At 31.8% G+C, this 72,089-nt stretch overlaps 3 protein-coding genes and 2 long non-coding RNA genes across 10 annotated transcripts; 1 reads left to right on the top strand and 4 right to left on the bottom strand.

The window, feature by feature from the left end:
- Positions 1–17,645: 17,645 nt before the first annotated feature.
- Positions 17,646–19,423, bottom strand: LOC148936341 (uncharacterized). Its single transcript, XR_016139599.1, has 3 exons — positions 18,780–19,423; positions 18,571–18,702; positions 17,646–17,804 (listed from the first exon to the last, which is right to left on the bottom strand). It is a non-coding gene; the product is annotated as an uncharacterized LOC148936341 (long non-coding RNA).
- Positions 19,424–42,521: 23,098 nt separating this feature from the next.
- nAChRbeta2 (nicotinic acetylcholine receptor beta2) lies at positions 42,522–48,983 on the top strand. 2 transcript variants are annotated; one of them, XM_011638321.3, is made up of 12 exons: positions 42,524–42,851; positions 43,481–43,629; positions 43,765–43,809; positions 43,903–44,012; positions 44,227–44,407; positions 45,049–45,205; positions 45,350–45,477; positions 45,673–45,848; positions 46,299–46,451; positions 46,764–46,876; positions 47,231–47,343; positions 47,558–48,983. In XM_011638321.3, exons 1-12 carry the CDS (start codon positions 42,800–42,802, stop codon positions 47,759–47,761), a joined length of 1,581 nt encoding a protein of 526 aa, XP_011636623.1. In that variant the 5' UTR covers positions 42,524–42,799; the 3' UTR covers positions 47,762–48,983. The 2 variants fall into 2 exon arrangements, with proteins under 2 accessions (XP_088934528.1, XP_011636623.1); XM_089078402.1 differs by having other exon boundaries at positions 42,522–42,851; positions 43,765–44,012.
- A 175-nt stretch (positions 48,984–49,158) lies between these two features.
- Positions 49,159–54,261, bottom strand: Su(var)2-10 (E3 SUMO-protein ligase Su(var)2-10). 5 transcript variants are annotated; one of them, XM_011638317.3, is made up of 9 exons: positions 54,031–54,261; positions 52,878–53,047; positions 52,546–52,647; positions 52,309–52,453; positions 51,356–51,646; positions 50,976–51,077; positions 50,288–50,528; positions 49,764–50,186; positions 49,159–49,393 (listed from the first exon to the last, which is right to left on the bottom strand). In XM_011638317.3, the coding sequence occupies exons 1-9, from the start codon at positions 54,052–54,054 to the stop codon at positions 49,182–49,184; spliced, it is 1,710 nt and encodes a 569-aa protein (XP_011636619.1). In that variant the 5' UTR covers positions 54,055–54,261; the 3' UTR covers positions 49,159–49,181. The 5 variants fall into 5 exon arrangements, with proteins under 5 accessions (XP_011636619.1, XP_011636618.1, XP_011636617.2 ...); XM_011638316.3 differs by lacking the exon at positions 54,031–54,261 and adding an exon at positions 53,517–54,019; XM_011638315.3 differs by lacking the exon at positions 54,031–54,261 and adding an exon at positions 53,217–53,508.
- A 4,161-nt stretch (positions 54,262–58,422) lies between these two features.
- On the bottom strand, positions 58,423–58,803 carry LOC148936340 (uncharacterized). Its single transcript, XR_016139603.1, has 2 exons — positions 58,616–58,803; positions 58,423–58,527 (listed from the first exon to the last, which is right to left on the bottom strand). It is a non-coding gene; the product is annotated as an uncharacterized LOC148936340 (long non-coding RNA).
- A 7,602-nt stretch (positions 58,804–66,405) lies between these two features.
- LOC105426899 (protein obstructor-E-like) lies at positions 66,406–68,683 on the bottom strand. Its single transcript, XM_011638314.3, has 2 exons — positions 68,137–68,683; positions 66,406–67,688 (listed from the first exon to the last, which is right to left on the bottom strand). The coding sequence occupies exons 1-2, from the start codon at positions 68,141–68,143 to the stop codon at positions 66,667–66,669; spliced, it is 1,029 nt and encodes a 342-aa protein (XP_011636616.2). The 5' UTR covers positions 68,144–68,683; the 3' UTR covers positions 66,406–66,666.
- Positions 68,684–72,089: the final 3,406 nt, after the last annotated feature.

Raw genomic sequence — 72,089 nt, 5'->3', positions numbered from 1 at the left:
GCCGGAAGTTGCGAAAGATACAGCATACAGTGTACACCATAGCCGGTTACTCCGAGCTTTACACCGTGTTTACTTGATACCATGTTTTTCCACGATAATTTTTGAACGTTACAGATTTTGCAATTTGTTAGTGCGGTATTTTAATAGATGATGCATATAACGGTCGATAAAATATGTATAAATAATATGTATAAATAAATTTAATTTTATTCACAAATTTTGGAAATTTTGGTTTTTATTAGCTGATCAATAATTTAGTAATTCCGTTACATAATTTTTTGCAAATTATATTGAAAATTTATTTAAGTAATATAACAATATCGATTTTTATTTAGACCACCGGTTCGGCTTGTAACTCTGTGAATAACTTTGATATTTTTAAACTTTTTGTTTCTACAAACATTTAATTTTCCATTTTTTTTTTTTTTTTCATTAATTTATAAACTCATAATCAGCCTCGCAATTACAGATAGAGACATCTCTCAGCTGCTTATCTGCGATTAAAAAAAAATATCTCGTTGTAAATTTATCGCGAAATTTCCGAAGTGAGGAAAAAGGATTATTCGTAAAAGGAAAAATGATAAATCGATAAATTGTTTGCGCAATGCGCAAGAAGATAAAGCGATGAAAGGTGGAACAGGAATAAAAGTTCAAGCGACTTACAAAAGACTATTACTGATCCCACTCGACTTAAAGTCCCGTCATGGTTAAATCTGATTATTCGTGCTTCCTTCCTTTTGAGGTACGACCTTAAAGAGCATGGTCAGAGCCCTACTGATCCATAGGATTTTTGTTACGCTTCGCGGAAAGTCAGCTACTTTAGCGGATAAAATCTGCTTGTCTAGAATATTCTCATCTTATCAAGTGATATTGTCTCCTTTAATCGCTTACTTAGTTACTTTGATAATTACTCATATATTTTCAAAGTGCGAAAGAATATAACGCATTCGCAATTAAATTTTAGATAAAAGATTATTTTAGCTGAAATTCATTACGAAAAGGGGCAAATGAGAGTCAAGCGCGGTAAGCGCAGAGTAAACTATTTAAAAAAAGAAAAAAAAACTTAATTTATTATAACACAAATGGTTCGAATGTTTCGACTATTTTTAAGCTCATCATCAATCGTATAATGATGATGGCTTCCTTCATGCTTCCTAATTAGTTACAAGCGGCTAACTTGCGATCACTATTTTTTTTAATTACTCAACATCGCTGCTGATGATGACTTAAAAAAAAATCGGAACATTATATTCGAACTTACATTACATTATAATAAATTAATAAGTTTTAAATTAAGTTTATAGATAGTCACTGTTTTTTTTTTCTTTTATTATTTTATCTTTTAATATGGATTATTATCTTCTTTATTAAGCATAAATCACCAAATCATCAAATATTCTGCAAAGTGATTGTATTTTTATAAGAGCATTAATAACGTTCATAATAACATAATGACATAAAAAAAATGTCGCATAGAAAGCTTTTACCTGCTTGTATTGCCGATAGATATTTCATCACTTTTTGTCACTCTCATGCTTCTGGTCATTACAAGTCTACTCGTCGTGGCCAAATCCAATTATTTGTCCCAGCTGGTGGAGCCTTTTTTTTAAGGATCACCGATCTAGACACGGACATCGGAGGATCTCTCCGTCTTCGTCTCTTTCTTTCCCCTCATTTCGCCTTCCTTCTTTCTGCGCGACGACAAACGACTTCGTGCCCGAAGCAAACTCGATTACTCCTTGCTAGGTTGGTTCCTCGAGGTATCCGTCCCGAGAGACTCATTACGGGGCGACTTCGAGTTCTGAATAACTCGAGCGAGAAATTTTACTGTCCTCACGCTTTCGTCAACCACGAAATATCAAAGGCGATAATCCATTGAATCTAAGTTGAGTTAATTAGCGGTTCACGGTGCGTGCGAGCGTGTCGTGTGTCGCTTTAAATCGCTCGAGGCGTCTCTCATCTGTAATTCAACCTTGCCGGATTATTTGCGTTGCCCCGGCACAATTTTAATGCGCAATACGAATTTATAATTTCATTCGCATTTTAATTTGTCGGGGGTTATCTGCATTTCTAACGCCGCCAATGACATATAGTTAATCGCGTAATACATTTTTAATGCACGATCGAGCGGTATAAGTACGCTCTGCTTGTAATTTAATTTGTAATCTCATTATCGTAATTTGTTGTTACCTATTGTTGCACGTATTGCATTTCCGCTTTCCTTGCCTTTAAGTTTCTTTTGAACGGCTTCGAATTAACATACTTCAATATACCGTTCGAGATTAGCGCACAATTTAAGCTCATCTTCATCTAGCATTAACGCCTTAAGACTGTAACACGAATGCAGACTGTACTCATTATTATGCAGCAAAATACTTTCCTTTTAACCTTTCCTTCAGGAAGCTCAACTTCTACAGTTTGAAAGCTTACTTATATAAGTGTATCGCCATTTAAAACTTTTCCTCAGTCAGAAAAATTTTCAAACGCGATGAGAAAACTTTATTTCCAATCAGTGCGCCGCAACTTATGCACAATGGATTTTTGAGATTATTTCGTTTATAAATGAGGAATTTTGTACAATCAATCGACGACAGTTCGTTGAAATGCAGTCAACAAAATTACAGCGAATTCAACCGAAAATAAAATCAAAAGCAGCGTACACCGCGGGCGTATTCCGCAGCGTCTCGCCAAAAGGCCATAATTTTGCCTATCGAGCCCTGATAAAAAGCTTCGAACGTGGTGAAGGGCGGTTGAGGACCAAGGGGGAAAAGGGAACAGGGCGCCAGGTATTAGCCAGATGTCATGGAATTGTTGGGGATCACGGACGCGTGCAGGCGCGCGATCGCAGAACGCTCTGTAAAATATCGCTGCAAATTGGAACTGGCACACAATGAGGTACGGTTTAACAATGCGTTTGATTTGAATCGAAACGTCATGAAAATAATCACATCGCCAGCGGGACCACTCGAATTAATGGCCGATATCCCCGGCACGTCCCCGACGCATCTCTCTGCCTCCATGTTATCTCCGTCCTCGTCGCCGACGTTCGCGAAAGAGCGAGACCTTCCCTGACGACGACGACGACGACGACGACAACGACAACGACGACGAGGACGAATTTATCGGAAGTACTCGCGCGGAATACGTAGAGAAGCGTCGTGGTAGCCGCGCATGCCTCGGCTGCTTTGTTCCGCAAAGGCAAACACCGTGAAGATGAAGCGTTCATCACCGGGACGATTTATTTTGCGCGCCGCCGCGGAAAATGACTGGCTCGCGCGCGCGCGCGCATGCGCGCGCGCGCGCGAGCGCACGTTCAGAAATCCTTCTATTCTTTCGGATTTCGCGCGAGTCATCGAAACGGAACATATTCGGGCACTTCCGGCACTGTGTGCGCGCCGTATTCTCTCTATTCATCGCGTATCTACGAGCCGGGCTTTCATAATGTCACGCTCGGAAATTATTGGATCTTTACTCACCTATTCGAAATTGAACATCGAAAAGTTGAATACGTTTGCGAAGTGAGTTTGCATTTCCCGTTGCCTTCCCCGTTGTTAATGATATCGTGAAACTTGACGTGTTTATCCAGATTTAAATTATCAAAAGAAACACAAATAATTTCTTTCATAATTTATTCACTCACTCGTAATGTATTCAATTAAATAAGCAATGATATTTTATAGATCTTTTATAGATCTCCAAAATATTATGAAAATGTTAATATGAAAGTATATAAATACGCCTCTCGTGATAAACATAAAATTGCAATTTTAAAATATAATAATAAAATATGTTATTAGATATATTTTATTATATGTATGTATATTTATTACACACGTCTGCTCACATGAATAATACTCTTAAGTAAAATGTACTAAATATTTATTATTTTAAATAATTATATTTTTGAAGATTGTGAAATATGATGTGCAAATAAAATAGAATTAATTTTTAATTGTTACATTTGGTATATTTCCATCGTTTAATCAAACATATCATAAATATAATAATAATATTGAATTTATACATTAATACAAGTACTCTGCTGGACCGTAACTATTATTTTCGTGATAAATGCGATTGCGTTTTATGTGAATTTGAAATAATGTGACAAATTACTCCTAGAGAAAAGTTAGTTTTAAATTATGTAAGTTCTGAATTATACGAGATCTTTAAGAACACATCCCTCGTATAAAATACGAACGTTCTGTATATCATTATGCAACCACGTACTGGAATGTCTCAATATTTCACCATTTCTTCTTTTAAAATGGTAGATCCTTTGAAAAATTTGCAGTACCTTCTCATAGCGAAAAAGAAGTTGATAGAGGGCCATCATTAATTTTAACTTTTTAATTTTCCATGTTAAATATCTTGGCAATTAAACTTCAAATTAAATTCCTTGGCAATTAACACGTAAACGAGTTTTTTCGTCCATTTACGCTTTTGAAACTTAAGGCGCTAAACCATTTCACTTTCGACTTTGAATGTGTCCTTAATAGTCTATCCATCAAACAAATTGTCGCTAATTCGGTTTTAAACATGCACTTAGAAAAAATTGAAAGATGTCTATACATGTAACGCTTCTAATAATAACAATATTAAAAATAATATAATAATAATCTATTATATTTATATAAAATTAATTGTAATAAATTTATCTTAATAAATTCATCATTACAAAGATATTTGCGCTCATTGTTTCGCACATCAAGTTTTCTCCTCGGGTTTTTAAAAATTTAAGTTTTTAAATAATATCCCTATTGTTTGCCTATAAATATTTTAAAATAGACAATTTTATTTATGTGTCCATTTTAGCTTTAACACAATCCTTCTTATCCGGAAAGTGATCCGGGTTCCTGGCCGAGGTAATATTTTCGCAATAAAAATTTCTCACGAGGATTTATTGATACTGATATATCAGTAGTAGTAGTAGTAGTAGCTTCCTCCCTCCAAAGTAGTGAGCTTTCGACTGTTACGATTTCAATAAATAAACGGCGCATAGTCAATACCATAAGCCAAGAAATGAATTCCTTGAATCTGTTTAATACATTCAAAAATGATGAAAAGTAATTTCGGTGTCTAAACTCCTACCCGGCCGTGTAATGTCATTTATGAACTTATTCGTTGTCTATAATCGTTCTTGTTACGCGCTATATAATTAAAAGAAATGCAACGACAGAGAATTCCGTAATCGAAAGATCTGCATACATTAACACGCTTTGGACTGAAGGTGCTAAGAAGATTAGGAGTTCAAGGATTAAAAGGATTAAGAGCTCGCTGTCGGACGATATTTTGAAACGGCAACACGTTATATCCTCAGTTAAATGCAATTTCAGAACATATTAGATCGCTGAAACATTTTGCTTTCATGAAACGGAATAATATTTCAATGTCTTCGCATAATTTTCATTCTGTCTTTCACAAATATATATATATATATATATATATATATATATATATATATATATATATTATATTCAGGTATTTAATTAACAAGCAAATGTATACTGAAGACAAATATTTTCTAAAATATCAGAGATTATTTTTCTCAATGTATAAGCATATCCCATTTTCAATATTGCTAGGAATACACATAGAATAATTACGTCACGCATGTTTCAAATATTTATCTTTTCATTATGTATAAATGAAAAATAATATGTTTCACGATTTGATAATTAAATAATTGCAAATTGCAATTATTTTGCAATTTGCAGTCAAACAAAACGCATTAGCAAAATCTTGTTCGTTATTTTATAAAATTATTTAATATCTATTTTGCATCATTAAGCATAACCGCGAGTAGTTATATTTACTATTTTTCTATTATTATTATTATAACAATCCGATTCATTGACATTGAAGAAAACTTGAAACTTTTTTATTAAAAAAAAATCATTTTGTAAAAAAAAAACTTGTAATAAAAAATTATTATTTTACAAAGCTTTATTAAAAGCATCTATCCGTTTCAGACAGCGTATGCTTGCTAGACAGCAAGCAAGTTAGAAACAAATTATTTATCCGAATTATATAATTTGCCGAATTACATTATTCACTCTTCTATTTATTTTCGCAGTTCGAGCTTATATCACTTTCAGCGTCTCCCGAATTCCGTTACATTATCTCTCCAAGGTACGCCCGATACTATCAAATTGGTTTTTTACCTCTTGCTAAGACGCACGGCATACCGCTTTCGCTATGGCAGTCTGTATGTTATCTAACAAGAAAATTAATCCTGACACTCCCGCAATCTCCGGCGCGCGTTCGCCGAATTATCCGGGATCCGGGGCGAGGCTCGTGAATTATTTAAAAAGTCGATAACATCGGGAGAGAGGTGACGGACGAGTAGGTTTTTCGCATTCGGGACGAGACTCACGTGTTTTTTCCCGTGGCGTACGCAAACGTTTCGTGGGTGCACTCGGGGCGAGCGCACGCCAGTATGTTGCGAAAAAAAAGGAGAATGATAAGATTTTTTATTTTTCAATAGCTCGCACTATTTCAACAGCCACTAATCCTTTCGGTCTCTCGCTCTTCCCCCCTCCTCTCTCTCTCTCTCTCTCTCTCTCTCTCTCACTTCCGTCTCTTGCAACCGCCCGGTTTTTATTGGCAACGAGCCATGAATATAAAATTACCCCGATGGGGTACATTTAGCTCTTTGCCAGGCTCCGCTAATTTACCTCATGACGAAGTTCCATTCCCGCCAAGCACTCCCGACGCGCGTGTTCGTTCCGATTGTCTCGCCGCACCCTTTGGATGGCCTCTTACTAAATTTTAGACATTCCATCGGGAAATAAATTCCGGAGCTCTCAAAGCGCGAGATGTAAATGCTTTTAGATCAATAATGTTTACATCAAGATTCAAATCACGATTGAAGGGGAGCACAATTTTTGTATAAATATGCACGCTCACAGCAATCTCTTTCTTACAAATAATCATCCCTGAGTTAAAAAAAAAATTTTTTTAATTTTGTGTTATATATGAATATGCTGATATAAGCTAGAATACATTAAAATATAATAAATTTATTTTTTTAGTTATTTTCTTATTATAAATGAAGTGCTATATTGATGTGAAGAAGGATGAACTTAAAACCTGTAAAAAGACCACGAGAAAAATTAAAAGCAGAAACATTTCTAATCTCTACACGCAATATTTCATGCATTATGTGAAAGGATGGATTCCTTTTTTCTGGTATTACGGCGGCTGTATCCATCTGGATTATTATTCCGCTACGGTGTTTATGCAAGTTGCTTTATTTCTCATCGTCGTTTGTTTTTTTTTTTCCCAAGGTTCCGACTTCCCTGTAACAGTTGCATCCAGTCATCAAGACTCACAGCGTGATTATTATCATACCGTTCTCTTTGTGCCGCGAGGACGGCGCCATTCAAATAAATCAAGCTGCTCCTTAATCATATCACCAACTTTAGTTACTTATTTCTTCAGTATCACGCTCTCTCTGATTGCGTACCGACTTGATACAGACCAGCATTAGGTATTCCGTTTGAAAAAGTTGATTATTTCTCCCTAAACTAAATATAACATTTCCTTAAGAGACGTAAAAGATAAGCATTAAAAATTAACATCTGAAATCATTGTAATTACATCCTACCTTGCTAGTCATGTCTTACATTCTGTAATATACTTGGAACAAGACAGATCGATTCAAAAAGAAAAAAAAAAAAAAGATCACGCGATGCGCGCGATTAATTAACTTCGCGCGCGCGAGGGTGATATTAAAAGCGCTTCCATGCCTTAAATATCCTCTCTCTTTTCGCGCGAGCGACGCCAACGAAGAAAAGTTCATTACGCATTCGCGAATACATCTCGCATTGTGCCGAAACAATGGCGGAGACTGGGTAACAAAGAAGGGGCACGGGGGAGAAAAAAATCTCGCGAAAGAAGAAGCCCGAACGCGCTGGAATATAATAATCCCGACGGTATAATACAGCATTGTAACAATTTACCTCTCTCCACGGCACCGGCTACAAAATAGTATCCACGATAGAGAGTTTAAAGATTACGTAGGCAATGGTCGTGTCCGGCTATCGGGCAATCTCGTAAACACCGCCCCCAAGGAGTTACTGTCATAATAGATATAAATGTGGATTACAACGTCGGGAAAATATTTGCACGCCGTTGCCAGAGAAAGAGAGAGAGAGAGAGAGAGAGAGAGAGAGAGAGAGAGAGAGAGAGAGAGAGAGAGAGAGAGAGAGAGAGAGAGAAAGCGCGGTATTACCGTTCTGCGATTTTAACATGAATTTGATTATAAAAAGAATGCATTCTTCTTTCTCACTCTCTATCTCTCTCCTTCTATTGCACGCGTGCCATTCGTAAGTAATCATTTCGCTCTGGTACGCTCATTGCAAGTGATTAAGCCACACTTTCTCCCGCAATGAATTGGACTGTTCTACAGTAATTGATCACTTTAGTTTGACAGGAAAATTAATCACAATTAATTCTTTAATATTGAGTAATTGAAATATCCCACAGTAATTGAAAATTTCTGTATTATATACGAGATGATATAGAATTTAATAAATTTCTGTATTATATACGAGAAATCCAATTAATGACAGTGTAATCTCTTTAATTATGCCAATTATACTAATATATTGATAATAGATATTTGTAAAGAGATATCACATAACGCGTTATTATCGTTCGTAAATATTATATAAGCAAGCGACTTAATTATAATAACTCTGACGAGACATATTTTCTTTACATTTCTAACTGTGACGAGACACGTTTTCTTTACATTTCATACACACTAAATTGTTTTTTTCCGTTTATATTATTAAAAACAATTGGTAACGAGTGTTATGAAAATAAAATTTCGGATGTACTAAACAAACTCACACTCTGTGATAATTTAACGGATTTAACAAAGATGCAACAAAGGTTTTGGCATAGCGGTTCTCTTCTTCGCATTTCACGCATTTCACACAGCAATAGTGTTAGTAAAACGTTTAGCAAATGGCATGCAATTCGATCGATGTCTTCACTCGGAGGAAGAATTTCTAAGAAACGTGCAGTTTTCCTAACTTCCGCGCGCGCGCGCTCGCGCGCGTGCGCAATCTCCATAATCCCGAATCCAGACGGGGCAGTGATTTGCCTCACCTTCGCACACGCACGCGTGCACGCGTGCACGCGTGTACATCCAGCCAGTATACTCGGGTTCCTTACGAAGTGCCGAGCACACATCCGCCCGGCGTATTCTCAGTCACGGTCCTGATTAGCCTAATAGAAAACACAAACACGGCCTTAATGTATACCATCGATATATCATCCGCACATCCACCTCTCTGAAATCTCGGCGCCCGGCTGCGCTGCAGTGCAGAAAAAAAAAAGGGGAGATAAAACTGGGTTAACGCGAAATAATACGGTTCCCCCTACGCGTGTTCTTCCCCGCGCGCGTTGTGGAAAAAAGAGAACTCTTTCCGAAGGGAGAAAATATTGGCACAGGAGATTTTCTTCTTAACCGGTAGATAAAAAAGATATTTTTCCATTTTCGTACAAAAACATAAATAGCCATGAAAAATTGAAAATTACAATGAAAAGCTGAATAATAATTAAGTTACTTTCGAAACAACGGGCTATTTTTTATTCACTAACTTTTTTAATTTTGAATAAAAATTACATCGTTCCATGATTTTTTTCAGAGCGAAAGAGGAGAGTAAGCGAGATTATTTAAGAGGGTAGAAACTAGAAAATGGCACATATAGAGGATGCTGATTCACTTTGCGCGCGTACGAACTATTGAGTGGCGTTCTCCCTCGAAAATTGGAGCAAGTTTTCCTCCAAAATTTAATTGCACGCCATTTTTACGATAGGTTTTTACAGATTTTTTTTCACTCTTATAATCTACAACGATAAAAAATCTTAAATATGTAGAAAATTAATAATAATATCAGTAAGTGCACTTTATATAATAATTATAAAAAAAATTAAAATTTATGTATGCATAACTTCTGATGAGTTTACAATTTTTAGAAATTACTTTTAGAAGAATTTTTCATTAAAATATTATATATTAGATAGAATTTTAAAAATGTTTTTACTAAAATATGAGTGATGTTATGAATTTTTTTCAATATGTGCATGTGTTTTTAGTTACATATAAATTGTTAAGAGAAAAGAATTATAGTTTGATAAATCATATAATCATTTATATATCATAAACCAAACGTTTGTAATATATCATAATTAATAGTTGTATATAAAGTGGATATATATATATATATATATATATATATATATATATATATATATAGAGGGTCATTACTGCTTTGCGATATGGATTTGATAAAGTCGTAATATACAAAGGAGATTATTGCGACGCATCGGAATTGGATAGCTCCCGGCTATCTGCATTTCCTGCAATCTCATAATCAACCAGTGGATCAGCGAAATTTAGAGCTTTCGATAAAATTTATTAGCAGATCTCATTATTTTTATTAACATTAAATTCAATTCCATATTTTACACCCCTAAGCATATATTGTAGAAAGAGTAAAAAATTAGTATAAAAACATATTAATTTCTAAATTCTTTAAGATATATATATATATATATATATATTTTTTCCTGATTAAAATGATAATTTGAGATTTAATATTTAGGTGAAGATTAATTTTAAAATATTCTAGTACTTTTTAAATATTGATTCATAGCTATTGATTCGCCATTACTTACGCGATATTTTTATAGTTGAAAGAATAGAAAAAAATGGATAGAGATTTCGTGGCGTTTGAAACTAATAAAATTAATAAAATTAATTTATTCAGAATTAATTAAAAGATTTGAAGATGAGTATTTTATTCCTTGTTCTTTGTTATTAATCTTTAATGTATTTAATATATTATTATTAATGTATTTTATAATATTCATATTGATGCAGAATGTACTCAATATTTGAATTATTGTACTGAAAGATTAAAATATATATAGGCGGATAAAAATGTTGTATACATCTTATTTTATTTTAACATTTATTTTATGTTTTTCAAAATATTGTATCAGCTATTCCACATAAATATTAGTGTTACGCGCCAAAGCTTCAAAATTAATATCATTTAAATATAATTTTATTTTTATATATTTATAATTATAAAATAAAATATTTAAAGGAGAAAATTTAACGATTAGCTATTACACATCAGTTTGGAAGTTATATATAGCCATCATCACGTTAAGCTTTAAATTATCTCTTAATAGCCACGCGGGCGCTTTCTTAACTTGACATTGTCTGTCTGTAGGGTAGTTACACCCTCGCAATCAGGACGTATATACTTACGAGGCAATCGCATGCGGACTTAAATCCGCGACAATGCCGCGCGAGGAGAGGAGCTGCGTATCCTTCTTTCTCCGTGTAACTCGGAAAACCGTAACCGCGAAAATTTACAGCGGCTCGCCCGGGGAATCCCCGACGATTGCGGCGCGCCTTAAATTCCGCGAACACGATAGCCCGGGATATTCTAACCCGAAGGGGGAAGTATTCGACGACGTGTTTTCCAGCACTCTTCGGAAATTGCACGAAGGCAAAGCCAGCGTATTTTACATCGGGCATCGTTCAGCCCGATGTAACCGGAGCCAATTCGCTGCGGCGCCAACTTTCGCAATTTACGCCGATATTATTCGTTCACATTCGTGAGAAGAGATCCCCCCGGTGTGACCGATTCTATGGACCCTCCATCCCGTATCACCTCGATATTTTCATGATAACACCGCCGAGCGAATATGTATCCCCGTGATTGTTGCGCGAAAAGAGGTCCACACTCAATGCAGCACGGGAAACTCCAGCCGGAAAACCGCGCGTGTCTTGCCGCGCCGGCGGAAATTCGTAAATTTCATCAGAAGTTTTATGAGGGTCAAAATTTCGCGTGCAAAAGTACGACTGCGCGGTAAAACGTGTTTCTAGCTAAGCTCTATCTGGGCGGCCACGTCGCGAAAACCGGGCGAGGCTCCTGGGTTGACTTTAATGAGTACAAAGGACTAGGGTGTCACTAGCCGAACAAAACGCGACATTTATATGTAACCTGTAATTTTACGTAAAGCTATACTGAGATAAGAATTTAACGATGTCACGAGCTAATCGTATCCCTCTCTCTGCTTTATTTTTTATTTCGACTTAAATAAATGGCGATAAATTTCTACGAACATTTTACTCGAATTATCGCGAGATTTGCAAAGCAAAATGGAATGTCAAATCGATTATTGTCTATATTTGGAAATGAAAAAAGAAGACTTGTAAGAAAAATGATTCCTTTTTATCTTTTTTGCAAAGAAGAAATGAGAATTAATTATTTTTGAAGAATTAATGTTGCGATAATGTTACGACACTGATGAAATTAAAAATGTAATGAATAAATATATCATGTCATCAGGGTACATTTTATCATATTTATTTTATCATTTTTAAAAGCCTTCGACTCTTAACTTATATTAAATATTTAATTTAAATCTTTCAAATATCATATATGTTATTTTTTTGTCATTTTGTATATTTTACATTTAAAATTATGTACTGGATTATTTTCAGAAGTCACGTTTTAAAGATATTCAAAAAGTCGGAAAATGTCTTCATTTTGCTAGAACATTTTTTCTCATTTAAATAAATAACCTTCTTAAGGAAAATATTTCACTTCTTTTGAGAGAATATTTTTAAGTTGCCTCATAAAATAAATAAAATCTACAAATCCTTTATTGCGAATGCCAATATTCTCTCTCCTTCTCTCATATAAAAATATTTTAATTTTTTACAAAAGAATTATTTATTTTTTTACTTTATATCAATAAAACAAAAATTAATATAAAAATTTAATGTCTAATGTCTGAAAACAGTAGTAATTAATCAGCAGATTTTGTAATTATTTTTAAATATGTCATTAATAATTATACACATATATTTCTTATAACATGTACATCTTGTCATTTTCATAATAATCGTAAAAACACAAGAATATTTCTTGAATACTTTTTTAAATGTTTCAAGCTAGTTGTTTACGAACGGTAAAGTAAGGAAAAATATATTAAGCCTGACATGAAATGAAGAAGGAGCCGCTTCAGCTCCAAAAACAGCGGATCTTTCGTCACTGGTGTCTCCGGCACCAATGTTCTCGCGACCTTTGAGAGCTTATGTCAGACAGGAAGAACTCGACGCGCGGCTCTTCGCTCGTCTCTTTGCGCTCTTGGACTAATAAAGGCGCGTACACAAGTCGCGCAGGAAATGAAACTACCGGCAAGAGTGGCGGAGATAGCTCGCTACAAGATTCCTTATTGTTTTTAGGAGACCCACCAGACGCTGAGGGCGACGTTATTATGACGCGTGCGGGAGAGCAGCAGTTTCTTTATTAAAATTTAATAAATAATGCCGCGAGAGACGGGGGACTATTAGGATAAGTTTTTTAAACCGCTTGTCCGCGGCCAATAAATCATCTCCTTCTGCTCTCTTTATGCTAAGAAGCCGGTGCGCCGGCGGAATGGTAAATGATGAAGATGGATCAAGATTGCTATTGCGCGTGTCACGCGCCCCGTTTTCTTTGTCGCGCCGCGCTGTAAACAGGATTTTATTGGAAAGTCGCGCCAGGTTTATTCTTACTTCTTGCTTTAATGCCCCGTGGAACTGCGTGGGAGACAAATGGTCGCAGGCATAGACGTGTCGTAAAGTATATCGTGACATGAGATAAGTTAGGAGACGCATAGTATCATCCCTCAACCCGATTCTTATTATTCTATTCTTGTATCTAATAAAATATACATGAGCCGAGATTAATGGCGGCAATAGATGATAATATTTTCCAAAGTTAGAAATTCATTTTCAAAATATCTAATATAAACTGTAAGCTCCCGTGCTCCCGTGCCTTTCGTTACTTTACAGATTATCATTCTTTCCCTCTCTCCGAAAAGAGCGTGTTATTTGTTTTTATATAGAAGAATCAACAAACACGTTGTTTGTCAATATGATACTCTTTTCTTTTTACCCTCAAAGCCAAAATTAATTACGTGCTTTTTCTTTTCTTTTTTTGGTATACATTATTCAAAGTGTATATATAAATATTCTGCATATTTAAAATAATAATTTATATTTATCGACGACATCTGCATATTGAAAAAAGAATATAAATTATAAGAACGCGAAGTTAGCCAATAATATTAAGCAAAGATTATTTTATTTATTTCAGAGTATCGGCACGAAAACTTTCCTTTAAATGTTTAACGCGCGATCATAAATTTTAATTGTACTTTTACCATTACCTCTGCCTAATTTAATCGTCTGCCGACGGCGACGTGTCGACGTCACTTTGCGGAGGAATTAATTCGGATCGGCCCGAACTCTCTCTCTCTCTCTCTCTCTCTGGCCTTTTTCTCGGGCGCGCCCCAAATGGAAAATACGGCTAAGATCATGCCGCATTATAATTCAATCCCCATCGTTTTCCGCCTCGTGGCAATAAATATTCCACAGTACAACGAAAACGCGTGTTAACGTTTATAAGTAAATCAGCGTCGCGGCGCGGCGAAGCGTGCACATGTGACTGGTCCCGTCACCGCTTCGGATTGTTCGCGAACATTGCAATTGTTTCTCGATTTTCGCGCGGCCGTCACCCCCCCCCACACACACACACACACACACACACACGCGCGCGCGCGCGCGCGCGCGCGCGTAAACGGAGAAAATACGTCTGCCGTTATCAGTTAATTCATATTGAACGATATTGACGGCCGCTAATACGGCCATATCTATCTCGCGATCCTTATTGTTTAGCGTCATTGTTCGTTTAATTCGTCAAATACGATTCGCTCTATAATAATAAATGTCAATTTGTTTTATCACGCGCGTGTGCCGCCGCAGATAATTTTTTGTTATACCATATTTCGCTGATTGCTAAAACGATTTATTTATTACACTCGACTAATCTTTATTGATTGTTCCTATCCGCCGGAAGCGTTCGCAGCGGTACACGTAAAACGTGCGTACACATATTTAAAATTGACAGATCATATGCAACGAGTTACGCGAACGTCCGCGGAACGATGATAGCGAGAGATATCGACATTTATTCATAATACTGACATTTAAGTACACACAACGATCGTGTAACCAAAAATATTTTCATACGGGATATAATGCAATTTAATATTGAAAGTTAAAATGCTATAACATACGGAAAAATTGTCGATTCGATCGAGTCGATTCGTGCTTCTTCGAAAATATCGCGCACATTAAACGGTATACAGATAAAGAGAAAGAAATTCTTTAAAAGTATGTACACGCATCAGATATTCCAATAAATATAAGTAGAATGCAGCATAAGAAAAATATATTTTTCAAAAATAATTTAAAAAATTCTCTCTCTCTCTCTCTCTCTCTCTCTCTCTCTCTCTCTCTCTTCTTTTTTTGTAAGAAAATCTTTCATACAATTGATAAAAGAGTCTTCCATAGGAAAATCTTCGATTCAACCAAGCGTAAAATTTTCTCCATTAACGTGAAAGCCCGAATTATACAACTGCAATAGTTTTATTACTCACATCGAATCTAGATACATTAATTACCGTTTGCTTTCAGCTTGGATTACTTTTTGTTCACGGTTTGCCTTTCGCGGATGTAACACTGGCTGCTAGTAAAGTCATTCATGCCAAGTGGAATGTAAACGACATGCGAAGAGGGAAAAAGGCGCATTCTTCAAGTGCAAACTTGCTACATTCAACCGGCTGAATGAAATTAATGCGTTTCTATAGCCGTTCGGCAACGTTTCTGACCCCCCATCTTTGAGGAGAAATACTATTCTGCACGACTTTACAAAAGTGTTATATAAAGATGTTATATAAATCAGTGCCACTATACAACACGATATGAGAAGGTACATCGATAATATATCCAAGTTTTTCAAGAAGAGAAAAACACAAACAGTGTTGTACGTGAAAGGATCTTTTATTAATAGAATCTTAATAGCGATATAAATTAACTGTGTCCGAACGTTATTGTTTATAATGCTTGTCGTTAAAACATGAATTAATTTTGCTGAAACAACGCTTTTTTTTTTTACATGATTTAACGGCGCCATAATTCTTTTCTTTCAATAACGAAATTAATTTCCACCTGACACGAGGGAAATGCGTTTTCCGCTGGAAATGGAAATTATAATAAAAGATTTAATTTTCCGGAAGAACACAAAAGAGTACACTCCCTCCATTATTATTTCGTTCAAATATCACCTGCACGTTTTGTTGCTTGCGTCGCGCCAAACTCCGGAAATTTCTGCGCGACTTCCTTGAAAATTTCGACTGCGGAATTTATTTTTCCTAGAAAAGTTGTACAGGTTATATGCACAACATCGATAGATTATGCCCGTATGCAAGAAACATACAATAGAGTATCTGCGCCAAATCTTTTCGATCGTTCACATGGAATTTCTACTCGACAATCACGACGATCCTGGATTATGGAGCGAATACGGACAATCGCGAATGAAAACTTCGGCAATTCTCTAGCTGATATTTTTGGCATGCACACTTTATATTATATACATATATATATATATATATATATATATATAAAATGGAATATATAATTTATTATATACATACATACATTCATATATATATATATATTTCTTTTGGATAGATATATGTATGAGGAATACAATATTTAAATAGTGCTAGTTGACAACAAGTTTAATTATCAATTTAATTGTTTTACTTAATTATGATTTTATATATAGTTTATATATATTATATCACAATTATGTATATTATTATAAATAAAGAAGCTATATACATGTGTGTGTGTGTGTGTGTGTGTGTGTGTGTGTGTGTGTGTGTGTGTGTGTATGCATGGATGAAAAATAATAAATAAATAAAATTAAATATATTGAATTATTAAATAATAGTAGAATATAAAAAATGAAACTTTATTAAGCAAATATTGCATATTGAAATAATTTGCAAATGTAAAATTTATTTATTTATTACTTATTATTAGTTAAATATTTTATAATAGCAGTTAGTATAATAAGGTAATAATTGAAATTATTACCTTATTATAGTTATTATATTAAAATAGAACTTACTACTTACACTAAATAGAACGAATTAGTTGTGAAATTATATAATACTTAAATTATAAGTTTATAAAGTTTAAGAAAAGTATGAATTTTTTATGTCGGTAATTAATAAAACTTTTATTAAATTTTAATAAAAAAAACTGGACAAAACATCAATTACAATATAATAATTAAATGAAAATGCTACATTATATGAAATATCTAAAATATGCTGCAAACAAAAACTATGAAAAAAAAATGCAACGTAATAATTTTATTATGTTTTGAACATATGAACTATTTTAAAACGTGTTATAATGAGGTGAAAGGAAAAACTTTTATTACGGAAGTAAAGTCGCGAATGACAACTGACAAAAGATTCGCTCTTTGTATTAGATGGGACACCTTATACTCAAGCATCGCGCCAAACGGAGAGCCGAAAAGTAGCGAAGGAAAATCGAAGAGAATGATACGTAAGGAAACGCCGAGCTCCGCCGGAAGTGGATGAATTGGCTCAAAGGCGATATGGCCCTGAAAGCCTCAAAGAGGAGGATCCGGCACTCAGGACGACATAGATTATTCATGTAATTCTGCACTCACTTTGCCTCGCGATCGATCAGTCACGGAACGATGCTCATCTGAATAATGAAATTCGAGGATTCCTTGCGCCGATGACGCGGCGGGACCCACTGAGATTTTCGAATTCTCGAAACGCGAGTGGATCCGGCTGAATCTGCTCCTGAATCTCGGAACCTCAGAGATCTGAAATTTAAAGATCTTGAGGAGAGGGTGCCCGATTATAAATTAATTTCGATAAAAGCGTTAGATTGAATAAGGATAAAAGGATAAGAATAAAAATATATGCAGGCATTTGAATATGTTTATAATTATTATTTAGAATATTAAATTTGCCACAGTAGATTAAGAATGTTTTCCTAGTATGATGTTATTTTTCAATTATTTATCAATTATTACTTTACAAAGTAGGATATTTTCAATTTATATAGATATATTTTTTTAATAATTTCAAAAATATTACATAAGAGTTAAAATAATTAATAAAAGTAACATCAACAGGAAAAAAGCAATTCAATAAAATAAAACAATTAAACAATTGTTAGTGAACAATTTAATAAATGATAATTGTAGAAAATATACGTAGAAATATATAATATTTACAATTAACGGTTAAAGTTACTTGATGTATCACTAAAATGCAATATTAATTTTGGATTGCTTTGATGTTGTTGTTAAATTAATAATTTACTGTAAACATTAGCAATCTGAAGCAATCTAAATGAAAAGTGTTAGCGAGGTTTATAGGAGTTATACAGTCTTCATTAAACTAAAGTTAAACCGAGTAACATTTTCATCATAAATTGCGTTTAAATCGGTTTTTAATTACCTTTTAAATTTATAGTTGTTGAATATACCGTTTTCATTTCTGAGATTGATATATCAGAGTTAACAGGGAGGAGTCTACTTTAATATTAAGAGATGCTCATCTTTTCGAAAAGTTTGATCTTACCAATTATAGTAGTTTCGCAACGAAAAATGATATCGATGGCGTCGGTAGGGAACAATTCTCGATACCGCTATTTTGCCAATGGGACAGCTCCATTCGTATATATTCCGTGCCTGTACTCGCCCTCGTTGTCCTCTGCAGTCCAAATTAAGTTTACCGTACTTTGATGTTGTAGCTTAACAAGGTTCTAGGATGCTGCTTTTGTTGCTTACTGTCTGCACGATCGCATTCCTCGGCAGCTTACGCTGTTTGAAAACTTTTCTTTGAGCCGCTTCAGCTGACAAAGAGAATTCTGTACGGCGTAGAATGAGAAAAATTGGTCGACAGCGTTGCATTCGACCAATCATCCGCTAATCAGTCACGTGCCGTTGTGATTTCCGCCGTAACAAGCAGTGCAGGGGTGATAAATTGTTTTCGCTCGAAAGAAAAATTAAAGATCGACGAGGCGGTGATAAAAATTAATAGATTTGGAGAGACGTTTCACAACTTATGCCGCTCATAACTTTTAATTTCTTTTTAATTCTCCCCGTATTAATATTTTCCCACGTGAATGCACGTGATTCTTCAAATTAACGATTGTGCTAAAAGCACAAATATAAAACGAACCTATAATAAATCATCAATTCAACCTGTCGAAAACCTGCAACGTGGTTGTAGCGTGCGAATTCGAGTGTTGCAAATGAGCTTGATACACATTGTAAACTGAAAACAATGCCATATCGGCAATATCTTTTTTCCTTTTTTCCATTCTTTTTTATCTTCTAAAATTAAACTATATTCTTTTCGTTACTACATAATAGGGCGTTTATTCTACACGTTTGAGCGGTATCATTTACAAAAAAGCGCGTTCCATATATATATATATATATATATAGTTTTTGTCTTTACAGCGTATCCGTGTCAGATATAGGACGATAAGCATTTTCTTTCTTGTTAATAAGTATTTTATACTTTTATCAGACCAGCCTAGTAAATTATCGATAAGAATATTAACATTTAGTAAATAAGTTGTTGAATGTTCAATGATAGTTTGAATTGTTCATTACTGGTAGGATTAAGAAATTCAGGATATGAATATATGTAAGAGGCTTAATAGGTTGTAACCCACGACATATACATATACATAGACCAAGCATTCTGTCTGCGGGTCTGACTCTATGTCACAGTTCCCTCGTAAGATGGGATGAGAAAGGTACTGGCTGAGTCTTCTTCTCCCCGAGAACGGAATCCGTGATTTAAGCATGCGTATGTCGTTAGTTTGTACCGCTTTAGCCTATAAATATAACAGCAATGTAAATAAGGGTTTATCATAGCTGTCATCCCGCGGTACAACGTAAAACATGTTTTACGTAGAATACATAAAAATAAAAAAAAAAAGAAAAAAAAGAAAAAAAAGGAAAACGAATTTAAAGGCAATATCATGAGGGAAACGTGTGGTATAAATCAGAGATGAATTACGAAACGTGCGCACTCGTGCTTCGGCGACCTTTAATTACAAAGAAAAGAGGAGAACTGGAACGGAGGCCGAGTGGGCAAATCGTGTTTCTACGCGTGGAACACTTCAACGTCCCACTTTGATCGTATCCCGCGTTTTCCCTTTGGCATGATAAGTCCACGGTGTTTCTCGTTTCATGGCGTAATAACCATTTGCTCGGTCTGTGGGCAACGCGCGTTTCGCCGGGCCAAACCAGCAACAAGGTTTTACAGTCGGTCCCGCGAGACGATGAAATTCCTCCGGCCTGTCTGCGCGCGCTTTTGCGGCCTTCGAAGAGCTGTAAAAAGCCATCCCGGGACCAAGGTGCGATTTCTATTTGTGCCTGCGGCAAACTGCTGCAACACACCGCGAAACACAGCGCGAGCTTTCGCGCGGGATATAGCTGGGAAGGAGGTATTTCGCCACGCTGCGGCAAGAATAAATTGTGATGACAAGGTTACATCGATTACGATGAAATTTTGCGTACAATGGCTGTAAATGTCACAGATATATCTCTAAAAAAAAATATGTAACAGAGGTAAACAAAAACAAATGTGATTTTTGCCAATATTTTGAGAAGAGAGAGAGAGAGAGAGAGAGAGAGAGAGAGAGAGAGAGAGAGAGAGAAAGAGAGAGAATCTTTTATCTTTACTAATCTACTGCATGTAACAGTTCGATAACAAATATCTCGATAATCGAATTGCATTATTTATCTGTTTCTTTTTTTTTCCGGAAAATAAAACTTGCTCAAATGCAAAATTTATTTAGTGCAAGATTGCGTTACCGAAGGAATCTAAAAAGTTATTTTTGAAAAGTATACTTTTTTTTAGTTCTTTTTATATATCTTTACAATTAATAAAATATTACATAAAATTGGTCTTATTTGATATTATTTTCAATGCATTATATATTAGTGTACAGCACGAAAGAAAATCACGTATACGTGACTAATCACCAATCTATTATCAATTTGTTAATCTTAATTTTACTGAAATGTAAGGACTAATTAATCGATTGATTAATTTACAATCATCTCGGATTAATTTGGCAACTGGTCGAAGCCTTTTATTTGTACATATTGCTTTCTATCCGCATACATTAGCGATGTCACTATGCGATAGAAACGCGATAAGGCGTGACACGATGCATGTTGAACTCGTTACGCGCGCATTTTTTCGCGCGCTGCAAAACGCGCAAATGACAAGAGAGCGACGGGCATTAATCTCTCGTCCTTCCCAGCTGATGAAGTGGCAATTTCCTCCTGATAGTAGGAGGAAATAGGGTCTGCAGACCAGTTGATCAAACCCTGAACAGTAGCCTCCTACGCTACGCCCTACTACCGACTCGGTTACCCAATGGCCATACTGCATCCACCAATCGATGATGCTGCACTGTATGCACCTCGACTATCCTCCGGTTCCCTCTATTCCAGGTACCAGGAACGTATTGCATGGGCCGAGCTCTGAAACGATCTCCATGGTACAATAATTAACGTCGCTTTAAAAGTATGCAAGTGTAGCTATTCGATAATACTGGTTCGCAAAAATATATATATATATATATATATATATATATATACATATTTTTTCTGAGATTTTCCAAGTGAGACTTGTATTAAGTGAAATTTTCTATGCGCAAGTAAAATTTATTTATATTAAAACAATCACATTTTACTTTATGAAAAAATATGTATAATTCACCCGATATTAATACAATGGACAAATAGTAAATAATTAATATTTTCATTCTAATTGTATATTATCTGCAAATGATTTCAAAGAAATATGTAAAAACAATAATATAGTACATAGATCTATGTTTAATTAAAATAAATTTTTAATTACGCTTTTGTTATATATGTAACATAGTAATATGCATTTATTTTACTCTGTATGTAAAGTATCGTAGCATAAATCACTTTATTTTCTCATTTTGAAAAGCAAATGAAGTTATGAATATACCTAAATATAAAGCGCGGCTGTTCCGCTGTATTATTTTTTTATTAACATACAAACAGTTTTACAAATAAATATAACATTATAATTGACAATACACACACACACACACACACACACACACACACACATATTTTTTTCTATCAAAATAATTCGTCATTGTCGTTTTTTTTTTTTATTTGAACTTACAGATATATTACATTACGTAATTACATTAAATTGTACACATTGTACACATTATTATTCGCATTATAATACACATTACGTGGTTAAATTTTTAAGGAATATTCCGAGACTTTGTCAGTCAACTTCTGATACATAAAATATCAAGAAATTACGATAAAAGGAGAAGGAATATCAACTTACGAGTAACTTGGGCGATTGTTTTACGAACGTCTTCTCTTCCCAGTTAATGAGTGTCGCGACAGAGCGTTCGGGGTGCGGAAATTTGGCTCCGGGAGTGTGTCCAAAAAGTTGCAGCCAGCGTCGGACTAAACCGCTGGGGCCTCGCCTACAGCCCCCTAGTCAGTGACTACTACTGCGGAGGGGGGATTCATACCGCGGGTACTAAATTACATCGTACACAGGAGTCGTGTATACGTTCCGGTGCGCGCATTGAGTAACATTTCCCCATTGGAGTGCATTTACAACGGATATTACGTCGAACTGGCAGAAAAACGAGCGCGTGTGCAGCGCGACTCGAGATTAAAAGCTATCGCTCGTCAGCGCCGATGAACTCGTTTTTTCGCCGGCCAGCCTCTAGCTTTCTCTCTCTCTCTCTCTCTCTCTCTCTCGCATCTCTTCCTCTTTCGCCAAACGCGTAGCTACGAGATATATAGCGTGGGATATTGCTTATGTACTGCACCATGCGGCAATTATGTACATGCCTGCTTGCGCCACCTCGAAGGAATGATCCGTCTGTCGATTCCGACTCCTGTTTGGCTGATGATTCATCGATCTATCGATCGATGTACGTACATTGTGCTTTATTAATTTCTCCGATATTCCCATTTTGCTTGATGCGATTTGCATGATGTTTGGTATACGAAAATCTTACATTTACACCCGACGCGCTGCCGAAATATCGGCTTTTCCTTTAGCGGTAACTTTCCTCATAAGCCACAACATTGTAATTTATCATGAATGATGGACGTATTATCAAAGAATTTGAAAAAGTTGTCTGAAATACTTAATATTGAAACACGCAATACAATAAAAGAGTACTAAAAAAAAATGCTTTTTTATAATGTAATATTATTATTTATTATATTAATTTTTTCAATATTAAAAATATTAACAGAACAACTAGTGATATAAAATCAATTAGATTAAGTCACTTAAGTCTAAGAATTAAATTATTTTTTGGAAATAATTATAAAGTTATGGTAATAATTTTTACATCGAACAACATCCTGAAATATCGACGACGAAATATCAACTTTTAAATATTTGTACTCACAGGAGGCATATTAATCAGGAATATGCCATCCGGAAAAATTATTAATGTCTGAATGTCCATATGATTTATTACAAGTTCTATTTTTTATTTCTTTGACTTAAACAAAATCCTGGAAATATATTATATTACAGTTTGCCCACAATGTTTAGCATGTTATATAAAACTTATTCCTCAGAGAAATAAAGCAGAATTATTACATCAAAAAATTTTAGCTGAGCTTTATGACGTTTTTTTTTTTTTTTTATTAAGATTGATATATGAGATGGGAACAAAGTGTGATCGAATTTTATATCGATTTATCGCGTACTGTAGACGTCAAGAGACTCGCAATGCAGAGCAATAATTTTACATCTTTTAAATAATGAGTAAAAATTATTGCGCAGCGAACAAATTTCTTTAACGCGGCAAGACACGCGATAGGTCTCTTTCCCACGCGTTTAATCCGATAAATACGGGAGCGCTATTTAGTGACAAGTAGTGTACGTGCGGAATCTCTGACGAGCCACGATCGTTTTTCTCATGAATGTAACTCTCGGCGCATCTCCGCCCGCGCCGCGAAAGGACCGGACTCTAATGCCGCCGCTGTTTGCCCGCGACAAAAAGTATCAACGTCGGATACTCACGTTGGAGCTCACGTCGGGTGGAAATACGGAGTATAAAAAGATCGCAATTAACGAGCGCGTCAGCGGCTGCGAAACCGACACCACCATCACCACCACCACCACCACCGCGCCGCGGCCACGTCGCGAGGTAGAAATTTATCGCTGGTGCGGTTCTCTCCATTGAAAACGGAACGAGCGGCGCACTCCAAGTCGCCACCGTGCCGCGCCGACTACACCAACGGACGGCTTCGATGCGCTGCAAATGCTCTCATCCTCGTAACACAACTGCGAAGGCGTTACAAGCTCGAAATTCCTCGACACTCGTACCGCTACGTGTAATTTACGATATTTCGCATTTATATGGCAATCTCTCCCCCCCTCCTCTCTTTCTCTCTCTCCCTTCCTCCCTCTCCCTCTCCCTCTCCCCCCTCTCTCCCCCTCCCTCTCTCCTCCCTTCCCCCCTCTCCCTCTCTCCTCCCTTCCTCTCTCTCTCTCTCTCTCTCTCTCTCTCCTCTCTTTCTCTCTCCTTCTCCTCCTCTTTCTCGATCTATCTATCTTTCTCTCTCTTCCCCCTTTCTCTGCTGATAATAAAAGTGCATTTTGTTACTATGATCGCATTTTGCTTAAAATTTGCTTTTTCACACAAATATAAGATTCTGAGCAAAAGGTTGAGATTCCGTAGCTTTTGAAAAATATATACTTTGACGTACAAGAGAGAGACATCTTACTGCTTCCATTAAACATTTTTCTCAAGATATTGAGATTGAGAATTCGAAAACTGTGACGTACAATTTTAAACACCCTGTATATGTTGAATACCACCGCGGTCGTAGAACGGGCCATTCACCTCAAACGATTCATAGTCGTGTTTGGATGTCTGGAAGCCTGACCACATGAGTGTATTTACTACTCGGACATTTACCTTTGTTCAGCCGGATACGCACCACAACTGCACGAAAGACTAATTCGCCACTCGATTACACTTGTACTCTCTGATCACACAAGTACCACGATTATTTAGATATTCGAAACTGGCCAACTAAACGGATTTCTATTACCGAAGTATATTTTCAAATTAGACAAAATGTATTTCGTTTGTCATCAATGAAAAGTAACTGAGCATGCTAAGTACTTGTAGAAGTATTTGTAAAAGTACTTCATACAAATTAGAGAAAGGAATTGGTAAAATAATATAAAAATCATGGATTTTCCTAAAGTTACAAGTGTGTAAGTTATATCTCTTACATATATTACATAACTCTAGTTTATATAAATTAATCTAAAATATAAGACTAAAATAATCAATTGGTATATGTAATCTCACATTTCACCAGCATACAGAAACTCTAAACGTTAATTTGCATTATTGATTATATATCTATTAATTAATATCGCACGATCACTATAATGAAGATAACAGATTACATGCGATGCAAATATCTTTTCATGACTGCAAATTGTTTTACGAGCGAGCAAACAAGGTATCAGCTTTATTTCATGATCCGCGTGTAACGCGCGGGCCGCCTGTAATTCGTCCGAAGAGTGATGAAAGCGTCCGTTGATGAAACCGATAGTATGATTAATAATTTAGCCTGCCATCGATCCAGTATGCTAATACACTAAAGATTTATCGATTGCTGCGTGAATAAATTAAATTCGAATGATCCGGCTGCGTTACATCGTGAACTCCTCTGCCATCTCGTTTGCATGGCACGACCATCTATGGAAATTAATACACACACACACACATATATATATATATATATATATATATATATATATATATATATATATTAATATAATATATATATATTAATATAATAATATTTATATATATATATATATATAAATATATATATAATAAATGCTATTTTATAAATACACCACGTCAAATACATCCATTGTCAGTAGAGATATTGTTTATATTTTACATAATTTCTCACGGTAACTCAATAAACAATTCTTATTATACGACATTATATAATTCGTATTATACATTTTCAAATTTGTATAACATCTGTAGTAAAATTTTTGATTAAATCTTGGTGTTTAATGTATAATTTTCTGATATTTCTATTTTGCTAATACAAAACTTCAATTTTTTCCATATTTTATTTACGCAAAATATATTAAAATTTAAAAAAATGAAAACTAAATTCTTAAAATATTTAATATTAAAACTTTTTTATTTAAAAAAATACAGTATGTAAACAAATCAACTTGAAATTGATTAAAGTACTATACAAGATTTACTATATGACATATTTATATCAAACTTTTTATATAAATTTTATTTGTGTATTTATAAATTAAATTTTTTATATTTATTCGAACATAAATAGAAAATGTACTTATAAATTAATTTCATAGAATTTATTTAATTCTATCAAATTAATTTATTAGTATCTAGAAATCAAATATATATTTCTTACTCAATACACGTGTTAATTATATAATTAAAAAATAAAAAATTATTTAAAAAAATTTTTTGTTAAATCTTTACTATAATTATTTTAATTAGAATAGAATTCAACATCTTTGTTAACAATATGTCATGTTTTTATGACGCATAATATATATGATATTATCCGATTACATGAAACATTTTCATTTTCCTTAATAATCAATCATTGTTACATCCTACATCCAGTATCATTAATATCCAGAAGCGAACTAAGACGAGTCAAATATACGACAGAACCACAAGCGGATGTTTGTTTTGCGTCTAAACTTATTGTTATTGAATACTTCTGATAGACCAAACATAAGCATAACGTTTCCAGAACGATCTGCCTCATTATTGTAAAGTTTGTTTCTTCTTCTAGCTGCTTAGTTTTTTCTTGCAGCATTTATGAAAAACCGCAGTAAAAAAATAATATGACGCGTGATGGCTCTTTGTAAAAGCGGTGGATCATATAATCATAAAATCTCAAGTTCAAGCCTGACCCATATACATTAATTAATAAAAATATTAATTAAAGAGTAAAGAATTTTAAATAACAAAAAATTTTAAATAATAAAAAAGATCATTATCCAGCCTTTCATAGACAGATTGGGGCTTAATTTATGGAGTTAAAAAAAAAATAAGTTATGACAAATACAAGATTTATTAAAAGACAATTGCATTTCCTCAGTCTGATGATACTGGCTTTATCCAGTTGCGTGATCAAATATGGCTCGAGTCCTCGAATAAGAAGGGAGAGTGTGCGTCCCCACGAACCAGTTGTGAAAATTCGCAATTATTTTTGCGAAAAATATCACCTTGGTCAGAAATCGAACCTGGATCTTCTGCTTATCAGGGCAGGCATCTTATCCTTTCACAGAGACATGTGATGATATTTATCGCAATAACGTGTTTAGAACAACATGTTAAACAATCCAATGTCATACACACACACACACACACACACACACACACACACACACACACACACACACACACACACACACACACATATATTACAATATACGTACATACATGTATATTCTCGATCCCCACGACCGGTCGAAGAAAGAAAAAAATATCTGGAAACGCATGTTTTACCTTGGGACATGCTAATTATCTCTTTAACAATAGGGAAAATTTAATTGCAGTTTAATTACTTTACTTTAGTTGTCGTTTATTTTTAACCCAGATAACTACATACTCTACCTGCAGTCGTTTAATTTTTACCAAGAAGAGTTTGTTTTTAATCCTTATGTTTTGTATTAAAATGTATTTTTAAATTTTTAAAAATCTTTATAAATAACTCAAATACTATAAAATTCTGTGTAAGTTCAACTGTATTATTTAATATATTCATTAAACTGCGTTTTTAATTTGTTTATTTTAAATACGCTTTTTATATTTTGAGCGAAGTTGTACTTGAAAACTTGTACAGAGTATTTCATTCCTAATATGATACACCGCTTATGTGCATGTGTAGATCGGATCAAACTGAGCAGAAAAATCCTGTCATCATTTTGCGATTTTAATAATTAATAACGAGTTATTAATTATTAAAGATCGTCGAATGAGTTCATATCTGCACGGCCCACTGGCAAATGACAAATATGCAGCGAGACAATTACCTAATATTACGCGCATGGTAGAAGCGTGAAACGAAATGTTTGGAGGTGTGCACTTATAAGCAGATGTTCTGTCACTTGTAGACTTTACATCAAAATATCTCACTACGCTCCTGCCAACCCCGAATGCGTATTAAACAATTGCATTTCGTCGCGCGATGAGCGCTGGGCGAATACGCGCGCATTTGACGATTTTTAATAATTAATAATTGCGTTATTAATTGCAAAAATCGTAAAATGATACAAGACTTTTCTCAGTTTGACCCGCTCTACCTGAAACACAAGCAGTGCACCATTAAAAATCAGACACCCTGTATATATAATGTTAGATATATAATTTTAACTTTAATTAAAAAAAAAAAAATTAAAGATATTTGTTTTGTATTTTACTAAATATCTATTTTATATTACATTATTAAATGTTCAAATTGTCTTTATTTCTTAACGATATTGTTTATATAAAATTATTATTTTTATTATTAATAATTATAATAATAATTATAATTTATAATAATGATTTATTCATAGTATTAAAATTTTCTCATTCAAACTTGCATTTTATTTTATGTACTTCCAGATATAACATGTATTATCTTCAAATATAATCATTTTTATATCTGTATATAGATTATGAATGAAAAAAAACATTTTAAATAAAAAAAATGCAATCAAAGAATTAAGGCGTTATTCTAGAAAAAGGTTAAATATTGACTTAAGTTATATAATTTATTACATGCAAAAGGTTTAGGATAATTTAAAAAAATAAAATATTTGTCTCTTTTTCATGAAATAATTAACTGCATAAATTAACGTAACAATCCATCAAATATTATCTTAGATAAGAAATTAAAAATTGATGCTTGTATAAATGATTTATGCGATATATTATGTTGAAAATAATTAATAATTTATTACTCTTACAAATGCGTACATTAAGCGATCTTGAAATTATTGGTATTAGTATTAACACTCAATATTATATCAATGTCACTATTACTTCCATTTTCTCTTGTCAAATTTATATTCATGAAATTTATATTCATTTATATTCATGTTACTACTACTAGATTAAATACCTCCAACTATTCGGTCTAAATAATTAAATCAGTAGTTTCTCATTTCCACGAGAGAAAATTTATTGAGTTAATATTTGCACATTAAAGCAACATCACTTAGCAATGTCTGGGAGTTAGTTTTTCGTAAAAGAATTAATATCAGCAACGAAAAAATATTATCTCTTCGTTAAGCTAATACATTTGAGCTCACAAATAATAAACGATAGACATGGTTTCATGTGTGCTAGAAAATTGAGAGCTACTGACGGATAAAGAAGCAACATAACGATGGCCGTCAGCAACGAACAAAGTTTCGCTTTTGATGGTTAACACAAAGGCCTCTCTCTCAATGCAGGATGTTTGACTGGGTTCATCATTGATGGCTTTCGCTAGCGATTAGGCAAATGGTCCAGTCGAGGACGTCCAACGATTACTCTTTATTGATGTTTCCATATTGACTTAGGCACCTTTTGTATAAAATATAGTTGACCTGGTATAATACGATACAATGGAAAATAGGGCCGGCTAAATTATTTACATCAATTGATTTTGTTCAAATTTGCATGAAACAATGGTTGCATTTTTCTTGTAATATATATGTATAAATACGTAATATAAAATACACGTATCATTATACAACATTAATTTTAATTTAATTTACTACACATAAAATAAGAACAATGATAAATTTTATATTTTATATTTGTTTTACATTTGTTTAATTTTATTCAATTATATTAGAAAATTGTTCTACAATCTTATTTGTATATATAAATCTTTTTTATATATTTTCTTTGTGTAAAATTTCCTAAACGCTTTCCTCAAGTTTATTAAAACTTATAAAATCAAAATTTAAATATATTCAATTATCTTTACTTGACTTGTTAACCTGTTGTTAAATTTATCTTGTTTTTAATTAATGTAATGTGACATATGCGACATTATGTATTTACAAAAACAAAATTATAATAATTATAATTATAATTATAATATTTATTGATATGATTTTGATTTTATTTGATTTTATTTAGTTAATTAATGCATTTTACATTTTTTTCTACGTATTCTAAACAGAATGCGCGGCTAAGAGAATTTGTATTTTTGCACGTATTTACGAAAGATATAATGCAGCAAGCGCCATCAGTGAGACTTCTCTGGCTCTACTAAAGAACCAATGATGGAAGCAGTTATAAAGAATGTCCAAGCATATAATGTCTCAAGTATATAAAGATTAAATCTTCTCAAGGTGAAATCCAACAAATCCGCTGGCATAAGTAGGATTTATGTTAGACAGGAGAAATGATGTCTAGCACTTTAGAGAAAGTGGCACACTCTAAAGATACAATTTATTGGCGGGACAAGAAATCGTTATTATTTTATAAAATCGACATTTTCGATTAAAAAAAAAAAAAAAAAGATTCGAAGGTACCGAATTAATCACAGAATATTAATTGTACGTAAATAGATAAATAGAAGGAGAAAGAGAGAGAGAAAGAGAAAAAAAAGAGAAAGAATGCTATTTTTTCTTTAAACTTTATCTTACGAGAGGCAACATGTGCCAAATAGCGTGAAATTGAAATTGCACTCAATGGACTTCCTGAGATACGTAACGTACAATCTAAACGATAAAGTTTGCACAGATTTTAGAGTTTCATAGACGAAACATAGAGATAGAAAGAGAGGGAGAGATAGAGAGAGAGAGAAGAGTCACATTTCTGACTCAGATTTCTCCTTCTCAACTATCCATTAAGCAAACTTCTAATCGATTTCTCGGTTTATCGTTACAGCAGCCCATCGCTTTATCGCTGCCGTCATTTCGAATAGTGAAATGTTTTTTGTCGTAACGAGATAGTATGACGACTATTGGCTGAAACAAATGCGGTCGTTCCTGAAACTTGACTTGCAGTAGCTTCGATTTTCGTTTTCTACGCGCAAAATACGTGCAAAAGGAATTCCCTCGCGTATTCAACTACGAGATATCACAAAACGATTCTGTCATTGCGTAATAAAAAAGTTAGTAGAGAATTTTATCCGATTTTTAATGACGCAGGTGTATCATCACGCTCTCGTGCCGATCGACACGGAAATTCAACGTGATCGGCACGGAAATTTATTCAACCAACTAAATAACCGTGATTAATTCTGATCGCCATAAGCCAACCAGCAAGGCTCCAGCTTTACGTCGCGATCATAGTCGCTCTTATATCGTAGCCTAATCGCCATTCTCTCCGGGATCATTACTTAACCCACCTTTATCCGCGATCGTAATCAGTTCTGTTTCATACAATTAATTCTCCGTTATATATAAAACCCGATCGATTTATCTAGTAATCTCAGATTGCGATAAACAATCTTACTTTCTCCGCAACACGTATAGCAATGCCGATATAATAAATTACCAATAATTTATGTTCATGAACTTTGAATTATTGTGTTCTTAAGTTAGAAGGCATGCGCATTTTTATACATCCTCGATATTAACAACATAAATTTACTCCTAATTTACTCTAATCTCAAATCATTTCATTTGATTTCGATTTTATGCAATAATCAATTTCCCGTCAGATTTAATAGTAATTTCTGTAACAATTATATTAATGATATTTAATCATGAATAATCATTATTATATACAAATCTAATTATTATTATTATACATAAATAACGAAAATGCTAACTAAACAGATTATTCATAAAACAAAGACATTACAATTGGTATCAATATTTTTAAATTATCTCAATAAACATTAACTTTAAGTTGTTATCGTAAATAAAAATTATGAAACCCAAAGAAATTATAATTATAATTGTTCAAAGATCATGCAACTCGATATTTTTCCCTTTATCCACGTATAAGCAATTTTACAAACAATAATTATCAATGAGAGTTCTTTGTCTAGTGACTTTCGATCATCAAGTTTTTCCGTTACCAAGCCAATGTATATAATAAGCCCATGTATGTAAACCATGAAAGCGATAAATGAGTTATTGCTGATGGAAACAAAGAAAGACAAAAGGTAGTAAAGATGGTGTCACGCTTTGCTCTAATCGTATCCCGCAACTTTGGCCCCCGAGACGATTCTTTGCCGTGCGAGCGGGAGGACAAAAGGGCGAGGTTGAACCGCAAAAAAGACGAAACAGATTTATTTTTCTTCCAACGGTCTCTAACCTCCGCCGCCCTCCTCCCCCCACCCCCTCCCCTCCCCTCCCCTCGCCATAGATCTTTCTCTTTTATCCAGCATGTACAGCATGCGCGGCTCCGAAACGCGGCGCGGCTTTCCCGCAGCGTGGTATTTATAACTTCGACTCATTTTCCCTCATTGCGCGGAACAGCGGGATCCGGATAAATAATTGTTTTTGCCGAAAGTTTTATTGCGTTTCCCTGCGAGAGAGTCCCGCGTGGTGTACATATAAAGAGTAGAGGGGAGGAGAGAGAGAGAGAGAGAGAGAGAGAGAGAGAGGATTTATAGTGAAGAAGTTACTACGGCTCTACGTACTCGCGCTCGTTGTTGCTCGATTGTTTGAATTCTGTCGAAGTGCGACAAATCCGCAATTGGAATTCTTTCATAAGTACCCTTGCAATCAAGAATATATGATGTCGATCGAACGAGTCGATTTTTCTTTTTTAAACAATACTTGTTCGAACAAAGGCGACACGTAAGCAGATCGAATTTGGAAACAACAATATTTTTATTATGTACGAAGTAGCCGCTTTATTATATAATTTAAACTTGCTAAATCAAATAAGTAAATATATATATATATCAAAGTTTATATTTTCATATTGTAATTAATATGTGAAATCGAAATCGTGCGTGCTGATTCGAATATTGATATCTTATCGCGCACCGAGTGGTAATATCAATTCACAGATAAGAATCAATTTTTTTTTTTTTAAGTAACGATTACTCTTAACCGATTCACATATCGATTTCGAAGCTAGTTCTTTTAATGTAACGATTACCTGAAGCGATTTTACGTAACGATTTCAGAGTCGGATAGGAATCTTTTGCACAGCCCTATTTAATTCAATTTATGCAAACAGGCATTTGATTTTCAATTGTTTTTTCTACAAACTTTCTGAGGATTTAATCAAAACGTTCACTTCATATTTAATCAAATTGTTTTAATCAAAATGTATTGAACTTCTCATGGTCATTTTATTTGATAGTCGTTGATGTAAAATGAACGTAAAATTGTATATAAAAAAACTTTGCATATATACAATATATGCATATATTGTAATATTCATTTATTTTTAAAACGTATATATATATATATATATATATATATGTGTGTGTGTGTGTGTGTGTATTGTGTATATGTAATATATACACTACACTGCTAATAACAGTATTCTGTGTATATATAATATACTCAATATATATATATATATATATATATATATATATATATATATATAATGTGTAAACAATATATATATATATAAAATGTATATTATATATACACAGAATTGTTGAACAACAGATTGTTATTAGCAGTGTATTGTATATATTACATATACACAATATATATATATATATATAAGTTTTAAAAATAAATGAATAAAATATATATACATCATAAAAAGGACGTTGTTCTCGTATCTAAAATTTTACTTTGCATTCTTTCCGTTATTCTGTTATCTACATATATTATGCACAATACAAGCTAGATTTATTGTTATAATTTCGATGCATTAAACCGTAATAATTATATATTTTTCCATTCTTTAGTTAATATATCAACGAATTATAAGCTTAAAAATGTGGCACTCCGCTAATAGCAATTATCGAATGCGACACGTTCCGCGCACGATTGCAGTGTAAAGGGATAAGAAACGAGAATGCAGAGAGAATGGGAAATTGAATGCAGCGAATAAAACCTTTTGCATTCGGGACACCTATTCGCATGCGTTGTTATTCACGTAATATTGAAAAATACAATCGAATGTGATTTAAACGATCTTCGCTCCGTTAATTTTGAAAATTCGCGAATCAAAGTACGCGTCCTCGCAAATATCACAATGGCCAAATATCTATATAACTTTGACAAGAGCACAAAAATGCTACAGTGCAATGATAATCGTAACAATCGACATATACAAGAAAAAAATGATATAAACAAAATTTCACATTCAAAGCCTATTATATTACAATTATTTTATCTGTTATTATTGAGCGTTATTTTGAAAAAAGTTAATATTTTTTTTAAACATATACAAACATAGTATATTACAAAAATTATCACATTACATTTGTTCTCATCTAGAAATTCGTGGTATAATTTAAATGTGGTTTCTTTTATTTTCTCAAGTAAAAATTATAACTTTTTACAACATTTAACTTTGAAGAGCTTTGTAATTAACTCTTAAATTACAATCCTATTAAAGTAAAGTTCGCCTGAAGTTAAATGAAGAATAAAGTTCTGTTATTTTAAAACTTAATTTGTTAAAAAACCTCTGTATATTTTTAATTACTTCCAACTCAAAAACTGCGTGTCTCAATATTTATTTTAAAAAAAAACCTATCTCTAATTTACTTTTATTTTATATTTTATTAATTCTCTACATATAACTATGTTCTAGAACTAGACATTACGTACAAGTCTCAAATAAATTGTGCATGCATTTGTGCATTTCAGTTTGTGCAGTTCTAAAATTAAAAGAGTTAATAATATTTACAATTAGATTAAAGGAGAAAAAAATCAGAGATGAAACCAGGTGTCCGTTCAATCTCTTCGTTCCTCGAAATTAAAGGAAAATTTCACAACATCTCGATGCTGGACCGAGGAGTACATCCGTGTATACATTAACGAGAGAAGCAGTTGGTAACAAGAATCGAATATTACGGGGGCGGGACGCAATTGGGGGTACCGATGCACCTAACGCCGATAATATCGCCGATAATATCTAGTAAACCCCGTGTTGCGACTAGCCGGTGGATCGCAGGCATTAAACGTTTCAAGCGCGTATGTTTACGCTTCTCTCTGCTATTCCGTCTTCGCCGCGATTCTCAGGATTGTCCGATTGTTCGATCGGCGACGTCCGCAGAAGCGAATTAAAATCGGCTCGGCTTAGAGAAGAGATAATTAATTAACAAACAAACAACGCGCGCGCGCGCGCGCGCGGAAAGACATTCCGCGCAAAAAAAAAAAAAAAGAAAGAAAAAAGAAAAAAAAAAACTCGCTCGTGTCGCTGGCACTCGGGTGCTGGTACCGGGTGTTACCGGGTGTTAGGGATTATAAATTGTTCGGCCTCTTCTTTTCAAAGAATCGCCCATCCGCCATCGCGCCTCCCCCGCGCGACAACAGCGCGACCCTCGCAAGCGTTCCTCCATTCTTGTCCACGCCGCGGTGCACTCTCGCCCAGAGATCGCGGTAATGAACGCGTTCTGCAGTTTGCACTCGGTGCGAGTTCGCCATTATTGCATTGCTCGAGCTAAATAAATTATTCCACCCGGGCTTTTGTATGCGTTCGCACGCACGCATGCAGGGGCGAGTCGCGTGTTGCGAGTCGCTCGTCCCCGACAGCGGATAGAAGAGCAAGCGCTCGATCGATCGGTGGAAACGCGGTTGGTTCGCGCCGCGACTGTGAAAATTGCTAATGTATTGTATACGCGCGAGATAACGCGCGCTCGTCGAAATGATTGTCCATGCCGGCCTATTATACGCGGGGAAATGTTTAAACGAAGGACACCACGAATGGGATAAACGTTACAAGCGAGAGAGAGAGAGAGAGAGAGAGAGAGAGAGAGAGAGAGCTGCATCACCGTGTGAAAATGAAACGAAATCGACGAAATCGAATTGGTACTCGTGTTCCCAAAAATTAGACCGCATGCCGTACATGAAATCACTTACTCCATTATTTACTCTCGAGTCTTGATTTATATTTATATGTATAGAGTCTATGTTAAATAATTCTATATTAAAATTTATTTATATATTTCATTATATTTTTTTAGAGCTTGTTGAAAGTAATCCATTAATGGAAAGCCATTAATATTTCGGGAAATAAGAATTTTCGAAGAAAATATTTTAGACAAAAGTTGTAAAGTTTCGAGGAAACCTCATGATTATGATATCGATTTTTTTCGCAAATGATATCACTGTTGAGATTATTCTATATTAGTCGCCATTTTTTTAAATTAAATCACATATGTTTTGTTATGAAACATGATTTCTTTATTTTGAATTAAAAGTATTAAGGTACAAATATCAAAAAGTTAATAGTGTTTACGAGATATTTTATATTTTATTATGGTATATTTTGACATAAAGTATAAAATATCTTGTAAACCATTCACATAATCATATCTTAATACTTTTAATAATGAATAATGAATAAGAAATATGAATAATGAAGTAATGAAATAAGTCAATTAGAGTGAAGAAAATATATAATTGCTTTAAAAAAACTATGTGTGTATATATATATATATATATATATATATATATATATATATATATATATATAAGTATATATATATTTTTTTTAAACAACTGTGTGTTTTCTCTATATCGATTTGTTTCATTACTTTGTACACAAAGTATTAAAATACAATTATCAAAAAATGAATAGTTTACGAGGTAGTTTATATTTTATGTTAGAATATGCTAAAATAAAATATTTCTGTTGATTTGTTAACAATTGTACCTTAATATTTGTATGTTTATATTTATATTTTATTTAGAATAATTAGAGGAATTGCATTACGTAACAAAAAAATATATAATTTCATTTAAAAGAATGGTCATATAGAATCTTGACAGTGGCATCATCTAAGAATGAATCAATATCACAATTATGTTGTCCTCTCAAAACCATATAATTTTTATTCGAAATATTTTTTCGGAAATGCTTATTTTCCAAAATGTTAAGAAGTTTCCATACTTTTGATAAACTCTTTACATTAATTTATATAATTCACATTGAGCCAAGGAGAAGTGCGAAATGAAAAATGACAGCGATGTCATTGTTATATTAATTTAAATTATGTCATTTCTACAACATTAAGTTTGTTTCTCTTTTCGTGAGTTTGTCTCTTTGATATTTTAAAAGATAATTTAGCTCAACATACACACACACACACACACACACACACACACACAAAACTTAGGCATAACGGTTTATATATACGCGATACATCTGTGTGTGTGGTGATATATATATATATATATATATTTATATATATGTATATATATATATATATATATATATAATTATATATATAATTATATATATATATACACATATATATATATATATATATATATATATATATATATATATATATATATACAGTAGCAGTAGCAGTATCGCGTACGCTGCATAACTCAGCAAGATATTGAGTATACTCTATTATCATAGTAAACCTCTGTTCCTCAACAGCTTATGATGACGTAATTATCTTTAGTAATTAAAGTACACACATACTTTGGGCGGTTATTGGCTCTTTAGAGACAAGCCGCGGAAAATTATGGAAATTGAATGGAGGCAAACAAGCTTTTATTTCTCGATCGATGAATTATTATCCATTAATGTTGCCGCATGCCCACTACAGATTAACCCAGTTAATATTTTTCATTACGACACAGTTAGCCCATTAATTATCGCTCTTAAAATGCATATTCTAATAAACTTTATTATTATTATAATTTTGATTATATATTATAATTCTCAGTCGACACTCGTGCTCTCTTTTTGTCTATGTATTTAATTATTTTTTAAAATAATATGTGCATCAGCAGAATTTGTTGTGTGACGTAAAGTACAGTTAATACTAGCACTTTGCGTCGGCGGAAGCAGCGCCGGCAGATTAATCACGTTGTCCATAGATTAACGGTTAAGGCTATTCTAGATCGCTGGGTCGTCTGGCAAAAATGCAGAAATTATAAAAGCGGACGTACGGTAGTGTGTACCGCGATCCATCGATCGCATCCAAGAGTGTCATTACTCAGAGTGAGGCAGTATCCGCTGGTCGCGATGTACGATCGATAGATAAAAGAAACCGTGATGGAATGGTTGTTGCTGCCGTTGCTGCTGCTGCTGCTGCTGCTGCTGCTGCTGCTGCTGCTGCTTCTGCCGCGACTTTGGTTCCCATGCGCAGGAGAGAAGGGACCAGACAGCAGGAGGGTAGTAAGTGGGCTAGTAAGTTTCACGATAACAGTTATAAATGACCCTCTCGAAGCGCGGCGCCGCAGGACCCTCAACTACGTGCCAGACACTGGCCCCTGCCTAATACAGGCGACGTCACACGGATATAGCCGTAAAAGGCACTAAACAAACATACACTAAGTGCCCCGGCCCGGGTGTACGTATGTGTGTTTTACGTACTCTTGATCGATAATCGCGCCCGTCGATCGCCCGCCGTCCCCGCCATGACTGGTCACCGCCGCCCGACTTGGAGGAACGTCACTTTCTCGCTGAGGTTGTCTCGTATAAGATCTTGGTCGCAAATTTTCTCAACGAGCGAGTTAATATTTTATCACCCACCGATGTCACCGATGTTACTCGCGAGTTGAATTCAATGACGGATTCTTTGATCATCCAAAATCCAAAAATATTGATCAGATCTGTCATCATTTTATAATTTTTAATAATAAAGCATATATATTTGTAATTAAGATTTGTACTCTATTTTGTTAAAAATGCAGCCTTCAAAAGCGGTATTAAGTTGTAGACAAATAAATTTAAGGATATATTATATTTTTATAATTTTCATATTTTCATACAATGAAAAAATTATAAAAAAACTTACAGATTATTCTAAATTGCATTTAAAAATAATACAAAGAAAAATTATGTGACAGTTTAAAATCTGGATTAAAAATTATTTAAATGTAAAGTAGAAATATGCTTTAATAGAAACGTAATTTTAAGAAATAATATAATGACAAAAATCTCGGATTTTTAAATAAATATTTAAAGTATTCAAGATTTATATAATAATCTAATAATTTATATAATCTGATTTATATAAAGTTTTATTGCAATGCAAGTTCTAAATAAAAATTAAATTTTTATTAAGAGTACAAATGAAACAGATGATATAATAAAACAAATAATATTCTTATATAAAAAAAATTGAGATTTTTGTTATTATTTTTTTAATTATATTTTAATTATATTTATCTATTTAAATAATTTTTTTATTTCAAATTCTAAATTGCTACTAAACTTCTTTTTAAATGCGATCTAGAATAATTTATAACTTTTTCATAATTTTTATTATAAATAAAAATAAGTGTAATATATTCTTACAATCACATTTTAATATAAAATAAACCGATATATATATATATATATATATATATATATATATTTGTTTATTCTGTACGTTGACTGATAAAAATATTCTTTAGTAATATTTTTTGCAATAAAAATTTCTTTCGAGAATTTAATTGATATTATCGAAATAATAGGGAAAAATATAATTTTCGATTGCTATATTTCAAAGACTATAAATAAACAGCATATCATTTTGACTTTACTAACGAAAAATATATTTTTTTAATCTATTTAATAAATATAAGAATTAAAAACATTAATAAGTGCTAAAAGCTCTATCGAAATGCTTGAATTATTTATTTTATATTAAATATATAAATGTATATATATATACTTATGTGTATTTATTTTGTTATATTAATATTTCTGAAAACAGAAAAATATTCTTTAAATCACAATACGAGGAAACAAGTATACTATGATAAAAATATTGAAATTTTATGTTTTTGTCACTTTCATACATACAACACTTCTTTCAAATTTTATTTTTTTTTTTTATTATATACGTTTACTACATTTCCTAAAGCTATCTCTTGAATGAAAAATGCATTAATAGATACAATTGTATTGTTTTCATATCACAGACACCCATTCAAATTTTCTGAAGTGGTGATTTGTATAATAAAATTTTGTGTGAAAAGTGGAAAGCTTTTGTTCAATGATCATAAAGAAAAAATATAAATTGAGTATAGAAACACGTGTATAATTCTTTCAAAAGTTTATTTATTCTGTTATTTTTAATTTAACAGAAAGATAAAGCATACTCAAATTTTTAAAACAAAAAAATACTACATATTAAAATTTTAGTAAAATTTATTTGAAATTGATTGAAAAATATAATTTTGAAGTAAATATTTATACAAAAACATTTATACAGTTTGAAATAAATATTTATGCTATCCTTTTTGATATATTTTTATATAAATAAAATGTTACTGCAAAATATTTTATTTAAAATATTAACACAAGTGATTTTATTGCATCGAAGTAATGGTATTTTTTTTTTATGTAAAACTTTTATGTATGATCATTTCAAAAAGGATTGTATAAATATTTTTTTTTTTTTTTTACTAAAAAAGCATCTTCAAAAACTTTAGGGAAGTGTTATCATAGAAAGTAATATTGGCATTTATTGCATATCGTTTGTCAAGAAACATTAAATATTAGAGAAGATGTCTAATGACTTATATCATATACACACGCGCGCGCGTGTCTGTGAGTGTGTGTGTGTGTGTATGTGCGTGTATTTATAATAGTAAAGAAGAATTTTTCTTGCTGTGTTTTAACAATGGCGTTAGCAGATGAGTAAGTATCTAAAGCACTTAAGTACTTTCATCCTATACTTCAACATATACGTCCACCCTTTTCCTCCTTTGTCTCCTCCTCCTTCACTTCCTACAGCACGCGCATACGTAATATAAATTTATTTCCATCCAAGAATCACGATTTGTTAATAAATTAACAAATATACATGAACATCGACATCATAAATTTAATCAATTTAGCAATTCTCCTGAGAGCTTCTTGTATTCGTAACGTCAAACAAATCCGGTTGATCGGTCAGTTTTGGGTACACAAAAGCGGCTTCTAGACAACATGGCGTCCGAGGACATCACTACATTACGTACCACTCAAGATAGATGTTACGCCATAATTGCACCCTCCTTTGGAGGAAATACGGCGCATTATTCGGCGGTATTATGAACACAAATCTGCGTCGACCCTACGGAATGTTAAGCGAAAGTCACATCTCAACTCGAGGGATCTTCGTTTTCGGGAACGATTTGCCCCGCGGTTCCTCTGAATGGGAATGTTTTCCGACAGGTAGCTTTTAAGGAATTTATACAGCGGCACATTAAATGACGCGGATCTTGATAAATCCAAATGGAATTCTCGTGTCCGACTCACTTGGCGTGTGACTTTCGGCGCGATTTGGCGATGTCATGCGATGCCAAAAATCGATTTATTTCGCACTAATCGTCGTTCTGCGTCGGACATTTGCGTTTTGTGGCATATTTCCATATTAAAATTTAGTGCAAGTAGTATAATTAAGCGAACATAGACGAGTACGAAGAGAAATACAACGGCACAAAGCACTACTTATTCCATATTGCATCAATATTTCATTGTTAAGCTGGATTAGTTTAAGAAATTGATATAAACATTATTTTGTTTAGTGACAGTTGAATATTTATTCGATGATTCATATTTAACAAAATATTCATTCATTATAATTTTACTCATTACATAATTAACTTAAACCTAAATTTTCAAAAAAATTAATAATGCGTTAAATATCTGTATCACAAAATTTTTAAATATTACAAATCTACTCATACAAAGTGCAGTTGAAATTAAATATATAAAAGTCTTAATAATTGTTTACATTTCTGGAGATTATTTCCCCACAAAGTTTTTTATTTATTGTAATAAATTATAATTATAATTTATAAATTAAATTACATTGCCACCATACCAATTATTATTTTGTATTATTATTAATAATTATTAATTTTCTTCCTTTAAAAAATGTCTAGATAAATAAATAATATTTTTAAATATTTTAATTAAAAATTCTATTATTTAGATATCTTTTTTATTAAAGTTCTTTGAAATGATGCTGTTATCTTTCATATCTTTCATATTTTATGACTTAAATATACAACGAAATTATACTAGAGAGAGAGAGAGAGAGAGAGAAAGAGAGACAAATTATGTGAAATACAACATTATTTTATCAAGACATTAATATAAAAATACCACGAATAAATCCCAATATTTATTTGTGATTCATGAATGAGCGGCGATTGGTGTAAAATCTCTTTTCCGCGTACTCATAGCATCGGAAATCGAGCTCACCGAAATTATGCGGGCTTCAATCCTTGGCAAAATCTCTCTCTCTCTCTCTCTCTCTCTCTCTCTCTCTCTCTCTCTCACTCTGTCTCTCAACGGCTTGAATATATTTCAGAATCGCAATCTCCTCAATTTCCACGTTTTCGTCTTCGTACGAAGCGCGCAGATGCAGACAGGCGCGAACTACCCCTGCATGCCAGTAGAACAAGTCGCGCCCTAAACGAACGGCGCGAGCGTCATGGCGACGAGTTGGAATATCGATCGTGGACCAGTGGGATGCTGGCCGCCTGACGTTTCGCCGATCGTGCGCCACCATTCGGCACGCTAAGTGTTTCTGTTATTTTGCCTTCTTGGCTTTTTTTACATCTCTTACTTGTAAATTTACTGCCAAGGTACATGTACCAAAGGGTGAGAGCCTACCGCAGGGAGTGCTCGCGAGTGTTCTATCTTTGCACGCATTTGTAAACACTGCCGAAAAAAATGCGGACGTCGGTGCTAACAGTTTTGCTCAATGTCTTCGGTATCGCTTACGGTAAGTTTATTCGTCTGTTATCAGAATAAAACAGTCAAGAAAACGAATAATCTTATCTTATATCAAAAGCAATCACCTATATTTATCCCATTAATTGCGACAGTGATTATTAAGGTGACCTTAATATGGCTCGTAATAAAAAAAAAAAATGTTATTTTTATATATATCTCTACATTAATAAAACGAAGAAAGTTTTGTGATTAAAAAAGGGAAATAAAATATTCTGTCAGATTATTTTAAATATATCCAATTATTAAAAGAAGGAATATTTTTTAAAATAAACACATTTTTAATTAAACAAATCATTTAAAAAGACATTATTTTAAAATTTTTTATTTCTTGAAAATACAAAAAATATTCAATAACCTATTAATTCTACAACATAAATATATCATTGTTACTTATTTTTAATTACTTTTCCTATTGCTACATGCTTTTACATTACACATGCTTTTATTATTTTTTCTATTATATAAAATGCAATAAAAAAATTTTTAAATAAAGCTTGTTCCAAATAATATTTAAAGAAAAAAATATGCATATAGTCTATATTTTTCCAATAAAATTCTTCAACGGATCTTAAAATAATTTGTTGAAATATACTTCAATATAAATATTTTTTTGCACAGGGAGCAAAGTTTTCGAAGCAAATCCCGATACAAAGAGACTCTACGACGATTTACTGTCCAATTATAATAGATTGATACGTCCTGTTATTAATAATACAGAGACTCTAACAGTTTGGCTGGGATTAAAATTGTCGCAGTTAATAGAAATGGTATACAAATTGATGCTATTTCAGTGTTCGAAACTTAGCATTGTAATTTTGTCATAATTTTATTCATTTTATTTAATTTACACATTTATTTAAAAAATTGGTGTAGAAATTAATAATTAATATTTGATTTTGCAGAATCTAAAGAATCAAGTGATGACAACCAACGTCTGGGTAGAACAGGTCGGTTTTGTGTTAGCTTGTTTCACTCTCGTAGTAGTAATTGAACATTGTAGTCAGGCAATCAGCAAACTGATATCCGTTTGTTCCTTGCAGAAATGGTTTGACTATAAATTACAGTGGGATCCACAGGAGTATGGTGGTGTAGATATGTTATATGTGCCTTCCGAGAACATATGGCTCCCGGACATTGTTCTATACAACAAGTAAATTGCAAAAAACGCTTTGTAAATTGCAGAAAAACGATTGTGTTTTTCTGTATCACAAAGTTTCCATATTAAAAAAAAAAATGAATTCGCAATCGTCGAAATTCAATGGAAATTCGAAGAAAACAGATATACATTTAATATAATAATGAAAACTGAGGCGTTATAAAAAGAAATTTTTTTTAATTAATATTCTTCTCGTTTTGCTAAACAGCGCGGATGGAAATTACGAAGTAACATTAATGACGAAGGCCACTTTAAAATATACTGGCGAGGTATCTTGGAAACCGCCGGCCATTTATAAGTCATCCTGTGAAATCAATGTGGAATATTTCCCGTTCGATGAGCAATCATGTATTATGAAATTCGGCTCGTGGACTTACAACGGCGCTCAGGTTATAACAATGTATATTTACATGTATATTTACATGTACACAAGTAATGTAAAATATTTCAGAATACTAAATCTTTTTAATTAAAAATTTTTTGATCAGTCTAAAATTAATTTTCTTATAATGAATCAAAGAATTAATTGTGTGATAAAAATCATATTTTCACGAAGTAAACTTCATCAAGTAAGATAGATAACAAAATCATCTTCAACTAAAGTCAACTAAATTTTAGCTTATCAGAAAGATGATTAAAATGCTAATGAAATAGCCTTCAAACTTAATTAAAGATAAAAATAATAAAATTTATATTACAGTAATTACATACAAAATGAGAATTAGAATATTGGATAAATATAAATAACTTCAAATTAGTCAAAAATTAAAAAAAAGATACATTTTATGTAAATTCGTTTTTTTAGGACAATTTATTTCTAATTATTTACATCTTATAATTTATTTCTGTTTATAAATAGTCTGCTGTTTTATTCGTATCCATTACTTTCGATTCTTTTTTATATAATGTAGAATATTTATTTTTGTTGATCAAAGTCTCAAACGTTTAATATGTTTTTTGTACTTTTAGATTATGTAGCTTTGGTCTGACGTCTTTCGAAAACGTGCTTTGTAAAGTCTTTTGCCTACAGGTAGATTTGAAGCACATGAAGCAGGAGCCTGGTAGTAATCTTGTTGCGATCGGCATAGATCTCACCGATTTTTATCTATCAGTGGAGTGGGATATTCTGGAAGTACCAGCAGCACGCAACGAAGAATATTATCCATGCTGCGAAGAACCTTATTCAGGTAAGATTTAACAAAATTTTGAAGTTTACGCAAAGTAAAGAGATAAAATTATATTCATTCTAGGAGAGATTTGTAGGGGAGATATTTCAAGTTATTTTGTCTTACAGCTAATTTCGTCAGGCGATAATTATCATTTAATTACAGATATTACATTCAATATTACGATGAGAAGAAAAACTCTATTTTATACCGTCAATCTTATTATACCCTGCGTTGGCATCACGTTTTTAACGGTGCTTGTTTTTTATCTGCCCAGCGATTCCGGTGAGAAAGTAAGTACAGGTCGTTTAAGTTTGTGCATATACATATATTTTGTTTTAGAAAATCCTTTTAATAGCAAAATTTAATGCACTTCGATCGATATAACAAATGTAAAAGCACCATCTTATTAATTTTGATTGAGCATTGAAAAAGATTTAATTGTGGTTTTATAGCAAATATATTATTGCTTCACATTTTTCATGCAGGTATCATTATGCTCTTCCATTCTCCTTTCATTGACGGTGTTCTTCCTGCTCTTAGCCGAGATCATTCCGCCAACATCGTTGGCTATACCGTTGCTCGGAAAATATCTATTGTTCACTATGATTTTAGTCACTCTATCTATTTGGATTACTGTCTGCGTCTTGAACGTACACTTTCGGTAGGTTATAATGCATTTTACGTATTGTAAAAAGATTAATTAATTTTTATTTTTTTTTTTACTTTCTATCATACATAACGTAGCTCAAGAATGAACATCTCGCAAATATTTTAAATGGACAAAATTCATTTGTGAGACTAAAAAATTAAATTATTAGGTGAATTTAATTTGTTAAGAAGCAATAATTCATTTTAAGATGAAAATTGTATTACAGATAAAAATCAAATTTTATTGAAATGTATTTTAATGTAAACGATTTTTCTTTTATCTCTCTAATTAAAATTAAACTTTCTACTTCAAATATTTAGACACAGTAAATTATTAATAACTCAATGTTCTCTTCAGATTCAGATCAAAGAAATAATAATTGCACAAATTAATTAGAATATATTCATTGTAATATAATTATAGCCCCATAATAAGTAAATAAAATAATATTGTATGTTGTAGATCTCCTTCCACACATAATATGTCACCTTGGGTGAGACAAGTATTTCTAAATTGGATGCCGAGAGCATTGATGATGCGTCGCACGCCGTATTCTACACCAGAATATGATGATGCTTATATGGATAGCGGATACACTAATGAAATCGATTATAGGTAAAATACCGTTTTATTTTCTAAAAATATTTTAGTCTTTTAACTGAAAAAAATATTTTTAAATGAACTATAATTAAGAAATATTTTACATGTATATCACACACACACACACACACACACATATATATATATATATATATATATATATATATATATAGAATGGGATTTTATTAATATTAAAGTTAACGAGTTTTTCTTATTGTTTTATGCATGTATATACATACATTTAATAATAAAATGCCCTACTATGTGACAGTACTTTATTTATATAAACGTATAAATCATTTCTATTTTTTTCAATTTTTGTGACAGTGTAAGTGACTATCCTTTAGAACTGAAAGGAAGTCCAGATGCATTTGAAAGTGTTACGTCGACATACAAAAGCATTAGAGATGATGATGCACGACACGTACCGCACGCATCAGGTAATATCTTCATTATTTGTGTCAGAAAATAATTTTCTATCGCTTAATTCTGAAACGTGTCTTTTCACAATGTTTGCGCTGATAGTAAATAGACAAGTGTTTGTGGAGTAAAAGAAATCTTGTTTATAAAAATTTGTCCAAATGTTTATTATGTACATACATCACTGCAATATACTCATAATAATAAGAATATATCAATATACAATGAAGATATTAATATATAACAGTCTACATCAATAAAGATATAATAATTTTGGACGTCATATATGTTGAGTATATTCTTGAAAACGTGAAAAGAAAACAAAGTAAAATTGATACAAAACAATGTATTACTTTAATTAAGTATTATTTCAGTTACAGACAGCGAGAATACAATGCCAAAACATTTATCTCCAGATGTCATATCAGCTCTTAAAGGCGTGCGTTTCATTGCTCAACACATAAAAGACGCAGACAAAGACAACGAGGTAAACAATTTACCTAAAAGATTCACATCATTTTCATCAATATTGTTTTTTACATCTTCTTTAATATCTTTTTTCTAAATTTAATAATAATAAATATCAAATCTAAATTATATAATAATATATCAAATCAATGGTAATTTAATAATAATATATCAAATCTAAATTAGTCTTAACAATATTTCATATTAAAAACATTTCTCTCTGTTCTTACTAGGTTATAGAAGATTGGAAATTCGTAGCTATGGTTTTGGACAGATTCTTTCTTTGGATATTCACTATCGCGTGTATTGGGGGCACGCTGGGAATAATAGGTCAAGCACCTAGTCTATACGATACGCGGGAACCTGTGGACCAACGACTTTCTGCTATATCATATCGCAATTATATGTTACCACCGAATGGGACTTTTGAGGATTAGTTATCATGGCACATATAAAGTGACATGGTAAAATTCGCACTCCGCATTCCGTTAAAACATATTCGACATCCTCCCCCCTCTCTATCTCTCTCAAAAAATTTATGCATATTTTTTCATATAATTCAACTAATTAATTTTCAATTTTTCTCAAATAGTTAATTTTATTAAGAGTAAATATATGATTACTGCAAATCTATGACATCAGGGTATTCATTCAGTTGACACAAAAAGAAAATATCAATTAAGGTATGCAGAAACTTTTTGGAGCAATCATTCGCCGTAATCATAAACATCATAAACAACATTCTTCTTTCACTTAATATCTTCGATCATAGAAAAATGGAGATTACAGTTAAGATAATTAGATCTGTTTTTTGTACTTACATTATGTTACATTTTTTTGTATTCAAAATAAGTATCTAAGTGTTGAAAAATAAAAAATGAGAATATAGAAAAGTTAATTGCAAAGAACAGATCTATTTATTAAAGCTTCTAATCACTCAACAGTATTTTTTTTTGTAACATATTGTGTTTTCCTTAGCTCAAAAGCTCAGGTTCACTTAATTGGTAAAAATATTCTTTCAATGCAAAATGTTCTCTCAATAGATGTGATTTCTTAATAAATAGCAAATTTTTATATATTTATAATTTATTTTTATTAATAATTTTATAAAAATTATGTAATTGTGCGTTTATTAATGCACAGTAAAAAATAAATTAACATTTTTTTTACTATCTATACTATTGCAAATAATGTTATATAAAAAACAGATTTAACATATAGTGCAAGAAAAATTTTGATTTTTTTATTTCTATCATATCAGATTCGATATAGCTGCGATATGAGATTCAGAAGTTTCTATCTTCATTATGAAAAATACACATATTTTATGCGCTGCATTTATATAAAATAACATAATGGAAATAAAAGATAAAATACGAATCTGACGGCTTGTATACAAAATCTTACGTCAAGATTAATAAGATTATGCTACAAAAAACAAAGGTAACTTTATTTTCAATTTCATTAGCATACCATGATCATCAAGTTACATGCGATCAATCACTTTCAAAATAAAAATTCTATTAAATTACTCGCTTATCGCAATCTGATCAGACTTTGGCACTACATTTAGTTTGTCAAGTGAGATCGAACAGAATATGTAAAGAATTGTATTTATATATGGGAATGCAATGTTATTAAAGTTACAATAAATGAAAATCTATGTTTATTCTAACTCCTTCAAAGAAGTAATTAAACAATAAATATAAATCGATTTTGTACAAGATACCAAATTTTGAATAAATTTATGATCTTGATTGAAATTTAGAACAAGAAAAAAGATAATCGAGAATATCTTACAAAGGAAATAATGAATTCTACAAAAGTTTCATAATATGTTTAATATCAAATAATTCTTTATTCTAAATCGATTATCATCAATTCTGGTGATTCGCTTGTACTACTAATAGAGCTGGTCTGTGATTTTTTTGGCGATGAAATGCCACTAGCTGGTTTCTTTGTACTTTGAGTCGGCGTGTTATCATCGTCATCATCTTCACTATCCGATATTAAATCGATAACGACAGCACGTTTCTTTTCTTTTGGTGCCGGAGTAGAATTGCTTTCATCTGAACAAGGAAACAGAATGTTATATCATCTATAACATGTTATAACATAATAACAAAAATAATTCAATCAGTAAAGAAAATAAAATCAAAATACCAATTTTCCAAAAAATAAATAGAATTTAAAGAATGTCAAGAAATTAATTGAATTAAAAATTTGTAGTTTATATTATACTTATGCTTCTCTCCCCCTCCCCTTTCTCCATCTCGAATTTTTTATATAATCATTCATTTAATCGTAATATTCTAAATTTCAATAAAATTATTTAACAAATCCTCCTCCTTTGCTCTCAGAATAATAAATGCAAAGTATTACAGAATATTTGTAGAATTTTTTTAAGTATTTACATTCCATTAAATATTTTTTTCTTACCCAAATCCACTGTGTCTACATCAATTTTATTATCTCGTGAATCAGCCGCAGTCTTTGTTTCATTTCTTTCCTTATCTTTATCCTTTTCTTTTTTCAATACTAAATTTTCCCATGAACCATCTTGTAATAACTGAATCTCGTTTACATCTGGCAATAATTTATTTGAATTAAGAACTTCTTGGAAATATCCATCGATTACAAGATTATCGTAGAGTGCTGGCTTATCACAAACTGGACAGTTCCAAGTGGGTTTTCGCTCATTCATTTGAAGGAATAAAGAAGCATCAAAGCACTGCAAATGAGAGCATGTCGATGCACGACACGGGGTACACATCCTCATCTTTCCTAAAGGACAGGCTAATGATACCCTTAGTGACGTAGTAGCTATTTCACTATCCGCATCTTCGTTTAATTTCTCCTTAACTGTAAATTGATTGATAATTTTTTTTATAATAAAAATAAAATAAAAATCTTTTTTATTGTGATTTGAATACTGTTTGTACGATTAAGAAATTATTGCTTACTTAATCCTCTAGTGTAGTCGGAGTGTTTAACACCTCTGTTTTTTAATCTACTGAGTAATTCTGCACTTGATAACTTTCTAACGAGGTATACTGCGATTGCATATCGCCTACCATAATCAGCCGACCATGTGACACGAATTTCATTACCAACAGTAGGCGACAATTTTACCAAAGGACTGATATTAATAGGCCGTGGGGGTCTCTTTGGTTCTACACTTGGTTTATTGGTTGGTATAGGATTCTAAAGAAATATATATTATGTCTTAACATTCATTATTAAAGAAACTGTTAACATATAAAAAAATATTTTGTTCAAGTATCATTTACATCCAACAATGAATTTAAAAGTATTGTTTTATAATTGTTGACATAACCCTTTACAAACATACAAGCAGAAAATAGATTAAACCAAGCAGAAAAGTCTTGTATGTAATTTCTATAATAATGAAAAATTTATAATTAAAAATTGGATCGTATTTTGCCGTGCACTTACATCTGTTAGTAGACCAGATAAACATACGCTCTTGGATGATCTTTAACCATTAATTTTTCATTAACTATTATAGAAATCATAAAATTATAGAGGATTTTCTTAGTTCAATCTATTTTACTCTCAACGCATACGACCGTTCGATAATTATGAGACACCCTATGAAACTTTTGGAGATGTTTAACTGGTTTAACTTACTGGTAAGGGACACAATTTTCCGTTAACTTTCACTGCTATGTTTGGAGGGAAATAATCTTCTTGTTCGCACGACGTTTCTTGCAAACAAAATCGCATTTGTACCTAAGTATAATGACATTTACAGATTAATTATATATAAATTAAATTATATATATTTACAGACAACAATGTTACATCTTTTACATATTCTTGTTTATTATATATTCTTTTAAGATTGATATTCATATTTGTTAAATTCTATACTGCAGATTTTTCATTGCAAAATGTTTACGATCTGGATTATCTGGATAAATAATGACTAAATTATGGCGTTAAAATTTCATAGAATCTCTATTATGTATAATATCCCTAAATATTTTATTGTATAGCTTTCACTATACCTGTACAACGTAATCCATTTTACTGCCAGCTCGACAGTCACGTGAACTGGCAATATCTGTCGCCTGTTGTGGTGTCAAATGAAATAAGAATGTGTTTTCTTGCATTCTCATCGATCCCTGTGGCATTAAACTAGAGGGTTTCAATAATTCACCTAATAAATCAAAAAACGGAAGTTTCTTTAGCCTAACATCTGGATGAACTGGATATTGACTTGTAGGTTGTATTTGTAATGGTCCAGGTAAAACTTTGGTTGGATACTGATATGGATTATATGCTGTATTTGGGGTACGCTGAAAAAAAAGTAAAACAATATTTTTAACTCATAAATAATAAAACATAATTATAAAAAAAACTACTAAATTTTGTTATTTATTATGTCACTGACTAAGGATTTGTTTGTATTTTTATCCTTGAAATGCTTATAATTTGAATAAGCACTGATGTCACATGAAAGCTGCTTAAAATCATGGTAATCGATATTTCTACATATTTTTTTGATATTAAAAAAAAGCATTTTAAAAAAAATCCATATTATTCAATTGCAAAAATGTATAACAATAAAGAATATTTCTGATATATAATACACTTTAATGCACTAAACTTTTACCTCCAAATTTTTATCTCCAAAAAGATACAAACACCCATAAAATTTGTCTATAGGAGTATACAAGCAATTCAAAAATTTGTTAAATTCTATACTGCAGATTTTTCATTGCAAAATGTTTACGATCTGGATTATCTGGATAAATAATGGCGTTAAAATTTCATAGAATCTCTATTATGTATAATATCCCTAAATATTTTATAGGATGAAGATATTTTTATAAGTAGTTCACAAGATATTTGATCTTTCTTTAAAAAAAAAAAAAAACAACTTTTGAATAAATAATATTTATTTGTAATATTATTTTTATATTAAAAACTACAGAATAAATTTTTTTTTAACACTCACCTGTGGCGCTACACTAGAATAACCAGTTGATTGATATACTGGATTGGTCCTAGGTGCCTGAGGTAAAGATGCTTGATGTGCTGGAGTCAATTCCTTTCCAGCAGAAACAGATGCTTGCTGTTGCTGCTGTTGACTGATCGCTTGTCTTTAAATATGTATATTTTTATTAAACATATATATTCTCATTCTTTTAAACATTTAAATCAATCAAAATCAATGAAAACATAATACAAATACCTTGTTGAATAATAATTTCTATTATGCATGGTTTGGTCAATTTGTGGCTCGGAGGAACTTCCAGTTTGGCCATACATTTGATGTGCTGCCATTTGATCAGCTCTGAAAAAGATATTTCTTTTCACACTTTAGACAACAGATATAGATCTTACCAAAGCGTGCTTTTTCAATATGGTGACTGTGTGTGTCTTTTCTTTGTTTCACTTATTACCAATCGCGGAACATTAGAATAACCACAATTACGCACGTACAACTTGGAAGAAGCGTTTCTACAGATATTTCACTGCGAAGCGTTCCCACTGTCACTTTAATTTTTTTTTTTCTTCACTTACTGTATCGACTTGTACAATTCACGTATTTTCAGCCGGATAGCTGGATGCGATCTTAAGCGCAATAATTCCAATGCACGCGCTTGCAACTCGTTCTTTCTGCCGGACTTATTTCTACCGGCGAAACCAAGAAGCATCTGAAGCTCAGACACTCGAAAACTTAATACCATATTCTGTAATCAAAACATTCCATTTCCCTTTACACTAATGTAACCTTTCTGAATAAAAACAAACTATATTATATATGTATACATATCAGAAATATTAATAGTTAAAATTGATACGGTGCTTCTTTAAACAAAAGTTGTAGCGCAAGCATGTTGACTACGAATTTTTTTTTACTTTAAAAGGGGCCAATCGCAAAAAGACTATCTTGCTGTAATACGTATTCAATTTTCTTTCATATCTATAGACAGGTAACCACACCGCGGATGTCGCGGAAAAAAACGACACGGCAAAAAACATTTGGACAATCGCAGTGTTTCGACCGGCACTCGAGCGAGATTCAAAATAAACAACATTCGATTCGCCGCCGATTCGCGAAGGCACTGTAAGTGTGTACATCGCGGAGCAACTACGATGGTGTGTTAACAATGCGTTTGGTAGCTGGCAACAGGAGAGACAGTTCAAATGTGAGGTTACCCATGATACGTCCACACACGAGTGCGCCGTGTATCGTCGGAGTCGCGGATCGCCCGCATACTCAGAATCGTCCTCGACGCTGCGACCTATGACCCGTTCGCGCCGCCGTGGTCCTGTGTGCGGGACGAATCCGCAGCGGTCCCCGCGCTCTCTGAACGTTAATAGACACCGCGACAATAATACGAGGGACACGCGCCAGCGAAATGAAAGCGGACCGGCACGCATCGGGGGCGTGCATAGCACCAAAGTTGCGACAACACGCGACGCGACGTGACGCGACGTGACGTGACGTGACGCGATGCGACGCGACGCGATGCGATGCGACGCGATGGAAACAGGACGAAACAGGACGGTCCTTCCGGCGATTCACCGAGCACGCGACGACTCGTTCCGGAAGATCGATCGGCGTGCCCCTGGCCGGATGTCGCGACGCGGATTCCCGTAACGACGGAAACGCGGGTGCGACGTTCGTTCCGCGCTACACCCGCCGCTCTTACAACGCGCACCCACTCACCTCCAGTTCCTCGCTATCCGCCATCTTCCTGGCCGACTTTTTACCCGCAGCCGTTTTGCCGACGATTATTTCGAAATTCGTGACCACGGAAAAACGCGCGACCACCGCCGTGCTGCGCTTGTCACGCCCGCCCAGTCTATCCTTGCGTCCGTCTCACCCTATCACATTCGTACTCTCGCTCTGATACATGACGCACATACACACACACGCGCGCGCGCGCGCGTGCTACATTATATGCAATTTCTCTCTCTCTCTCTCTCTCTCTCTCTTTCTCTTTCTTTATCTTCTCTTTTGAATCATTACTCGCAATACTCGCCCATGAGAATATTGCGCGATGATGTAAGCGGTGTGTCGACTTTCTCGAACTCGCGTTTGAACACTTTGAACAGTGACACTTTATCCTTTATAAAAAAAAGAAGATGTTAAGTCGACTCGCATTTCTCGAAGTTTATTGTTGCCGCTTTTCCGCGATGCTGATTGGTTCTTTTGCTGCGCTAATTTCGTGAGTTACTGTCTCAATTTGCAAATGACAATTTGTAAAAGACGGGCGAGGTTAGTAGCGAATGAAACTTTGAATCGAAACCTTTTTTAAACAAGGCAAAGATAAGATGGACAAGAATGAATGGTTCTATTTTTCATCACGACGCTGTCATCAACGAATAATATAAAAATATGTAATATGAAAAGCTTAGTGACGCACGCCTGTTATGTTCTAGTATTTATAAAAAGAAAAAAAAAGAAAGCGCGCCGTTCAAAGCAATCGAATATAGATACGTATAGTTGCCGTTTGAAAAAGGAAAATGTTTCAAAATGGCGCTGGTATTACTACATGAAGGCATTATTAATGCCTTAGTTTACACCGAGCGCTTGATACGCGTACTAATTGGTAACTTTCTATTAAATTATTTTAATTTCGGCAATACGTTTAAAGAACTATGATATATATTGGTACAATATGCATCAAAATAATTAATGAAATACACCTATTTTTATATATATATGTTTGCACGCATGGCCAAAAATTAAAATAATTTAATAGAAAGTTATTAGTTAATACTCGTATCAAGTGATCGGTGTAAACAAGACCAATGCTTTCGTACTTGAAGTTAGCTGCTTTTCAAAAAGACACATCAGGTCAGTTCACATTGTTTGTGCTTTTTTCACTTACATTTCTCCTTTTTTTTTTCTCCATCGTTGCTGAATATATCTATCCTGCTTTAAGTATCAAAAATTCTAGGGAGTGTGAGCAACGCGAACAAACTTATTGAGAGCTTTCCGATAAGAAACTCAGGCACAGAGTGCTTTCCATTTAGGAACTCTTTCACCAATCTTCGATTATGTTAACCGACGATTAACCCGCAGGAGTACCAATTGTAATTCAATGCTCGGAAAGTAGTATGTATTTTTTAATCTAATATTCTTTTCGTGTTGTAGGTATTTTGGTACATAGATGAAATTGTACGTAATATTCGATAATTAATATAAATAAAAATTATTAAACAATCATTCGCTTAAATAAAAATTTTAATACTTATCTATAATAAATAGTTTACTTCTCAGTTATTGGCAATCATGATGGTTAATCGTCGATTAGCTTAACCGAAGATTGATGAAAGAGGCCTTTATGCCCGATTCCACCAACGTAAATTTATTTTAATTTCGGTTTAACTTGCTCTTCATCTTTTTCTAATTCTTAGAACTAGAAAAAGATAAAGAGTAAGTTGAACTGAGATTAAAGTTAATCTATGTTAGTGAAATGGACATTAGTGACTTAGGTCTGGTTTATGCTTTGATCTTAGTCTTAAGCCTGGCATCTTTATGCAGATACTGACGCTTTAACACCGAACACTGATTGGTGAAAAACGGATAATGGGAGTAAATAGTAAAGATTTATTCGTCGTTTTATTCCCACTACTCATTTTTCACCAACCAGCTTCTGTTAAAGTGCTGGTGCTGCATGAGAATCCAGACTAAAAGTTGTAAATAAAAAATATCATAAATCCCGGTCTACAATAGGTGATTTAATCCTTAAGCCGTAAGAAATTAACCAATCATAGTCGATTGTTCTTCTATTCTTCGACTATAATTCCATTTCTTACGGCTTAAAAATTAAATACCTATTGTGGCTCGAGACTAAAGCGATGTTTACAATGAGATTTTCAGAAGTAAGACTTAAGAAATTGGCCAATCATAATCGATTTATAGAAGAATAACTGATTGTGATTGGCCAATTTCTTATAAGTCTAATAAGTCTTACGTCTTAAAATCTTATTATAGAGGTCGCTTAAACGACCTTAGTGTCGGTCCACAATAAGTGATTTAAGCTTTAAGACGTAAGAAATTGACCAATCATATTCGATTATAATTGGTCAATTTCTTACTTCTTAAAGGTTAAATCATCTATTGTGGATCGACACTTATAAGAGACATCTTTAAGACTTTTTTATAAAAAAAAAATCATAAATACGTCTAAAAAGACATGTGTTAAAGATGTCTTGAGAAAGACATCTTAGTGTCGGTCCACAATAAGTATTTAATCTTTAAGCCGTAAGAAATTGACCAATCATAGTCGATTATTCTTTTCATATTCGATTATAATTGGTCAATTTCTTACTTCTTAAAGCTTAAATCACCTATTGTGGACCGACACTAAGATGTCTTAAAGACGTCTTTTTTTATAATTTAATAAGACGTCTTATAATATTTAAGATGTCTTTTAGATGTCTTTAAGACGTCATAATGTTCTCTGGGTTTAGCATCGACGAGATATTATTAAAGACCGATAATCTTACAGGAGTTAGCGTGAGTTAAATTAATAGTTCCTGTTACTATATATAGTTACTGAACTATTAATTTAAAAATTAAATCCGTCATAATAATAGTAATAAATGAACGTAATCCTCTCGTTATCCTCAGTACAGTCAAAACGGTCGATAATCTCAACATTACCGCACGCTTGCATTTGCCGGTGAGCTAATACAGCTAATACGGTAATTTTTAATAACTCGATAATTATCGTAAAAATTACAAAATGATACAGGACTTTTTTATTCAGTTTTACTAGCTCTACCTGCACACGAGAGGTGATATGACCGATCGGACACCCTGTATATATATATATATATATATATATATATATATATATATATATATATATATAAAGAGTAAGTTAAAAAAAAATGAATTATATATTTATAATTCTATATATTATATATTTATAATTATATATTTATAATTCGAAGTATATTTCTATTATATTTTGAAATTCGATTACATTGTGTAACAATCTTAAGAAATAATTATTAATTAATTACATATAATAACAAATATTATAAATAAATATTGTTTAATATAGACACTATAATAATATAAGAACTAATATTATGAATATAATTCTAAGATAAAAATATGAAAAATAAATACTTTGAAAACTTTTAAAATATACATATTATATATAAACTTAATGTTATATTAAATGTTAAATTGAATGTTTTATAGGATGTAATGTCTTGTTCTGTAAAAGAATTATTAACAAAATTTTTCAATAAATGAAAAACAAAATTTCCATACAGTTTGAGATGTTTTGCAATCATGCTTAAATTTCATTCTTCTGCGACATATTCATTTGTGAGAAAAACATTTTTAAAATGTCTTTCACATGAAACTACTTTTCGAATATGGATGCGAAATATTCATAGTGACCCTGGTATATCTGACCAAACATTAAAAACCATACTAGATATAATTCTAAATGGTCAAGATAAAAATAAGAAGATAATATTCAATCGGAAGATAGTATTCTAACTTTAGATGAAATGAGATAAGAAAAAAATAAGGGGGCTCGAGCCATGCTTGATGCAATCTCTCCTGTCGTGCTCCAGGAGGATTATTTGTATATTTGCCAATGGCGTTGGAGGGTGTCGCCGCTGCAGTCCGACCTGCATCCATCGAGAGAGTAGGACCATCATCTCTCTGGAGTATCAAGTAGCTCTTAGTGGAGTAGTGAAGTAGATTCTACCGCTCCTACTTGCGAGATGGTGCACATAAGAAACGTCAGTCTCGACACGAAGGGGTGAAGTGCATTCGAGAGAATGGGACCATCATCTCTCTGGAGTGCCGGTCGTGGGGATTCGAAAGAATACATGTATATATGTATATTGTAATATATATATATATATATATATATATATATATATATATATATATGTGTGTGTCATTGTATTGTTGACGTGTTATTCTAAATACGTTATTTGCGATAAATATCATCACATGCCTCGGTAGTCGAAAGGATAAGATGCCTGCCCGGTAAGCAGGAGATCCAGGTTCGATTCCTGGCTGAGGTGGTATTTTTTCGCAAAATAATTGCGAGTTTTCACGACTGGTTCACGACCCAAATAAGAAGGGAGGGTGTGCGTCACGGCGGGGCCCGACCACGAACCAGTCGTGAAAACTCGCAATTATTTTGCGAAAAAATACCACCTCAGCCAGGAATCGAACCTGGATCTCCTGCTTACCGGGCAGGCATCTTATCCTTTCGACTCGTAATTATTTTGCGAAAAAATACCACCTCAGCCAGGAATCGAACCTGGATCTCCTGCTTACCGGGCAGGCATCTTATCCTTTCGACTACCGAGGCATGTGATGATATTTATCGCAAATAACGTGTTTAGAATAACACATCAACAATACAATGATACATATATATATATATATTACAATATACATATATACATGTATTCTTTCGAATCCCCACGACCGGTACTCCAGAGAGATGATGGTCCTATTCTCTCGATGGATGCATAAGAAAAAAATTGATTGGGATGAACAAAACTCACATGGTTTTGTTGACGTCGGCTCATACTGTTAATGACAATTTATCTCTTGCTAATAAAGTTCTTGTTTTTATGTTAGTTTTTATGTTAGCCATTAATCAGAATTTTAACTTCTAAGTTGCACATTATTTTATTAATAAATTAAATAGTCGTGAAAAAGTAAAATTATTAAAGACTATTTTATGTGCACTTTATAAAAAAAATATAAACATTGTTCAGCATCACGTTTGATGGAGCATCTTTAAATATAACTATGTGTGAAGAACTAGACGCATATTTAAAACCAATTGAAATTGAAAAAATTGTAACATATTTTATCCATCCCGTTGATCAATCTAAATCCCAAATCTGAAAAAATAAATTATACACAAAGTCTGTTATAAATTTTTGATGCTAGAAAGCAGATTGCTAACAGATTCTGTAATATCTGACAATGTTAGCAAACTGCTTTCAGAAACCTGACAGAATCTATTGATATTTTGTGCCAGCAAATTGGCAACAGAAATCGAGCAGACTCTGCTGCAGTCTGCGGTCAGATTGGCGGCAGAAAGCGAGCAGAACTTGCGCGACACAATTTGATGACAGAATCTACTCAATTTCTGCTGCCAATCTGCTGACACAGAATATCAACAGGTTCTGTCAATAGAATGTAAGCAGAATGAGACCTCAGATGAAGTTAGTCTGCTAACATTTTCTGATTAAATCTGTTGCCAATTTGCCGACATTCTGCTAACATTTTGCTGACTGGGAATGTATACATATTTTTTATGATGCGTGCCACACGTTTAAACTTGTTAGAAACACTCTAAGTATGAAAGACTTAAGTGATAACGAAAATAAAACTCGATCAATTAAAAATTTATTAAACATTCAATTGATTTCATTATAAAACACAAAAAAATTACATCTTGCGACTAAAATTAGAAATAGACATGTGCATTTTAATGATGAAAAAATAAAAGTTAATTTGGCGGCACAAATTCTCAATGCTTCAGTTGGAGATACATTTCTATTTTTAAAATATGACTTAAAATTACCTCATTTTGCTATAGTTTCATCAATTGCGATATTTTATAAAATATTCAATGATATATTTGATTTATTAAATTCTAGAAATTTATATATAATAAAACAAAAAAAGCAATAACAAAAGAGAAAATACCTATTTTAAAAGATAACATTGATAAGTATATTTTATATATAAAATCTTTAAAAATAAAAAATATTCCTGTACTTGAAAGCAATCAAAAAACAGATTTTATTGAGTTAATTATTAATTTAAAAAATAGTACAACGCGAAACATGGCATTTCCTCGGCAAGCAGGATCTTGATTTTAAGTCTTTTAATATGAAAAGTCTTTTAATATGAAATAAATTCAATTAATTATATTACCAACTACATGTCGCTTTGGTTTAGACTTTCAATGTAGTGACTCTATAATAATTCGATGATCAATATTAGTGATATCAATTAAAATCCCTTTAATCATCTCTCCCACCGGAAATATATATTGTGAAAATAATAAATTGCTCGTTTTGTAAACAATTGTTTACAACAATTGTATTTTTGCAACACTCTTAGCAATATAGCCAGATATATATGTAATAACTTTGTTAGCAAGATGTCTAATGGAGATTTGGTAGAGCTTCATTAGAGCTTCATCATGGAGTATAAATCTCCATTAGAGATTTGTCTGACTTTCATCATGGAGATAGATGTCGCATGGAGGTCGTGGAGGTAGTTATATGGATCTCTAATGGATGTCATGTTCCGTGTGAGATCCTATAAAGGTTTCGCTGGACGGCTAATGGATGTTCACGGTAGAATCCTAGGGGATCGTCTATGGAGTTTGACTGGACAGCTAATGGACGTCCATTCCTTGATTCCTTGTGGAATCCTTGAGAACCGTAGAGATTCGCTGGACGGCTAATGGACGTCCACGGTAGAATCCTAAAGCATCATCCACCGTAGAGGTTCACTGGACGGCTAATAGACATCCATAGTGGAATCCTAGAACACCGTCCATCATGAAGGTTTCTTGGATCTCTAATAGATGTCTATCTGATTTCCATCATGAAGATAGACGTTCGATGGAAGTTTAATGCCATGGAGATTCAATGGATGTCCACTGGAAATTATGTTCTATGTGGGATCTGATCTTTAAAAGCAACTATTTTTGTATAAATATATTTAATAAAATCATTATGTTTTTTTATAGAAACAATTTTTTCTTTATTTTTTAATTTTACTTGTAAGTATTCTAATATAATTAAATATATTAACGTATGATTTTTAATATACAGTATGATTCAGAACAACCGTTCCAAAACTGATATATTCTTTATAATTTTATTTAATTTTAAGATAATTTTTCTTTTATTAAACCTTTTGTTTGAAATTTAATTGTTGAATCATAGAAAGAAATAATTTGCCGATTATAAGCCAGAAGATAAAACGCTTGCTGATCAACTATTTGTTATACGCACACTTATTTTGTAAAAATTTGATATCTTCATATATTGTATTCATATATTGTATTGTATTGATATCTTCATATATCGTGCAAGAAGTGAAATAATTTCATGGATAATAACTCATGAAGATTATTCGTTCCTATGTAACAAATCCACACCAATTTATTCACGCACCCGATTGATTTATAAACGAATTTATATAATTCACCATTACTATTATTATCATTATAAAGCATTATCAATTAATCATTTGACGATTAAGAATTACTCGAATAAAAAAAACACAGAATTACACGCAATCACAATAATCAAAAGTTTTTCTTTTTTTATAATTATTATATTATCAATGTACTCATGGGTTTATCGCACTTAATCGAAAAAATAAGGCATTTATGAACAAATCTATCGGTTCATCATCAATTATTACCAGTTAATTATTTAGCGAATTAGAATTATTTGCAGAAAGAATCATATTATGCATAATGATAGTTATCAACCAGAAATTTTCTTTTATAAACTGAATTATATGTATCTGTTATATGTATCTGTTATATTAAACGGATCCTTAACTAACGAAAAAAAGTCTTTTAATCTGATTACTTACTCTTTCAAAGCAAATGATGTAACATATAAACAAAAGACTTGAATTAAATTAAAGCAGTGTTTGAGATAATCGATTTCTAAAGATAATCTTCATACTTATAAAATTCTTTATTTATCTTTTAATCAGATCTTTCAATCATGTTAAAAAATTATAAATTGTACATCTTTTAAGAAGTAAACTTTTATAAAACTTTTTATTATTCTTGTTACTTTAATTATTATTAAATTATTGAAATAAAATGATCTGAATAATTGAGATAAAATGAATATAATGCAAGTAAAAAATTCTGAATGCAAGATTATTTCGCCGGTGCTCAATGTCTCTCCTTCTTTTTTTAACGTAGGAGAATAATTCGTGAAAAATATTTGTAAATAATTATAATTGCTCGCGGACTAATTTTAAATAAATCTTTTGCCCATGTTTAATCGCCCATAAAAATGTCACGTCAAACAAGTTAGCACCCGAGTGGGCCAGCTGTCCAAGACACATTAAAACAAGAATTATGTTCGAACCAAAAAAACAAATCGATCAAATTGTCTTTTGTTTCGTGCAAAAATTGACTCGATTATTACAAAACTAATGACAATTACAAAATTCAGATCAAATTCTTTAGGTTATTATATGTATACATGATATCGCAGCCGGACTATTAAGAAACTTGATAGATATTATAAGAAAAAAAAGTATTCGACGATGATGTCTAACAATCTAGACAATTGAAATCCAATCTCTTATCCTATGCACAAAAGTGTCAGTAAAGCTTTGATTAAATCAAGTTAAAATAATTCCCTAGGAAAAAGGAAAAAGTAAAAAAGTATTAATAAAAACTAATACTGTTTGTCACATAAAAACTATCGAATGACTTATGACTATGTACGCATTATTAGTAATATTATTTAACAATATTAATGTTATTAATAATAATGCAACGGGTTAACAGTTTTAATATATACATTGTATAATATTCACAATTTGCTCGTTCGATTATTGTCAATTAAGTCAAGTTAATATGAATTATATGAGTTATTTATTAAAATCAATATATTTAAAGTTAATGTATTTCTGATAGTTTGATGATCTTTATATCCAAACATAGACCTTGAATTATAACAATAATGAATGCACAATTTTATAAAATAATTTGATATTGAATATATTTAAATGAAATCAACACTGTGTGTGTTAAGAAATTATTTTTGGAATATTCTGTTGAATTAATAGAATTATTTTCTTTAAAAAAATATTTAATTTATTATGATGTTTCAATACGCAAAATAATTAATTTACAATTCATTATAATAGATTGAAAATATGTTGAAATAATAATGTAATAATGAACAATTAGACAGAATTAATACATAATTAATTTATACATAATTAATTTATTATAAATTTATAAATTGTTTTATCACATTCTGATCTGATTATCATTTATTACTGATTATTTATTGAAAATGATTATATCTTCTAGAAGAGTGATACATCGTATAGCCATCACAGCCTGTTCATTTCAGCCCTATTCATATCTGAGAAATGCACTTCTGAGAATTTAATAATCTTGGCATATAGACACAAATAAGCTATAAAACTATAAAAGTAATAATACATTCAAAGTTTCATAAAACTGAATATTACATACATGCGTTATGCACGCATAATTTACTTTTTTAAGAAGAAGAAGCAGATGTTAACATAATATTATTACATTATTATTACATTATTATTAATTCTTTGATACACAATACATATTATCAAAATACAGAATCTTTAATCCCCTGCAAAATAAACATAACAAAAAACCAATTGTTGCAACAATAAAAAGAAAAACAATAAATTTCAATAAATTCGATATTTTCGAGTTTCGATGTTACATGTATTTTAAAAAAAAAAAAAAGATAAGATAAGAATAAATATTAAATTCATAAATCTTATCTATAATCTTTTAAATTTCGTTATGAAATTATTAATTGTTTTTTATTGTATCTGATTTATATCTTCTTATTTGTGTCTTATTGCCCGCATTATCTTTGCATTTATCTTTTATTTTGTTAAAATGATATTTTAGCCAATAAAGTGTTTTGTGTTCTAGTATTGACAATTTAACGAGTTATAGTGAATCTGACAGTTTTTTATTTGAAATAGATTTTAACATACAATTTATGATTGATAAATTCATCAACAGCAAATTGAGCATAATCTGTCAAATGCAGGCTGTGCATAATTTTTGCCGATGATATTAAAACATGTCGGCCAAACATGAGCTTAATATCGATAGAGATATCGGATCTGTTGCAATATTCTGAATAAATTTATTAATTCTGAATTAATTTATCAGAGTTTATACCTATTTGTACATAAACATTTTATAAATAAAATCCGCGAAATCATAATTTCTGATCATAATTTCATTCTTAGAAATTTTTTTCTGCTTCTGCTTATATGCAAAATCTTGTATGCTTATGCAATTTGATATTTATTAAAACTGTCTTTGATTAATTAATATTTTAGCTGTTTATTTATTGTTCGCTATAAAGATTTTATTTGTGACTTTTCGCAGCATATATCTCTAGTTTTATAATTTCAACAATTTAATATCTTTAATTTTAAAATTATTTTAATTTTAATTTCAGCTCTCTTGGACAGTCGTGATTTTATAACGTCATAGGTGAGAAATGATGTGTAGTAAGTTTGTTGCGATCAATAGTTTTATGTTTTAGTTTTCCAAAAATAATAATAGAACATAATAATTTTGTAATTTTGAAATCTGTAAAATATGCGGCAAATTGAGATATCTATCTAATACATGTCATGTAAGATCACGAAATAATTCTTAAATAAGGGTCACTTTTCAGTTATATACATGGGCAATGTGACAGCTAAATGTGAAAAATAATCTGTTATTTTAAGAATTATTTTATAATTCTACGTAACATAGAGATATACATCACATGCCGTATATTTTACAGATTTCAGGATTACTATGTTTTTCAGGAAAAAAATGAAAAATAAAACTATATCACACAAAGAATTTACTGTATATCATTTCTTGTCTATGAATACAGACATAACTGCAGCGAAATAATCAAGCATTATATTAATAAGAATTAATATAATTTATGAATAAGAAATATTTTATTTTTAAAGGAAATTAAACGCATTTATTTCACGTTCAAAATGTCATTTATGTATTTTTTTGAATTTTTATAAATTTTGACACAATCTTATTCAGTTTTTACATTAATCAGATTACTTTAATTAGAGTGCATTAATTATAATTGTTTTAAGATAATTAATTAATTAAGTTACTTTGAAATACTTTAAAATTTAAATTTAATTATTTAACGATCTCTATTTTATTACTAAATGTAATTTTTCACGCAAATTTTAAATTTGTCTTACTTTTATAAATTAATAATGTTTAAAGACATGCTTACTTTAATTCAATTTGACTTTGACTCGATTGAATTTTATTAAGATTTTCACAAAAACGTATTATATGATAAATATCTATGTAGACATAAATCTTAGAAAATCCTATTTATTCATATATAGTCGTAAATTTGTTATTGTTAAGTGACATCTACACACACACACACACACACACACACACACACACACACACACACACACACACACATACAAATATGTATATTTAAATATGTATGTATATACAGTTATATTTTACATATTTATTTCAAATATAACTTCTTATATCGGACAAGAATATCATATGTAGTTTCATCAATTTGTATCACGATGTTATTATTCTCATTAATAATTTTTTTATTTAGTATAATGTTTAGATAATGGATTATACGGATAATAGAAAATTTATTTATGTTTATGTATATTGAAAAAACAAAAATCAATCGATGGAAAAAGAAAAATAAATCATTCACAAGAAATAGCATTGATAATAAAAATTCATTACACATATTTGTCATTATATGTATTTGTGTGTATACACGTTCGTGCATGTGTGTGTGTGGTTTTTTTGTGTGTGTGTGTGTGTGTGTGTGTGTGTGTGTGTGTGTGTGGTTTGTGTATGTGTGTGTGTATGAAGTAATAATTAAATAATCAAAAACAGAAAGGTACCTCTCTTCTCTAAAAAATAAAGATAAATGACAGGATTCAATAATGATCATGAACGAAATTGAGAGGAAGGAAATTTTTATTGGTATTTTTTTACTCATTTCTTAACACATATGTGATAATCTTCTGTGATAACATAATGCTCCGATAATGCTCCGAAAATAATTTGCGATATCGAGATTATTAAGCAAAAACTGATTAGCATCGTCTTTGTCACAAATTATGGAATAAGAGATAAATAGAGATAAGTAGCTGTATGAATATACAAATAAATATATAGAGAGATATAGATAGAGAGAAAGAGAAAAAAAATGGTAGAAAGAAGAGATGAAAAAGAGGGAAATAGACAGGAAAATAGAAAGAAAAAGACTCTTCTTCGTTCTTTTAAATCTTTTATCTGAATTAAAAACAATTAGTCATAATATTCATTAGTTATAATATGGCATGCACTAGTAGAGGTTCGAACTAGTAAAGAAAGTTTTAACAAGATTTTTGAGATTATTAAATTTATTAAAATATCTTAACCAAATTATCTACTCCTACAAATACAATAACATAATTTTAACAAGTAATTTGCTCAATTTCTTTACATATCCAAAATCAATAGTCATTTTTGCCCAGTTGTCTCAATTTTTACAGTTCATAGTTTTCCATGGACTCTAATTTACACAAGGGAATGCATTGCGTCCCATTAAAGTGTTGTCCCCACTCGCATTCGTGTAGTATCTTTATTTCACCTTTGCATTCGTACCATAATCTGGGGTCGCACTGGTGACTCGTGATGCTACCCTCGCGTTCGCAAGCGCCAAGACTTATACATTTTTTTTCAGATTCATCATACTGTTCATTCTTCTTACATGTTACAACATACCAGACGTCACCATGGCATTCATAAAATTGGTTACAGTTACACTCGTGTTTCTTACGATCCTTGTCGTTGCATATTATCCCGCAACCTTCACCGTCAACGCAAATTAACTTTTCCTTATCGAAGTGTCGTCCCTTTCCGCATTCACGCAAAGCCTTCTGTCCATTTATGCACTCGTAGTATTTATCGCATTGACACTCGTGCGGTGAAAGTGTACCCTCCTTGCAAATTGGCGAGTTCGTTGACGGTGTCGTTGGCAATGTTGTCGGCTCTTGCGTTGTCGTAGCCTCGCAACCACCTACTTCGCAAATCCGCCTGTATCTATTGAAACCTTCGCCAGGTGGACACTCACGTCGGGCTTTGAGACCACTTACGCACTGGTAATAAACGGTACAGTTGCATTCGTGTGGCAGCAATTGCCCATCCTTTTCACATTCTCCCGGAGGAGGAGATGGAGTAGGTGGACGAGTTGGAGGACGAGTTGGAGGACGAGTTGGAGGACGAGTTGGAGGAGAAGTAGGAGTTGAGACTGAGCAATCTGAAATCTCCAATCTGACGCAACCACGCCATCTTAGACTGAAGTATAGACCAGGCGCGCAATCCTGTATTTGCTTTACACCTCCGTTGCATATATAGAATCGAGAGCAATTCGATTCATGATGTATTAATTTTGGTGGACAAGTATCAATCACCGGGCATTCATTGTCAGCCTCAAAGAAAATCGATAATTTACTCGCGGCGCTCACTGTCCAAGATGTCAGGAGGACGATGGCGATTAGGTATATTCCTATATCAAACAAAAAATATTCCGATCAAAATTGGCATTTAGTCAATTATTATTGCAATTGATAAAAATTTGTTAATTTTAATTATTTAATTATTTAATTATTTAATTATTTACAAATTCGAAATTATTTAACCCTCTTTATTATTTATCCCTTTTGCTGCTATGGACGACTATCTGGTTACTCGCCACGAAACGCTGTTTATATATTACTATTTTTTATTTTCTAAGACTATTTTCTATATTTTCAATCGTTTTTTACATTTTAACGATGATTAATGATTTTAAATAGTGAAAATATAAGCGTGTTTTATCCGTAGCACATTATTTATTTTTTTGTTCTTTTTTTTGTTTTTTATTATTTTAACAGCTCTGTTAAAGCGAAAAGATTAAATATCCTTTCATGGTTTTATTAGAATATTTTTATTATTAGAAAGTAGTTAATACTTACCCTTCATCGCCTGTTACCTATTCTATCTGTACTCAAAGAGAAAAAATATTTCGTATATGTAAAAATATCCTGTTATAACACCTCACTGATTAATCAGATGAATACATGACTGACTGAATTAAGGTGTGCCGGCTTTTTTATACCCTAAGATACAAGGACAGATTATCATATCTATTAACTAAAACAGAGCCGTCTTTGATTTTCTTGGAACCCCAAGTGCAACTCTTTTTTTAAATTTTTACGATATGTAAATTTACATATAAATTTAATAGAAAATAGAAAATAAATTTAATAAATGTGTAACTGTACATAATATAAAATATTTATTGATGTATTAATAATTAATGTAATATGTAACTACACATTATAACAATACATTGTTATAATATAATATATTATAATATTAATAATTATATAAAATGTACACATACAAAATACAAGTAAATAATTAAAATATTAACTATTAATATATCTAATTAACATATTAATATTTATTTTATTAATGTTATAAATTACATATGTAGAAATATATGTGTATATGTGTATGATATTTGCATTTTTTTTTCTTTTATCACTTTATTATTAGATTATTCCTTAAATTTTGCGAAAAATTAATTAATTACAAAATATTTTATTTATATTTATTTATTACAAAATTTATTATAATTTTCTGTACAATCTGTCAAATGTCCTTAATTTTTAAAATCTCTTCAGCTTGCATTCAGAAATCTGTAACTATAGTCTTAGAGAATTATACTTTTCCCCTAAGTAAAGAAAAAAAATATAAGAATTATTAAAAGAATGCTGGATTTGTCTGTATTACCGACGAAATGCAGTAATTTTTGTATTGCTCTCATTTTTTATTAATTTTATAGATTTGAAAATCCTTTTCCACAATTAAAGTTTATGCATTAATACGTGTTTAGCATATGAATTTCATATCAAGAATGAGAAAAAATTTTAAAATCTTTTTTACCATTTGATACTTTAAAATAGCGTTCAAAGCTGTCAAGTCGTCAATATTTGCTTTATATAAAAATTTTACAGTCTGTATCTACAAAACTGATATTGCTAGACTAGAAGATTACATGAAGAAGCAACTGAATTGAATTCTTAGAAATTTTGAATTCTTAGAATTTAGGCTTAGATACTTATTATGATCAGGGAAGTATCACAAAAATTTATTTATATGCGTATCATGTGTGTGCAGAAATATATGAATGGGTATATGTATGTATACATAAATGTATCTATGTATATTTAAATGCACATATGTGTAAACATTTTCATCAGAGTTTGCTCGTCAGTCCAAGGTCCTCTTAAGCCAAAGGATTACTACTGTTTATTAAATTTAAATCACAAACAACGAAAAGATCTTGTATAATCAGTATTGATAAATTTTACAAATTACAATGCAAGAAAATTCCATGGTATTAAATTCCATATCAAAGATTTAATATATTCTTATCATTAAAATGGATTTTACCAAGAACATGACTTATATATATTTATTATAGATAAAAAAAATAATTTATATGTGTGAGAATAAAATAGATCAGGATATCAAGGTAAATCTTGATTATGACTTTTGATTAGATAATGCGATTGTGAAAAAATATTTTATCATTAATCTTTTCGCGGTGCGGAAATGAATCAATTAAATGCTTCATTTCATACTATACGTATAGTATGAAATGAAGCATTTAATTGATTCATCGAGATGTTTGTTAAAATACAGGGACAACAGCTGCAAGGAACATTAAAATTTGTACATGTAGTAATCGCGACCATTATTTAATTATTATTATGGATGTTGCTATTAGTTGTGAAAAGATTACAGTTTTCTAATTAAATGCCTGCATGTGGATTTTCATTTTAAAATATTTATTTCATATTCTAATAGCGAAAATAGGAAGAGAGAAAAAAATTGCGTGAAATTTTTTCTAAAGTTACAGCAATTCGTCAAAAGAAAAAAGAACTTTTATCAATTATCAAAAAGAAGAAATTTTATCAATTTTTAAAGTATTTTGAATTATCTTGTGATATATCAATATAATTAATTATGCCGCAAATGAAAATAAATTCGTAACAACTTTGTAAATAATTTTGGATTGAAATATATAAATATTACATTGGATTTTTTATTTTAATATTATGTAACAAGATTTTTTTTAATATACTAATACACTTTTTAATAGCTTAAATTATAAAAATGAAATAAAAATGAAATGAATTATTGTTATCAGAATTAAAAGTTGTTTTTTCTCGAAACTTAGTTATATAAAGTGAAGTGCCAAGTCCATTGAATTTGATGCAATCTTTCATTATCAGTCAACCTTGAATTTTAAAAGAGTGATATCTCAATTGACCGATATAATCAAAGTACGTATATATGTATCATTATATTATCAAAATATGTAATCTACATTGATACAACTTATGATATCGAAGAAATTTAAAAAAATTAATAACTTATAATTGAATTAGATAAGAAAATAAAATTAATTTAATAAATAATAATTTATTAATCAACAAAAAAAATTAAACTTCTTAATTTTAAAATTTCCATTATGTTTTTGATAAAATCATTTATTTATTATATTTGATTCCAATATATTTTTATCGCAATTGTCATTATTTAACTTTTATAATTATTATTATAATATAATTATATTATTATTATATTATTTATTTTAAATCTTGCTTTTTAAATCTGCTTTGTAAATTTTGAATCATATGATTCTTGTTGATAATTACAATCATCCTCTTATTTTCTCTAATTTTTTTAAATACATAGGATTCTGATAGGATTCTGATAATTATTGCATGTTTATTTTGATCAAGATGTAAAAAGTATTATAGAAAATTATAAGAGTAATGTTTCATATTAGTAATGTATGTTCTTTTTAATAAAAAAGATAATTTAAAATAATTATAGTTATTAGTGTTACCTAAAAAGATTAATTTTTAATATATTTAAGATATAAATTACTTACTTGTTTTATTATTTAAATTTGTATTTAGATTAAGCTTATTTTATATTTTTTTGCTTTTAATTTATATAGCAATATATTTGAATAATAATATTAATATAACAATATTAATATAACAATTTAATTATATGTAAACATACATACGTTTTCCCAATTAGCAAAATGTTAGCAGAATATCGGCAAACTGGCAATTAGATTTGATCAGAAAATGTTAGCATGATTGACTTCATCTGAGGCCCCATTCTGCTTACATTCTGTTGACATTCTGTGTCAGCAGACTGGCAGCAGAAATCGAGCAGATTCTGCCATCAAATTGTATCGCGCAGGTCCTACTCGTTTTCTATTGTCAATCTGACGGCAGCCTGCAGCAGGATCTGCTCAATTTGTGCTGCCACAATCTGCTGGCACAAAATCAATCAATAGATTCTGTTTCAGATTTCTGGCAGCGGTTTGCTAACATTGTCAGATATTATAGATTCTGTTAGCAATCCGTTGCCTTTCCAGCATCAAAAATTTATAATAAACTTTGCACATAATTTACCTTTTCAGATTTGACTATCGGGATTAGGCTTATTTAATTTTTTTACAAAAAAGTCGCAAAAAATTGTTTCTTTCTACTCTTTTGATAAATAAGAAAAAATAAGAAAAGAAGAAGCAATGCGATTATTACATAGATTTATCACATAGACGTTATATTTTTTTATATTAATACATTATATTAGTCAATCGTTATTGTTAAAAAGCTACCCTTACAAAAAAAACTACCGCCGACTACATAGAAATATTACTAGTAATTACACAGCAATATTACAAATTATCACAGGAAATATTACAAGATATCGCATGATATATTATAGAATATCATGGGGAGATTACAGAGCAATGTCAATGATTATTTCAAATCACTGTTGCAAAAATATAGTTGCAAATTACTGCCTCTCTTACGAAAAAAACATCCAA

Source organism: Pogonomyrmex barbatus, unplaced genomic scaffold (genome assembly GCF_055798465.1).
Source record: "Pogonomyrmex barbatus isolate J1 unplaced genomic scaffold, ASM5579846v1 scaffold23, whole genome shotgun sequence".
Taxonomy (NCBI): Eukaryota; Metazoa; Arthropoda; class Insecta; order Hymenoptera; family Formicidae; genus Pogonomyrmex; species Pogonomyrmex barbatus.
Note: the sequence above shows the minus strand (reverse complement) of the source record. Positions and strands in the feature narration are given on the sequence as shown.

What these genes read in the sequence shown, in the direction of transcription:
- nAChRbeta2 (XM_089078402.1), top strand. Translation starts at nt 42,800, where the DNA reads ATGCGGACGTCGGTGCTAACAGTTTTGCTCAATGTCTTCGGTATCGCT. An exon ending in ACTAATGAAATCGATTATAG is followed by an intron (nt 46,452 to 46,763) that starts GTAAAATACCGT and finishes TTTTTGTGACAG; the next exon opens with TGTAAGTGACTATCCTTTAG. An exon ending in ACACGTACCGCACGCATCAG is followed by an intron (nt 46,877 to 47,230) that starts GTAATATCTTCA and finishes GTATTATTTCAG; the next exon opens with TTACAGACAGCGAGAATACA.